The following is a 71,338-nucleotide window of genomic DNA, read 5'->3' on the forward strand; positions in this document are numbered from 1 at the left end:
GTCCAGAAAAATGAAATACCTAGGAATCAATCTAATGAAGGAAGTAAAGATCTATATATTGAAAATTACAGTACTCTAAAAAAGGAGGTCAAAAACAATATCAGAAAATGGAATGATATTTTTTGCTCATGGATAGGAAGAAAAACATAAAAGTGGCCATACTCTTGAAATAATTATATAGATTTAATGCAATCATAATAAAAAATACCTATAGCATACTTTACAGAACCAGAACACTCTTAAAATTCATTTGGAAACACACAGGAGACCTCGACTAGCAAAAGCCATTCTGGACAACAAAGGCAAGGCAGGCACATCATGATCCCTGACTTGAAATTATACCACAAAGCTACTGTGATAAAGTCAGGATGGTATTGAAAAAAACCAAAACCAAAACAATACAAAATAAAAACAGACCCGAGGATCAGTGGAGCAGATTAGAAAATGCAGAAAGAACTACAAACACACTCAGCCACTTTTTCTTTGACAAAGGGGCCAAACATGTTCACTGGATGAAAGATGTTCTTTAATAAATTGTGCTGGAAAACTGGCTCTCCACATGCCAAAGACTAAAACTACCTATCACCATGCACAAAACTAAAGTCTAAGTGGATCAAAGAACTAAATATTAAAACAGAATCACTAAATCCACTGGAAGACAAAGTAGGTAGAAATCTTGAAGACACAGGGCTCAGTGAAAACCCAGATTGCATAGGAAATGCTACAAAGACTCAGCAAATGGGATCCTATCTTATGATGAAGCTTTTGCACATCAAAAGACATCACCAACAGAGTGAAAAGGCAACCCACAGAGTGGGAAAATATTTTAGCTAATTGTCTCTCAGACAAAGATTTATATCTGAGCATACGAAGCATTGACAAAAATCAGATCCCCCAAATTCAAAGACCCAATTCAAAAATGGGCATCTGAGATGCATATACACAGTTCTCAGATGAAGAAATACAATGGCAAATAAGTACATGAAAAAATGTTCAGCATCACTGATAACTTGAGAAATGTGAATTAAAACAACACTGAGATTCCACCTCACCCCAGAAAGAATGGCTATCATCAAGAAATCAACCAATAACAAGTGCTCATGGCATTGTAAAGAAAAAAAGAACACTTCTCCATTGATGGTGGGAGTGTAGTCCGGTACAGCCACTGTGGAAATCAGTATGGAGATTTCTTAAAAAACTAGGATTAGAGGTCTCATTTGACCCAGCTAGTCTCTTTCTGGGTATCTTCCCAGAAGAATTAAAAACATAAGCAAATATGTTTATGGTAGCAAAATTTGTAATAGCTAAATCTTGGAAACAACCCAAGTGCTCATCAACCACAGAATAAAAAATGTAATTTCTTTATGCATTGGAGTATTACTCAGCCACAAAAAAGGATAAACTTGAGACATTCATAGATAAATGGATGCAACTTGAGACCATACTCATAAGCAAAATAAATCACGCTCACATGTGCGAACATTGTATTGTTTTCCTGATGTGAGACACCGAAAGAGTAAATAAGGTCCAAAATAGGTATTGTGAAATGGGAAGAAATTGTTCAAAAGGAAAAAAGAACAAAGATGGGGGAAAGGGGAAATGAATGAAGGAAAAACGTGAAAAAATGCAATTTAATTCTGTTTTTAGTGTCTCTTAATTCACTGAAAAGAAAATTTTGTGGTAATATCAATTGGAGAATGTTTTTGCTCATACTTTATACTCTGAGTAACGTCTTTAAAGATAACAATATGCAATGTATTAACTATTATTATTGTCCTATTATTTTGCTAAGAAATTTTGTTTTTACCCCCCCCCCCATAAAATAAAAGAATAAAGAAAGAAACAAACCAAAAAACCAAGTTGACTTTGGTTACTTACAGCTGGACAGGTCCCGAGTGCTGGTAGTAGTGCTGATGTTGTTGGTGTTGGTGTTGGTGGCAGCAGTGGTGGTGGAGGAGTGTGACCAGAAGCCTCTTGTTTCTCAGGCAGATGACACCTTCAAGGACCCTTGAGTTAACATTGTTGGGAGACTCTAAGCACCCAGTGCTGTACCCACAGAAGGGGCTTTCTAAGCACCCAGCGTTACACCCCACCGGCAAGGCTTTCTGAGTTCCTGAGCTCCACCTGACTTACTCAAGGAGTATACAATCCTGACCTCAGGTAAAAGCTGATCATGCACACTGCTTTTGCCAAGAGGTTTAATGGTTTACTAATTCCTACGTGGAACCTTCTGATTTCTATCTTGGAGAAAGAAGAAAATGCAGGAGTCCGAGGAAGACTCCTGACAAGCACTCCTGTAGTCGTGGACTATGCTCACGTGCCACTGTTCTCCCCAGTCATTAGTAATAAGAAGTCATACTAAGTAAAAATGCCCTGACTTCTCAGAGAAAACCACCTTTCATCTTTTAGAAAGGCATTTTTGGGTTGTTTGAATGAGTTTGTGTTCCGATGCAGAAAGAGCGCACCTGTAATTGTGGGCTGTCAGGTGGCCAGTACAGCTCTCTGATGTCACCTGTACCAAGGGTGTGAACACAGGCTATGGAAGGGGTTTCTGAGGGCGTCTGCATTGGTGATGCCATCAGGGCCACACTGCGGGAGTTGCATGTGCTGGATCATCTCTGTGTGTAAATGATGACTTTACTTTCCTGTACTCTGATGTGTGGAACCACCCAGACAATTCCCCTTAATTCTCCTTGAAAAGAAGAGCAGTTATCTCCATTTTGAATAAACTTGGCCCTGTCTCCAAGTATTGATATGTACAGAGCTGGCCAGGTTGTTTCTTTGTCTCTTTCAGTCAGCTTTAAGCAATGTAAATTGAGCTGGCTGAGGAGCTGACGCATAATCTCTGGAGCAAGGTCAGCATTATCCTTTGCAGTGATTCCCCAAATACATGGTTGAACCAGGGGAGATGGATAGTCGTGATCCACGCTGTGGGCTGGGACCAATCCTAGAGAAAGAGGCTGTGACTTCCCAGGGCAAACAAGGTTGTACATCAGAGTTTAAACACCAACCCCAGATTATTAGCTACTCTTTGGCTGTGTTATGCAGATTGTACTCTCTCTTTCTCTCTGTGTTTCTTGCCCTCTGCAGCTCACAGAGGTGATCTCAGACCTACCTAGCCCAGCTCACGAGTCATAGTAGTCACATATTTCCCACCACTTACTGTCACTGGTTTCCGAGCCACCCTCCTCATGGAGAATTAATAAAACCCAGTTTGGGCTCTGGGTGTGGCCTCTGTCCTGGTGAGCACCATCTTGGCTGGACGTAGGAGCCCTCTGTTCCCTGTAACTATAAATATGTCGCAGTGTCTAGATTGGAATAAACTCACTAGAGTTCCAATAGCTTCTCCAAGGGATTACAAACATGACTCTTCCTGGGCTGCTTGGAGGACAGGAAAGGGAGCTCAGTGCCGTAAGAATCAGGAATGGCAGAGGATGCCAATCATTGTTCAGTGCCAATCCGTGGCACTGAGGAGGTACTGTAATCCTTTCTAAAAAATAAGAGGAAAATGACACGTAAGTGGTTGTGTCTGCCAGGTGAGACTGGTGCCATCTCTGTCATGTGGGTGTTAGGCGAGTGGCCTTGGGGACCTTCCATCTCCTTGCCCCCAAGGCTGTGTCCCTGTTTCAGCAGATGGGGTGGGGGGGAGTCATACGCTCACTGTGGTCACAGCACCCTTCTCAGGACCAAATGGACGTGACAGTGACCGGAAAGTCTAGAGGGCTTCTGTCATTTAAGGGTGTCACTCTTTCCTTCCTCATCTTTGTCTCTTTGAGGGAGGCTGAGGGGAAAAAACGTGTGAGCCTCCGAGGTCAGAGTTCATGCAGCCTCGAAGATAAACACTAAACGTGATCAGTCAATTACCTGTTATCCCAGCTGATAATTCCCAAGCTGAAAAATTAGGCAGACTAAATGAACAGGAAGCTTGTAATTGTACGGTCAAAGCTCGGGCCAAATCCACAATCCACTTTTGAGAAATCATCTCCCCCAGATTTCTGTCAGGACATGGAAATCACTGGATGTATATGTGGCCCACTTCTCACGCACCCTGTGACATTCTTGAAGGCAAGAGTTATGGATTGATGTGTGTGTGTGTGTGTGTGTGTTGTGTATAAATTTTTATCCCTGGCTTGCAGGGCACCTTCCACAGTGAAAAATGACAAGCTGGCAGAATGTGCAGGTGGCTGCCACCTGTCCCTGTCCTGTCCCTCCATTCTCAAAGGCATTTCTTCCTGATCTTGTTCTCTTCTTTTTCTTGCCTGGACATTGTGAGGTTCACAAAAAATGCTTGTGCGTCTGAGTGCTGAAAGTAATTGCCACAATTTTTCCACTGCGGAGAGCCGCAGAGGTCATGCTAACCTGAGGATGGTGCCAATTACTCCTTTGGGCAGTGTGCTTGTCCTACTTACATCTCTCCCAGGGTTTCTCTCATGTTAAAGATGAAAGAGGGAAACCTGGAGAAGCACCTGACTCCAGGGAGGGCAAACTGAGGGCTGCCCTGGGCTGCATCTTCCCAGGTTCTTACCACATCGTCTCTGGTACAGGCACAGTGGGGTGGACCATTGTTTGCAAAGCACGGTCTCCTGGATCACAGACCATGAGAATGGATGGTAGGTCCCATCATTCATGACACTATCAAGACTGAGCAAACCAGAGCCTGGAAGACAGCTATTCCACATGGGACAAGTCAGAGCTGGAATTCAGGCTCCTTCTGTCTTTCTTAGTGGTTCAGTGTCAGCCTGTGACTTTCAGAAATGGAACTGGGTGAGAGAGCATTTCTATTGCCATGTGATACTATTAATATAAAGGGATCTAAGTACCAGCAATCATCTCTCCCTGGAGTCCCAGCTCAGCCACTGTGGACACCACAGACTGGAGGAGAACATTCTACTGGGGCCCTGTGCTGGAATCAGGCACCCCCAGACAGAGGGGGTACCCACACTCTGCCTCTGCTCCCATGGTGGAGGTGTGTATAGGACATTTTGGACAGGGAGAGAGGAGGAAACGAGAATCATGAAATTGTCTGACCAGCTTCCTGTCTCTGGGTAGCTCAGCTGTAATTCTCCATGTGTTTTCCAAGATGTGCTTTAATAAAGAAAACTCAACTGTGATCATGGGAACCAGTCTGTCGTGAGGGAGGGGATGGGCAGGGCTGGAAGTGGAGACCCGTGTCCAGGCTCCATGAAGCGTTCGCCCTGAGACGAAAGTCAGTGCAAAACTTGGAAGCTGAGAAAGAATAAGGGACATGGAAGGAAAGAGACTGAGGTTGCAGGTGAGGAAACTGCTCAGGTTCACCTCGATAACATCCAGCCCAGGGCTGCCAAGTTGAATTTTTTTTTTTTTTACCTATTATGTGAGTAATGGCTCTGTGGAGCATTGGCCTTGCTTCCAGGTTCTTTTAAAAATTCATACACTGATGATTGTATCTGTTCATGGGACACAGGGTGACACCTTGATGTATGCATGCAACAGGTAAAGGTAAAAACTCAGGGTCGTTAACATTTCCATCTGCTTAAAACACTTAGTCCTTTCAACAAATATCAATCCTTCTCTCTAGCCTAGTGTGAGAACCCTGCCACAGCTGCTCTTAATTAATTTGGAGAAATTTATAGCATCATCATTTATCAGGGTGAATTCCTGAGTCATCCCTGTGTGTGTGACTGTTTGTTTTTCTGCTGAATTCTGAACTTCTTGCTGTCCTTGGAACACACCAGCCACCACCTGACCTCAGGACTTTTGCACATGCTATTTCTTCCACCAGAATGCTTCCCTTGAGATATCTACTATATAACTTGATCTCTTGAGTCCTCCAAATCTTGCTCACATGTCACCTTTTATTGAGATCTTCTTGGATCCTCCAATTTAAAATAGCAAACAATCTTCCTGACAATGTTTTCTGCTATAGTTTTCTGATCACCACAATATAATGTGTCTTCCTTTATGTCTTAGTTTCTGTCACTCCGCAAGAATCTAAATTCAGACAGGTATGGTTTTCTGTTAAAACAGTGCTTCAAGCAGTTGATAATAAGTATCCAGGAAATACTCAGGGAACAAGGGGTGGGTTTGTGAACACACTCCTGCTCGTCAGACACTCACCACAGGTCCAGGCACCTAACATAGACTTAATGTTTGTGGGAGGCAACTGTACTTCTGCCCAGCACATCAGGCTGTTTCTCCTGGCCATCGACAATGACTTCCTGTGGCTTCATAATGCCTGGATCCCTGCTGTGCTCCGAGCTGTTCAGGGCCCACCAACTGATCCTGCTGCTGCTACTAGCTCCTCAAAGAGCAGACTGGCTGGAGCAAACAGTGATCAGTCTCTCTCTGCTCTTTTATGGAACATGCAAGTCGCTATTGATGCTTGTTTGATGCCTGATTCTCCAGTGGCCCTGAGAGATACTGTGGCAGGAAAGAGACCCTGTGACAGTGGCTTCCTGCTGTTTCCTGATTTTCCAGCTCAGAGCTGACACCGGTGGGCCGTGAATGAGTATTTGCTGACTGAAGGGACTGGGTATCATTAACACTGCTGAAGAGAGATTAAAATGTGTCCCTTGACCTTACACGTGAGGGTGAGTCATGCTTTTGGGGGAATTCCCTGCCTTTCAGGGTCTCTGGGACTACAGAGGACTCCTTCGTCTGAAGATCTGACATTTACAAAATTACGCACCTTCTGGAGCTGCAAGATTTAACACAGATACTAGGCTGTGTTTTCAGCGCGGGAGACCTATAAAGTGCTACCCAGATTGTTCTGTGTTTAAAAATGGCTTCTCCAAAATAGTTCAGCTTGCAACAAGAGGCAGAAATGGTGGGTAACCAAAAGCCTTCTTTGACTAAGCAAACAGTTACAGCACCACTCACTTCCTTCATCTGAATTCAAGAGATGTGCTCAAATGCACCGAGAGCGTGGCCTGAGTCTCAGGTTATTGTTAGCATTTTATAGATGCCATAATCCAGGCTTTCAGCACATCACACTGATGTCTTTGATAAAACCGTGAACATTGTTTGGTGGCTTCTCTGGTTTTCTGCCTTGACAATATGTAATCTATCAATGATAACAGGTTTCTGTATTCATTAAGGATGTATCATTTTATCTGGTTTTTCTCATGTTTGGCAGGGGCCACTTGCATCATTATCGAGAGAAGCCATGTACATGGCACTAGTTGGGGGTGCCTTCCGTATCCCTCACCCACTGAGGTGCTCACAGCAGTGCGGGGAAACATCATCTCTCATTGACATCAAGATATCTGCTTCTGCTCCTTGCATTTGTTACTGTAAGACCAAGCCTTCACTTTTACCAAGAGCCTTTTGGGCATATGTAAAAAAGAACCTACGATTTTCTCTTTGGATATGTAAGAAATGCACATTAATAGATACTTTAATGTTAATCCATCTTTGCATACTGGACTAAACCTCAGGTTTATGTATTTATAGCAACAGACTCATTTTGCTGTTTTTTATTCCAAAATCTTCGCAAATGGAGACACAAGTGATTTTTGTATGTGTATTTACATGTTACCTGTGCCTAGTTTTGATACTAATGCTGTCCTATCTGTTGTATGCTCAGTGTCTGACTATCATGGGATGATCTATTTCTCCTCCAGAGATACTCAAGTACTCTGAAATTTGCATTGTCATTCACACACATGCTTTCATTTTTAGTATCTATTTGTTTATTTGAAATTATTCAAAACTTCATATGTAATGGTGCCATCAATTTGTTCTCCATGTGTTTTAGATTTTTCCATATTGATTCATATATATATATATATATATATATATATATATATATATATATATATAGTTTCATGTCATATTTAACTTCTTGTCCACCTAATATATTGGAAGTGTTCTTTTTCATAATACAAAATTAAATTGTGTCTTTGTTATTTGCAATCCTAATGGTATTTATTTGTTTTGCTTTTTGTCTCTTTTCTCCCTTGGAATGGCAATATATTTGTCTGTTTTACAGATCAAAGAAGCAATGCTGGTTTATCAGATTCATTTAAACATTTGTCTCATATATAACTATACCTAAACATTTTAAATTTCGTGTAGCTTCTTTATGTGTATATATTAGTATTGGATGTATTAATATGTGGATATATTAGTATTTGCTTATAATATACACTTCATTTGTTTTTGTTGTCCATATTATTGAGTGCAATACATTTACAGGTTTGTTTTTCCTCTTTGCTGTTGTTGCTACAATAGACCTGTTTGAATATACACTTATCAAGGTCAATTATTTCTAAGTAGTGTGCATTTTCAAAATGAGCTCTTCTTTATTTCAAGATTAACAGAACAAAATACCCCAGTAAGTCAAAATGATTGATAACATATTTAGTCATGTCTCTGTTAATTTCTATATGCCTTCTACTGAGGCCCAAGAATGTGTCTGGTATGATTAATTCATATAGGCATGGTAAGTTGGTTGTGTATGAAATTCTGTGTACCACATCATTCTGTCTGATGTATTCAGACATTTTTCTTTCTTTTTTTCTTGGCATCCAATACTCAGAACAATAGATGCAAAAATTGATGGCAGCCTTTTTCTCGTTTCCTTGTTTTTGTTTTCTTTTTCCTCCAAAAATGTGCAATATATTCATTCTCCCAACAGAAACTGTGCCTGTTTTCATTATTGGCATCTGGGCCTCTGTGAGCAGTTGGGTCTGAAGGCTTCAGATTTATTTTTTAAGCTCAAGGGAATTTCCGTTATCGTTAAAATTTTATTACCCTAGATCTTTTGTGCCTCTTATCGTTTTTCATGATTCCTATTCCTCCTAGTGGCAGTTTTACTTTATGTTCTAGAAAGAATAACAGGTTTATAATTTATAGTCTCGACACAGGTGTGCAACAAAAATAACTTCTTAAAATTTTATTTTAACTGAGCTTTTTTTTTTTCCTACCAAAGGCAACAAAAAAGCGCAAATCCTTTTCAGTCCAAGGCAATGCAGTGATTTCCAATTTTAATCATGGCCCGTTCAGGATTTAAACTCAGTTTAAAATTTTCTCTCCTTTTATTTTCCTCTCCTCCCTGGTTATGGTCTAGAGTCCCAGGGGCTGCATGTGTCCCTGGCACTGAGGTGGGGCAGTTGGTGCAATGATCCCCTTTTTTACCATGGGCCTTTTGTTCTGACTGCCAAGGATATGGGTGCTGCTGTCCTTGGCTGAGTCTGAGGCTTCTCTTGAGAGCTCTGTTCTCTGGTCCTGAGGCTGATTCTACATTTTAATGGGGAGAAAGTGTTGGCTTTCCAACCCTTTTGCTTTTTATTTTTTTTGGTACCTGGGATCAAACTCCAACTACATGCTTGCAAGACAGGCGCTTATGCGGCTGAGCTAAATCCCCAGTCCCCTTTTGGCATTTTAACAAATAAAGCACATGGGAGCATCAGTATTCCGTGAGGTTGTATACCTCCACCAACCACTGCTGGTACATTTCTGCCCCGCCATGTTGGCTGTAGAGCATCCTGGGTAGTTTGCTATTTCACTAGGAAGGGAGGCCCCAGTGTGCCCTCCTGGAGATTCTTTCAAAGGTGGAACAGAGAGGTGCATCACTTTGTGGCCCCTCTAGGAATCATCCAAGCTTAAGGAGTATGGGAAGACACAAATGCCCTCTTAAGGTTCCAGATGGCATCTGGACTGCTGGTTTTCTCATGTTACCTACTGATAACACCTCTTCTCATTTTGAGTAAGAAAACGACTCGATCAAAGTAAATTTACGCTCATGATGTAACTTCTCTTCTTGCTTCCCAAGATTTCTCTATAGATGAAAACATCCTCCTTGGAGAATTCCAGGGAGAGCTTTTACCTTTCCAGATAGTTTGCCTTTCAATTATATGCTTTAGTGTCAGGAAGATTATTTCTTTAATGCATTAAAAACCTATTTAGAAATTCAAATGATTCCTTTAGTCCACGATACAGCAGGACCACTCCCAGAGGGAAAGAGCAGGACAAGTAGCCACTGTTTCTTGAACCATGGAAGTAAAAGAAGAGTTATCCAGGAGGAATATGGGTTACCGTACCGGGGAGTGGTGGTCCTGGGTGCTATGGAGGTGAATGTGGGGGAATCATTGCCTAAATTTTTATGAATTTCTGACTGAAATTAGGGTCTATATTGGACAGATGAGATTGATAAAGCTTCAGACATGGTTGCTATTATTTTGTGCACTATTAGTCCCTGCTCTGTGTTATTGCTTTGACTCCCTAGATGTCTGGCAGAGGTCGGTAACTGCGTATTTTGGAGTTTTGCAAATCTAACCCTGTCAATACATTACACCTTTGGCTCTCCTGTGCACTCACAAGATGATTTAATGTTCTGACCATGGGACAGTGTCCTGCAGCTGCTGGTTTTCCTCTTTGCTTCCTGAATGACTGACCTAACTGCTAGCCTGTTCCTCCACAAAGCACCTGCAAATCAGGGCTCCAGGCAAAGGCTTTCCTCTTTGCCTCACATATAACTGCAGTTGGGCTAAGCTTCAAGACTCCAGCTTTAATCTGTGTGTGCAATGATTTAGGTGAGGCTCTGATGGGGGAAAAGGCTGTGACCATGTTCTACGCCATAGTGAGCCCCATGCTGAACTTTTTAGTTTTATAACCTGAGGAACAAGGAAGTCAAGGAGGCCCTGAGGAAAACTTTTAATAAAGTCAAGTTGTTATAATTATCTTCTCAGCTCTGCAAAATGCTCATCAGCTGTCTCCTATGTTGTACTAGCCACCTGGGTGCTCATCTTTTGCAAATGTTCACAGCATACTAGGCATGGAACCCAGGCCCTAGAGGTTAGACATCTTTTAGTAGGGAGTTTCCCATGAAGCCTTGCACCAGGGAAAAGCAGGGGAAGATGTACTATCCCAGATAGTACTATCAATCAGGAGACTCTACATTTTAATGGGGAGAAAGATAAATATTTGAACTTACATCATGTAACAGGGAAGTCTGACACCAAGTAGCAACAGTAACACTGAGGTAGAGAAGAACAAAGCTGAAGAAGACAACCAGGGGACAGTTGCTTAATGGAATTAGGAGGTGCTCAGCCAAAGCAAGAATGTTTGTTCACCTATGAGGATGCCTTTGTATGATAAGAAATGCTATATTTAGTTTGAATAGTTTATACATTTATTTTTTAGTGAGATGTTATATGTGAAATGCTTGTCAGAGTGTCTGGCCCATAATATCCTCTTTACTGTTTAGATCTAAGATGGCGTCCAAAGTCTCCTGTGTTGGGAAGATGGTGGGATCATCCAGGCACCCTTAGGAATGTAGCTGAATGTGTTGTTGGGAGGCGGAACTTTGTCAGAAGCAGTAAGCCGTGGAAAGATGACCCGGAAGTGTTTGTTTCCCTTCCTGGCTCATTTCCTTCTCTTTCTGTTCCCTGGGTACCATGACACGAGTAGGCCTTTGCCTCCACCAGGGCTCTTTGGCATCCTGTTTCTGCTTTAAAGCAGCCGGCCATAGACTAAAACCATTGATTGGAATAAACCTCTCCTCCTTCAAGTTGGTGGCATTGGTTATTTTGTCCTGGTGATGAGGAAAGTGACTAAGACCGACATTCAGGGATGCTGGCTGTTTCAGTGTCTGGCATAGTTGTTAGTAGTAGGTTCTGCATTTGTGAAAATCCAAATAAGCCCTGGAGCTATCTTTAAATGACTGATTTGTGTGATTCTGCAGTGACATTCATTGTGTACAGCTTCAGACTGGGAAGTGGGAGGAAAGGCTGAATTGGGGACATTGGGAAACACCTGCCTTCTTGGTAAAGATCAAGTTACCTTGTGGAAGAGTTTACTTTACTTTGTCTTTACTGACTTTTCTTCATAACTTTTTAAGATTAGTACTATTATTCCTGAGTTATACAGGAGGAAGTTGAAGTGCAGACACATTACATGTGTTCAGGCAGGGGTTGCTGAGCTAAAAAACGATGGGCCCAGTAGTGTGAAAATGGTGTTCATTTTCATTTTCTTTTCCTTTTTGGTACTGGGGATCGAACTCCTGACCTGGCATTTGCCAGCCAGGCGTTTATGCTCTGAGCTAAATCCCTGGCCCTGTGCTCATTTTTTAAATCCAAAACTTATAATCCTTCAGTGAACTAAGTGGCAAAAGATGTTAATTTAGAGAAAAATCAAACACTGAAGGAGCTCATCTATTTTTGTGTATGAAAAAATTGGTAATGGTAATAGTATTTTCTAAAAGCCATAAGAACTTAGGTCTGAGACATTCTTCTTGCCTCTCTCCTCTCCTTTCTTCTCGAGGGAGTGGGTTCATGATGTAAAAAGTTGCACTTTATGCATCATGGGAGGGACACGGCCATTCTTTACCAGGACTTCAGAATTGCTATGACCATCATGTGCCTGTTCCTCTTCCTCCCACTTTTTTGGTAATTTTTATTTTAAAGAGAGTAAAACAAAGCAAAACAGAATATAGCCAATCAAAACAAAACAGTGTAAATGACACAGGATTTCCAAAAAGATAATAGGAAATCAACAATGGTTAACATAATGCCTCTTGTTGTCCTCAAAATAGCTGCCCATAACTTCAGGCATAGTAAAAATTAAATAAAAAAGAACAGAATAGACCAATAAAAGCAAAATAATAAATGCAGTAAAGGACTTCAAAACAAGATAGTAAATCCAAAGTGGTTACCATAATGTATCTGTTATCTTTGAAATAACTGCTTATGCCATTGGATATAATAAAATCAAATGAGACAAAACCAAATAAAACCCAACTCAATAAAACAATGAAAATAATACAGGACTTCAAAGCAAGACCACAGGGAATTAACAATGGCTACGACCTTCAGAAGGAAATCCCCCATAGATACTACATTGTGTATTGTTATCCTTTAAATAGATTATCAGACTGCTGGCTTTATGCCTACAAAGTCAGTGAAACACTAAACATTACAAGCATTAGGTTGTATTTCACCTCAAAATTTATCATTGCAGCCTGTGTTTCTTTGGATCAGAGGGTCACTTACAGTGGTGGGGGGAGGTGGGGTTTGGCTCTTCTTGTCTCCCAGCCCATGCGCCAAAGGGACTGGCATCTGGTTCTCCCCTCTGTATCCCACACATGGCACTGACTTGCAGGGAGGGCTTGCTGTTTGGTGACTTTTATTTTCCTCTTCTTCAGTCCACGAATGGTGCTGACTCACAAGAAAATGGTATCTGGATCTCCCCACAGTGGTCCTTGCATGGTGCTGACTTTCAGGGAGGGCTTGCTTCTTGTTGACTTTCCTTCCCCTTTTCTAGGGAAGTATTTACTTCAGTTCTCCTCATTACTTATGCACGTGGGGTGCTAATGGGTCAACATCTGTCTTTTTATTTTATGCCTATTTAGATGACAGGGTGTTCTATCTGGGTCTGATGGGGATCACAAGATCCTAGACTTTGGTCTTGATGATGCAACTTGTTGAAGCTTGTGGCAGAGGATTTGGGTGGTGATGTGTTTACTTTGATGTGGTTCACTGGGATATGAGCATTTGTAAATGGAAAGATAGGATTATTGTTCAGGAAATATTCATCCTACACCCTCCCCACTGGGAGTGGAGTAAACTACTGTACTCTGGCTTTTGGTCAGATCAGATGACTTGCTTTGGCTGATGGGACAACAGTAGATAGTATGCAGAGACTTGCACTGTGCTTTGGTGCCGAGGCTTTGCCCAAGTGCATTTTTTTCCATTAGTAGAGAACAAGCCCTGGATAACCTTGTGGATCCAAAGATGATGAAAGAGATGAGACAGATCAGGAACCACAATGCAATTTGGACAACATCATCAAATCCAGCATGAATATGATATGTCTTGGATGATTCACAGAGCCATGACAGAATGAATGTTCACTGTTATGCACCACTGAACTTGAGGGTGTTCTTTACTAACAGCACTCTGGTCAGACACATTTTACAGCTGCTGCACAGAACATGTGTTATTTTGGAGATTTATAAAAAAGATACCACCATAACAAAGTCTCTATAAAGATGGTTGTTTAACCCAGGTTCCTGGGTTTCTTTGAAATTTGAATCAGTTTTTGGGATGTTATAGAATGTGAGCTGAGATTTGGCTTGATATTTCCTATTAAAGAAAGAACCCCCTCTCTTTTTGAGGAAATTATATGAAAAAGCATATGATGCTTTAGGGCATCTTGGTAATGACATACAAGAATCTTCAATGTACTCTAAATGGGAGATGTTTGGATGGTAAATATTTAGACTATCATACATAACTATATAAAATTTTTTGATCTTCTAATGGATCAAACAGGAAATGGATTGGGAAGATTTACAATAGCAAGAAGGGATATATATATAATCTTAGTAGACAAAGAGATGAGGTTGGATGACAGCTTAAGGGGAAATTTAGGGGCAGCTAGTGACAAATCCCCTGTGGTGGGACTGTCAGGGGAAATTACATTGTGACATAAGTTATTTAATTCTAACCCCTAATCCATGAACTACTGTAAAATTCCTACATTTTCCACATTGTTTTTGTTAAAAGCACCTCTTGTATGCGAACACTGTCAAGTTTGCTTCAGAGACTGGGAGAGAAAGCACCTAGGTCATCCCTCATATTTGGTGTGAAGGAAGGACTAGAGGTTGCTGGAAATGAGGAGAAGCAGGAAGAAAAGAGCCTTTCAAACGTAAGAGGGAGCCTTCGAGCATCCTCCAGAATCCTGAAGGGGTTTCAGACTCCATATTGCATCAGGGTGAGGAAGGGCACGGACCTGCTTACCCAGACATCAGTTTGGGCCAGCATGCCTGTGCATCAGAGGCCTCCTGGCACCTCTGGAGGTCGTGTTGAGCCAGGGCTTTGGCTTCCGGGAACTGGGATGCAGATAGAGGGGAGAAGGACCATCTCATGTCTGTCCCTAGCCCTGTCTCCCTTCCCTCCTCTGCCCTGGCAGCCTCGAAGGCCACCTTCTCCAATTGCCATCACTCTGACATACAAACTATACATTTTGTGAGTAAGAATACACTTATTTCACAAAGCTGCATGATGCTGTTTATTTGTTAATACAGAAGACTCATCTCTTCATCTGATAAACTCTGACATGTGCATGCATGTGTGTGTTCATTGTTAAAACCAAAAACCTTCAGAAGAGACTGCAACCAGGCAGAGAGTCCTTTGGCAGTCAGTGTGACTGGAGCAGACAAAATTTATGATCTCTGCACCAGGTAACCACGTGGCCACAGCCCCCTCTCTGTGCCTCTTCTCACTCATCTCTATAAGGAGGAAAATCACTCTCCCTGACCCTCACAGAATTCTTAGGAAGATAGACGGAGAGAGGGCTTTTAGACGGGTACAGATACTGCAACTATTCACTCATACTGAGCTGACTTTCTTGCGTTTTTAAAATGAAGAATAGTGAGGAGAGAACCAAAGACCCCTCGATATTTAAAAGGCACTTGTTACATCTCTCCCTGCCAAAGCCCCTCAGTTTTTTTCTGACTTCAAGCATCTCTCCCAGTCCTTGGGTCCTGTGGGGCATACTTGGGACTGAGGCAAGAGGAAAATCCGTAAAATCTCCATGCTGCCTTTAACTAAAATGTTGATGTTTTCTTCACCAAAAATATTGCTAGTGTCTGCATTGATTTTGATATTTAAAATTAGTAGCTTAAAATCCCATTTTATCAAGGTTCCTGGTGCCTCTCTGTCTTTGATGCTTGAGCCAGTGTCATATATATCTCACTCAGCACTGGACTTGCCCAGTATGTGATGAGCATCCTGAATCTGAAAACTGGAAATCCCAAATGCTTCAAAATCTCAAAAAATTCTGAGTTCTTGCATGAAGTGACAAGTGAAAAATTCCAAACTGACGTCATGTGACAGGTTACAGTCAAAATACAGGTACTTTAAAAATGCTGATAAAATTGCCTCCAGGCTCTGTGTAAGGTGTGTATGAAACACAAATGGATTTCACACTTAAACTTGGGTCCTGCCCCAAGGATAGTTCATTTTGTAGATGCAGATATTGTAACATTTGAAATTTGAAATATTTCTGGTCCCAACCAGTTTGGAAAAGTGATGCTGACTCTATACCATCTTGTACTACCAAAAAAGTATCACTCACTGACCTAAGAGCAGTCCTCTGGCTCTTCTGTTATGCATTTGGTCATGTTGATCCCCCTGCCTAAGCTGTTTGCCCATTGTACCTCCATTGCCTCCTCCTTCCCATGACCATCTCCTCTGAGAGGATCCCTGATCCACTCCAACTGTATTCTTGCTGTACACTGAATGTGCATGGTACGTGACTTGAATTTGGCTGAAGAATTTCATACCTGTCATCCTGTAGGATGGATAATTATTTCATCTTCTAAAGTACACATTTCTTATGAAAAGGCATTGTGTGCATGCATGTGTGTGTGTGTGTGTGTGTGTGTGTGTGTGTTCTATTTTGTATCTCTTGTTCCTTGTTTAGAACTCTCAGTACAGTCATGAACTGAAGAATTACCATGGTCCCATTATCTCTTCATTCTCAAAATAGTCAAAGAAAACAACTATCCTGTTCTTTCTTACCTTCCTTCTATTTCCTTGATTTCAGACACGTTGCAATTCAACGTAAGAAAATGCCTACAGAGTAGGGTCTAAAGATTTTATACTGTCAAAGATACAGAGAGTTGGCAAAGATCATGCCAAGAGAGCTTGCCAAATTCTCTCCTTTGGCTTTTGGTTTAACTGTGGGGAGGGGAGGAAATGAGACCATCAGTGAGAGACTGACTTAATGAGTCATATCACTTCCAGAGAGGACAAACAGAAGACAGTGTCCAGCTGATGCCTGGCTGGGGTGATCCTTGACCCCTCTGTATAATGCAGACAAGGTCTTCCCTGATATCAGGATAGAGCCACGTGGGTGAGGGTGGCAGCTGGTGTAGTTCAGGACATTCTTCCAACTGGAGACATTGCCAGAGACTTCTAATTCCTCAGGGGAGTATGCAAAATTGGGACTCAGGTCTTCTATAACTCACCTGTGGACTGGGAATTGGGCCTCAGAGGAAGCTGCTTCTCTTCTTGTTGAGACAAACCCACAGGAACTATAATTGCTGTACCTTGGAGACCACTTTGGGTGATGAATGGGGATCTCAGAGCACCTACAGCACCTGTTTGTGTCTCTCCTACAGGAGTGTTTGTTGGAGCTGGGAGCTGGTAGGAAGAAGACTTTCTCCAAACTCTGCTTGAAATTGAACAAAACCTAGAGTGAAGTATGTGACCTAACCAGACTGAGCAAATTATGGAAATGAAGAGCAGAGTCCTTGGTAGGACAGGGCTAGCTGCAAGGGTCTGGAGGATCATACTGCTCAGGAACTGTGAGGTAGCTGAGTCATGGCTGTTCCATCAGGGGTTCACCCTGCATGAGTGCGTGTGTGTGTGCATGCGTGTGTGTGCGTGTGTGTGTGTGTGTGTGTGTCTGTAATGTGGGATGAGGGAGGAGGACACAGAGGCTCTAACACATGGACTCATCATGATATGTGAACAGGTGTGGGGAGGCAACAGTCACTTCCAGACTCCCCAGTCCTCTCCCCTTGAACCTTTAGGGTGCTTCTCTAAGCAGTAAAAGAGGCTCAGGAAAATCAGAGATGAAGCAGAGGACCAACCAGGTAAATCTGAAGTGGGATTCAGGTGAGGAGACTGACCTGACCCTCTTGGCTCAAGCTCAGTGCAGATCACCACTTCCAGTTTCTGATATTTGTCATTTTCTGTGATAGGTCAGTCCAACATGGGGGCAGCTGCCAAAGTCTTATGCTTTCAAGACGATCAGTGTTTTCTCTGTGCTGCTCCATTGTGGCTTTGCCAAAGAAGATTCATTTTGCTAAGCTGCCCTCAGGAGCTTATAGGCTGCCGTCCAGGTGTGGCATCTGGGGACTTCATGGAGGACACGTCCTGAAGCATGTGAAAGGCCATCACCAGGTAAACTGACCCATGTGCGCTTTTGTTTCTCAGGACAGCTCTGCTGTTCACTGGCTGCGCAATCTCATGCGTGTCAAACTCATTCTGACTTGAGTTTCCTAGGCTGTAGAAAGAAGTTCCTTCATCATGAAGTGGTTGTGGGGATTAAATAAAGTAATATGCATTGTGCAGAAGAGTGTTTATGTGTTCTCTGTTAAGGATGGTGTAAAACCCCACTCCTGTCAAAACCAGGAGGGTGTAGTTATGGTAGACACTGTTCAGTAGGCATATACGTTGAAGAACGACACATAAACCCAGCTGTTGGTGTTCATCATTTCTAGCATTTCATGTTGTTAAATGTTTTCAAAAAACGAAAGTAAACACTTGAATATGTGCACAGAACCTTTCTCTTTGCAAAGTGCTTCTTGTCTCATCTGAAAACTTCTTTCACAAAAATGTCATAAGCCCTCATATGCTCTGAAGCCCCAGGACACATACACTGACTGGGGAAGATGGAGAGGTAAGCAAGAAGCACCCTGTGGGTGGAGGCTGGATAGTGCTCAGTGGTCTGGCAGGATCTGGGGGTTGGAAGCACAGGCATCCTAGGACAAGGGGTGCTTTGCCCACTGTGCAGAGGGAAAGAATGTGGAGGGCTGGAGGAGCTGCAGGTGTAACTTCACATGTCTGGACAAGTTGTGGAAGGCAAGTGTGACAATTGTGTGAGACTGAGAAGTAAAAGGGCCGTGAAGAAGCAGGCTCAGGGGTCAGGATGAGGACGTTGCTGCTGACAGAGGAGTCCGAGTGACATCCCGCCCATGATGCAGTGCCTGGGCAGAGTTCTAAAAGACAGTCAAGATTTTAACCAAGATTTCAGTTAAAGGAGCAAACACTGGTGAGAAACCAGCAGAAGAAGGCTGGGAGAGCCACTGCTTTAGGCTATTGTATTAAGCCTAATATGGAAAGAACCAGGTTGGAAATAGCAGAGGAGCCAGGTCACAGAGAAAGAGTGGTGGGGTCTTGAGATGGTCAGTGTGGTGGTACAGAAGGCCGGGGTGGCCCTGTGTCAGCGCCTACTGGAACCAGAGGGAAGAGTGGTTCCAAGTGGTCTCCAGCTCCCCAGACTCACACAGCTGCTTAGTAGAAGTTGGGGAACGCACAGTCATATGCTGCAAATGTTCTTGTTCATTTATTTACAATACAAAGATGACTGTTACAGAACTGCTGTGAAGGTAGGGCTTATACCAATCATCTCGGACATATGTTGTGCACACCTTCAATAAATGCAAACTAGGGGCTGGGGATTTAGCTCAGCGGCATAAGTGCCTGCCTTGTGAGCATGGGGTCGTGAGTTTGATCCCTGGTACCGATAAAAAATAAATAAATAAATGCAAACTAGCAATAAAGGCAAATCTCACTCAGAGTTTCCTAATTTGCTTCTCATCCCTGCCTTCTCAGGTGCCAGGGTCTGCATGGCAGGCGCGAACTTCACCCTAGTGACAGAGTTCCTGCTGATTGCCTTCACTGAGTTTCCCAATTGGGGGCTCCCTCTCTTCCTCTTGTTTTTGTCTCTCTACCTCCTCACTGTAACAGGGAACTTGGGGATGATCATTCTGATCCGCGTGGATCGCCGGCTCCACACCCCGATGTACTTCCTTCTGAGTCACCTGTCTCTGGCAGACATCTGCTACTCCTCTGTCACTGTCCCTCAGATGATGGCTGTGTTGTTGCAGCATGGGGCGGCTTTGTCCTACTCTCGCTGTGTAGCTCAGTTCTTCTCCTTCACCTTCTTTGGTTCCATCGACTGCTACCTCTTAGCCCTCATGGCCTATGACCGCTATGTGGCCGTGTGCCGGCCCTTGCTGTATGTCACCATCATGACACAGAAGGTCCGTCTAGGTTTTGTGGCTGGAGCTTACGTGGCTGGTCTCTTCAGTGCGCTGGTGCGGACGGTCTCTGCCTTCACTCTCTCCTTTTGTGGAAACAACGAGATTGACTTCATTTTCTGTGACCTTCCTCCACTCTTAAAGCTGAGCTGTGGGGACAGCTACACCCAGGAGCTGGTCATTGTTGTGTTTGCCATTTTCGTCATCCCCGTGAGCATGGTGGTGATCCTGGTGTCCTACCTGTTCATCATCGTGGCCATCATGAGGATCCACTCTGCGGGAGGCCGGGCCAAGACCTTCTCCACCTGTGTCTCCCACCTCACTGCAGTGTCACTCTTTTTTGGCACCAGCATCTTCATGTACCTGGGAGGCAACTCTAACCGGTCCTCAGAAAGGGATCGGGTTGTGTCTGTGTTCTACACCACAGTGATCCCCATGTTAAACCCCTTCATCTACAGCCTGAGGAACAAGGAGGTGAAAGAGGCTGCAAGGAAAATTGTCAGCAGTGCCAAGCTGCCCTAGTCAGCTCCACCCTTGGAGAAGCCTGGGAGCCACCTACTCAGGCACCAGACTGTGGACCTTCCTGATTCATCACAAGAATGAGGGCTCAATCAGTGTATACCATGGTACGAAGCATGAAAAGGTGCAGAACAGTTGCACCAGGAAGAAGAGGGAAGCAAAGATAAAGTGTGTGAAGAACCATAAGGAGACCTGTGACTCCCAGGGCAAATAATAGAAGGCTGTGGAACTAAACCCTGTGAAGTCCTGGTGTGGCAGGTCTCACTTGTCTGTGATTACAAAAACAGCTAAGTATCTCAGCAGTTCTCCATCCTGGGATGTAAAGGACGTGTCATTTCTTCTCAAGGATATTGCCATTGTGTGAGTTTGAGGTCAGAAGTTTAACCAAGAGTCAGGGACCTTACTTTGTAAATATCCTTAGCTCCTGCAAGAAAAGGGCATGGAGATGGTGTGAGTGCTACACACCCCTGAAGGGTGTAGTCTGTTTACAATATAAGCGAGGAAAAGAAGCATGCTCACCTCATTTTGACCTTTTGCTCTTGTGCTTTTGGTATTTGCTTTAGTTACTGTGAACAATTTCCCCTCAGTCATGTTACCCTGCCTTGGAACCAGATAAGCACATTCAGAAATCACCACAAAATGCATGCTAAATAAATGTGTGCTTCCTTCATTTTGGGTGTCAGGTATTTTGTCTCAGCAATGAGAGAAAAGTAAGTAACACAGAATTTGATTCCAGGAGTAGGGTCATTGCTGTGACTATGCCTGACTATGTGGTTTAAGAACACTTGAAAATGGCTTGGGGAAGTGTTTGGAAACACTTGATGTTACTTGACACAAGTAACACAAGATGTTACTTGAAAGAGTATTGCCAGAATGCTTTAGGCCATTCTTTAGAGGAGATTCTGGTCACAGCTCTGAAGACCAGGAGCCTTGTAAAAATTCTTCCAGTAAAGACCAGGTTTGAGAGATTTCTCCTGGGAAGAAGGACTACATTGGTTTTTGGACTCCAGAGGATGTGTGCTATGGCTTGGCGGAAAGTTTGTCTGCATTTTCCTTGTGTCCAGAGATTTTGCCTGAGATTGAGATTATGGGTGGCAGATTAATTAATCTGGCAAAAGAAATTTCAAGGCAGTTGAATGTTGAGGTGGTGGCATGGATATTGTTGGGGGCTTTAACCAGATTTATGATGCAGATCAAAAGCAAATAGCCCAGCAGTATGGTTTCAATCATTGTGAGTTTGGCCAGAAACAAGTTCTTGTAAAGCTATGAACTATAAAGGTAGAGCTGAGGTCTCAATTGCTGAGAAGGAACAGGAGAATATAAAAGAGGGTCTGAGAGCATTACAAGAAGCAGTAAATCTCCTTTTGCAGACTGGAAACTTGCAAGAATGAAAGACTTTCCTTTGAGAAGAAAGCTGCAAAGGGCCATGTTCCAGGATGGTGGTGGCAGAGAGAATTTGTTCCTCACAATCAGCTTTAGAGAGTTCAGTGCCTGAGGCACTCTACTCATGCAGGTAAGAGGAAAGCCTGCCTATTTCTCCAATTGAGATCAAACCTTGGCATCACCTGCATGTGCCTGGTTTTAGATGCATATGGAATTCAAGAGTTTTGAGGTTAAAAAATCTTCCACCCTGACTTCAGAAGGCCTTGGAGACCAGGCAGTGTGCCTTTGAGAGAGCAGTGTATGATTCTGTGAATGTGAAGGCAAAGGTACAGTGGAGACTCTAAAGGTTTGGACAAGCCAGGAGCATGGATCATCCATGTAATCCTGCAAGAGGGAACAAAACCACCACAAGAAAGGAGCCATGGGAGCTATATCCACAACCAGATTGCTTCAGATGTGGGACATGGAATTACAAGACTTAATGTTTGCCCTTCCAGATTTTGGTCTTGCTTCTTTCTGAATATTCCCTCCTGTTTGTAACTATGGAATGAAAATGTTTATGTTGAGCTATTGAATGTTGGCAGGGCTTAACTTAGTTTTTTATTTGTGCAGGAGGTTGCAACTAAGAGTTTGCCTTGTATCTCAGAGGAGACTTGGGACTTGGACTTTTAGTTGTCCTGAAACTCCTAAGACATTGGCACCTTTTAGAGATGATTAAATGCTTTTTACATCAAGGGATGTCCATGCATCTTTGAGGGGTCAAGGAGAGAATGTTATGATTATAATGTAAAATACTGTTTCTAGATTTAATGCTGATTCTTAAGGATTATTAAACCTGTTATAATGTTCAAGTTGTACAATAACAAGAATATGCATATCTTTATATCTGGAAACTGGTTTAAATAAATGTATCGGGTTCCCAAGTTGAAAAAGGCTGAATTGTTATGTTTGATAAACTGTGTCAACTGGAGAAGTCAAGAAGCTTAATTAAGTAACTCAGAAGCTCTCATCCTGGGATGTAGAGGCTGTAACCTCTCTAAGATAGTGTTCATTGTGTCAATTTTAGAAGGTCAAGCATTTAACTAAGTAATCGAGCAGGGACCCAGGGTCTTTACTTTGTAAACATCCTCACTGTACAAGAGGAGGGCATGGAGATGGTGTGAGTGCTACATCCACCTGAGGGTCATAGCTTATTTACAATATAAAGGAAGAAAAGAGGCTTGCTCCCTCCTTTTTGCCCTTTTGCTCTTGTGCTTTTGGTACCTGCCACAGCTGCCATGAATTGTTGCCCCTCAGCCATACCACTCTGCCTTGGAACCAGTTAAGTATGGATAAAAACCTCCAAAAACTTTAAGCTAAACAGACCTTCCTTCCTTCATTTTGAGCATTGGGTATTTTGTCTCAGTAATGACATGATTTTGTCTCAGTAACCAACATTAGCAGGGTCTAAAAATTCTGTACTCAAAGATACAAAGAACTGGCAAAGATCGTGCAAGAAGAGCTGGCAGATTCTCCTCTTTGCTTTTGCTTTACCTACGGGGGAGAGAGAGAGTGAGAGAGCAAGACAGAGGGAGGGGAGAGAGGGAAGAGAGAGAGAAAGAGAGAAAGACAGAGAGAGAGAGAGAGAGAGAGAGAGAGAGAGAGAGAGAGAGAGAGAGGAGGAGGGAGAAGGATACTATCAATTTGAGAGACTGACTTAATGAGTTCTGTGGCTTCCAGAGAGAACAAACAGAAGACAATGTGCCCAACTGAGTTCTGGAAGGGTGCTCCTTGACCCTTCTGCATAATGCAGATAAACTTTTTTCTTTGAATCAGGATAGAGCCACATGGGTGAGGGCAACAATTGGCATAGTTCATGACTTTCTTCATACTGAAGACATTGACTGAGAGTTCTAATTCCACAAGGGAACATGCAGATTTGGGACTCAGGTCTTTTAGACCTCATCTGTGGGTGCATTAGGGGACTGGGAACTGGGCCTCAGAGGAAACTGCTTGTCTTCTTGTTGAGACATATCCACAGGGACTATAATTGCTATACCTTGGAGACCACTTTGGGTGATGAATGTGGATCTCAGAGCACCTACAGCACCTGTTCATGTCACTCCTACAGGAGTGTGGGTTGGAGTTGGGAGCTGATAGGAAGAAGTCTTTCTCTAAACTCTGATTGAAATTGAACAAAGCCTAGAGTAAGTATGTGACCTAACCAGATTGAGCAAATCATGGAAATGAAGAGCAGAGACCTTGGTAGGACAGTACTAGCTGCAAGGATCTGGAGGATCATACTGCTCAGGAACTGTGAGGCAGCTGAGTCATGGCTGTCCCATCAGGGGTTTACCCTGCCTGGGTGTGTGCATGTGCATGTGCGTGTACGTGTGGGTGTGTGTGTCATGTGGGATGAGGGAAGAGGACACAGAGGCTCTAACACATCGGCTCATCATCATATATAAACAGGTGTGGGAAAGCAACAGACACCTCCAGACTCCCCAATCCTCTCCCCTTGCATCTTTAGGATGCTTCTTTAAGCAGTAAAAGAGGCTCAGGAGAATCAGAGATGAAGCAGAGGACTAGCCAGGTAAATCTGAAGTGGAATTCAGGTGAGGAGACCGACCTGGCCTTCTTGGCTCAAGCCCAATGTAGATCACCATGTTCGGTTTCCATTATTTATCATTTTCTGTGACAGGTCAGTACAATATATGAGCAGTTGTTGAACTCTTATACTTTTAAGATTAGCAATATTTTCTCTGTGCTGCTCCTCTGTGGCTTTGCCAAAGGATGTTCAATCTGTTAGCTCTCCTTCAGGGCTTATAGGCCGCTATCCATGTGTGCATTCGGCGACTTCATGGTGGACACATCCTGAAGCATGTGAAAGCCCATCACCAGGTGTTCATCAATTCTAGGTAGGTTTCTTTTTAATGAGAAGAATATATTTACAAAGAGAAAAAAAGCTTCTGTCAAGAGAGACAGAATTGGTCCTCAATGGATTGCTAAGAACTTTGCTTTTTCTAGCGATATTTATAGAGCAATATCACAAGGTAAAGTGGGTCTCAGTTGGGAGATAACGGGAACTCACAAGTTGGGCATGAGGTAGGACAGATCTATGGTCAACCAATAAGATTAGGAACATAATTGCTCTGGTCAACTTGATTAAATTGGAGTCTAATGGGGGACATGAGTCATGTAGTAAGCAGGGATAAATACAGAAGAAGGTCTCTGCCTGTAGGAGGCTGGGTTAGTAGCACCCCCCCTGGCTTCCTCAAGATGACAGAGACCTATTGAGAATATCAGTCCTTGATGTTTTATCCTTAGAATGTGAGTTCATTCATTTTATTTTTTATCTTGAGGTCTGGCCCCTGAGTGGAGGTGTCTGTCTCCCTCGGTTGCAAAGTATCTGGTCTTCTGCATTGGCTCTTTTGAATGTCTAGCCTTCTCTGACTGCCTATAATATTCTGTCTAATTTAGCTGACTATAACTTTTCCCCCTTTGAAGACATACCCTGAACTGCCATCAGGGAGTAGTGGGCTATGGCAGACCTTTGCTTCTTTAGGTGGAAGGGGGTCATGCTTGCTGATTGGCAGTCAGAGATACTTTACAGAGGGTCTATCTAAAAGCCTTCAGTAGACACTAGGCATTTTCATCTTGGGCAAGCGTACAGGTTTAAGTCTGGAGGAGACACAGGCAAAGAAACAATTTAAGTATGCATGGACCAAACAACAGAATCAACAGGATAATTATGAGTACAGTTAACAAAGATTTCCATAAGTAGAGCTAGTAATGGCTTCCCACGAGGAGGATAAGAATAAGGTCTAGGAGTTTAGAATCTGACGTGTCATTGATTTGTCATCTAATATCTTGAATGGCTGTTGAGATATTAGCAGGTGGATCGGGAATGTGCATATATTATTCAGTCTTTACAATTGCACAAATATCTCCTCCCCTGTGTACACCATCTTATTTTGGAGGATGGCCTGTCTCATTAATTTTACTTCTTCATTTAGGAGAGAGAGACTAGTTACTGGGTCATTTAAGGTCTGCTGAATATAGTTAGTTAAGGCCTTGATATGCTACATGCCTTCTTCTAACCCTAGGGAAGGGATAAAGATAAAGGCCAAGTGATCATACCAGTGAAACCCACTTCAGAACTGTTGATGTTGTAGGTGGGGCAAATTTTCAGGTTTGCTGATATTTTTGACACTCCTGCCTTGTAACCATGCAAATCCCATGGTGCATCTCCCTCTCCATCCTGGGAGTAGCCGCAGGTTGGTTCCATAAGACCAGTGAGTGCCGTTGGGGGTTCCCCATCTAATTCCAGGGTGATTAAACCAGTCTGTTGCAAACCTGCCTTTAGCCTGTAAAGTTATTGTGTATATACATTGTTCAGGGGTTGGGTGTCTAACCCAAGAGCTTAGTGGAGTTAGGCCAATGAGATAGGAGTGACTCTTTTGTTCCCCACATAAGGACACCTTTCTACTGAGATATCCTATGGTGGGGGTTAACCATATGTGCTCATCTCATATTTGAAAGTAGCCATCTTGATATCTGTGACTCTTGGCCTCAGAATAGGACTCTTATTTTTATTTAATAGGGGCCTCATTAGTGCCTAAAGTAAGGCATCAGTAGCACTGCTAGAAAAATTTGATTATGTCCAGAATCATTAAGAGTATAATTTACGGGCCATTCCATTACTTTTTAATGGTGGACTAAATTATGTTATTGAACTTTTTTGCATCTCATTAATGTAGCCTTATAGTTTATTCCAATCATCTCTTTGAAGTGGGAATACCCACCAAGGAAGTCCTGATGTACTCAACATGGGGAGCAGGCCACATATCCAGCAGGAAGTTTGTTGTAATGATTCTGCACATTCCTGTGCCCACATTAGAAAGGAACTGCACCCTTCTTTGAGTGGTGAAGTGTTTAGTAGAAATGCTAATAGTACATCACTTACCAGAAGGCTTTTTTTCCTGAAGAGAAATCTTAAGTCTTCTGGTAGGTTCACAGAAGTATGTAGATGGTTCTTCACCTCAAGTGATAGTCTCTGGCTTCCAGGGCTTGAGTCTGGTGTGGTGTATTCAAAAGTCCTGTCCTATTGTGTTGATGGTGGAAGGAGCTGACAGGATCACAGTGCATGGTCCTTCCCAGATTGGTCCTCTGTCTGATGATCTTGGTGGAAGACATTCAAAGTATATAGGGATAGGAAACTTCCAGCCTACTAGTTATCCAGTATGAGCCTGTATTATCTAAAATTGAAGAATGAATTTTAGGAATGATGGAGTTTATAAGAGCAGAATATATTTGTTGAGAGAACCAGAGCTTCTGTCTGAGAAAGACACAAAAGGGATCCTAAGTGGGTTGCTCCCTAGCAAGTATCTACACTCCAAACATTTCCAGTAGTTAAAGACTTTCAAAAGATAAAAGTAATCTCTTGAACATGTGTAAGAAACTATCCCTTTTTGCAGTGATTCTTGTCTCATCTGAAAACTTATTCCACATAAGTGTAATAAGCCCTGCAATGCTCTGAACATCCAGGTCAAGTAACACTGATGGGAAAGACTGATGGAGCAAAAAAAGAAGCACCCTGTGGGTAGAGGCTGGAAAGTAGCTGATGGTCAGGCAGAACCTGGTGGTTGGAAGCACATGGATCCTAGGGAGCAGGGGTGCTCTGCTCACTGTGCAGAGGGGAAGAATGTGGGGGCTGGTGGAGCTGCTGATGTAACTTCACATGGCTGGAAAGGTTGTGGAAGGCCAATGGGCCACTGGGTGTGAGATGAGAAGTAAAAGGGCCGTGAGGAAGCAGGCTCAGGGGTCAGGGTGAGGACGTTGCTGCTGACAGAGGAGTCCGAGTGACATCCCACCCATGATGCAGTGCCGGGGCAGAGTTCTAAAAGAGAGTCAAGATTTTAACCAAGATTTCAGTTAAAGGAGCAGACACTGGTGAGAAACCAGCAGAAGAAGGCTGGGAGAGCCACTGCTCTTGGCTGTTGTATTAAGCCTAACATGAAATGAACCAGGTTGGAAATAGCAGAGGAGCCAGGTCACAGAGAAAGAGTGGTGGGGTCCTGAGATGGTCAGTGTGGTGGTACAGAAGGCCGGGGTGGCCCTGTGGCAGCGCCTACTGGAACCAGAGGGAAGAGTGGCTCCAAGTGGTCTCCAGCTCCCCAGACTCACACAGCTGCTTAGTAGAAGTTGGGGAACGCACAGTCATAGGCTGCAAATGTTCTTGTTCATTTATTTACAATACAGAGATGACTGTTACAGAACTGCTGTGAAGGTAGGGCTTATGCCAATCATCTCGGACATATGTTGTGCACACCTTCAATAAATGCAAACTAGGGGCTGGGGATTTAGCTCAGCGGCATAAGTGCCTGCCTTGTGAGCATGGGGTCGTGAGTTTGATCCCTGGTACTGATAAAAAATAAATAAATAAATGCAAACTAGCAATAAAGGCAAATCTCACTCAGAGTTTCCTAATTTGCTTCTCATCCCTGCCTTCTCAGGTGCCAGGGTCTGCATGGCAGGCGCGAACCTCACCCTAGTGACAGAGTTCCTGCTGATTGCCTTCACTGACTTTCCTGAGTGGGGATTCCCTCTCTTCCTCTTGTTTTTGTCTCTCTACCTCCTCACTGTAACGGGGAACTTGGGGATGATCATTCTGATCCGCGTGGATGGCCGGCTCCACACCCCGATGTACTTCCTTCTGAGTCACCTGTCTCTGGCAGACATCTGCTACTCCTCTGTCACTGTCCCTCAGATGATGGCTGTGTTGTTGCAGCATGGGGCGGCTTTGTCCTACTCTCGCTGTGTAGCTCAGTTCTTCTCCTTCACCTTCTTTGGTTCCATCGACTGCTACCTCTTAGCCCTCATGGCCTATGACCGCTATGTGGCCGTGTGCCGGCCCTTGTTGTATGTCACCATCATGACACGGAAGGCCCGTCTAGGTTTTGTGGCTGGAGCTTACATGGCTGGTGTCTTCAGTGCGCTGGTGCGGACAGTCTCTGCCTTCACTCTCTCCTTCTGTGGAAACAATGAGATTGACTTCATTTTCTGTGACCTCCCTCCACTCTTAAAGCTGAGCTGTGGGGACAGCTACACCCAGGAGCTGGTCATTGTTGTGTTTGCCATTTTCGTCATCCCCATGAGCATGGTGGTGATCCTGGTGTCCTACCTGTTCATCATAGTGGCCATCATGAGGATCCACTCTGCGGGAGGCCGGGCTAAAACCTTCTCCACTTGCACCTCCCACCTCACTGCAGTGTCACTCTTTTTTGGCACCATCATCTTCATGTACCTGGGAGGCAACTCTAACCGGTCCTCAGAAAGGGATCGGGTTGTGTCTGTGTTCTACACCACAGTGATCCCCATGTTAAACCCCTTCATCTACAGCCTGAGGAACAAGGAGGTAAAAGAGGCTGCAAGGAAAATTGTCAGCAGTGTCAAGCTGCCCTAGTGACCTCCACCCTTGGAAAAGCCTGGGAGCCACCTACTCGGGCACCAGGCTGAGGACCTTCCTGATTCATCGCATGCCTGATAGCTCAATGAGCATATTGTGCTAGAGGCACACAAAGAACCAGGAATCTTACTTCAGGAAGAAGGAAGAAAAGATGGAGTTTGAAAAGAGATCAGAGTGAGAGCTGTGACTCTCAGAGCAAATAACAGATGGCTGCAGAGTTAAATCCTCTGCAGTCCTGATGTGGCAGGTGTCACTGCTCTGTGATTATAGGGACTATATTTACTCAACATTTTCTGTGAAATATTTCCGCTGTAAAGAAATTTTGAAATAAACTCCCTGTACTCAGTACTTTGATTCTGTGGTAGGTAATATTTGTTATAATTACCTCATTATATATATATGTATATGTATACATATATAATCTATTATTTATCTATCCACCAATTCATCCATGAATCCACCTTATGTTTTGATTCATTTCAAAGTGAGCTAAAGACATTAGCGTTAATATCTTTCATCCCTGCATATTTCAGAATTGTGGCATCATTTAGACTTTAATAGGTTCAATAAATACTTATTTTTAATGGTCAAATTATGTTATTTTTATGGCCCAATTAGTAAAGCTGATTCTGATCTAATTAGTCTTCAGATCCTGCTACAGGTTTCCAATGACGCATCACAAAGATCTCTGAACAAAACCCACAAGGACGAGTGTATAAATCGCTGTTTTTTCCTGGACGTACATCCTGCCCCGTCCCTCATCACCTGTCCCGGCTGCCCTTCATCATGCACTTGTCTGGTGAAGGTACAGCATTTCTGCTGTCCCATGGCATTTCTGGTGTGTGTATCATGGATGTCGAGTTTATGTTCTTGGAGCACTTGTCCTCAGAAAGGCAGAGTGGTACGAATCTCACATGAGCTTAGCCAGTGTGTTTCCCAGTTCATCATGCGCTCTGTGACACCTCTGCCCAAAGCCTTCCAAGGGACGCTGATTTTTGATCCTCACTCCTCCAACTTGGTCACAGTTGAAGCAAAGACACTGAGCAGAAACAGGTCCTGTCTGCTCGTACTTCTTGTCTAGATGACCCTTGTGTTCCACACTCAAACTCATTTTCTCTCTGTTCTTCAGAATTTCAAATAGCAAGCTTGGATGTGTGGAATATCAGATAGCCCAGTTATGAGTAGTGACCACTCTCCTGGGGAGCTGGAAGGGACTGTATCGGACAAGTAGGATGATTCCACACTCAGCGAACTGAATGCACCATGGCATACTCAGGATTCCAGTGACAGGATTTCCCTCTGGAAGAAACAGACTAGAACAGGTAGAAAATTAGGGTGCACACTGCCAAGGATATGCAATTTAAGATCACAAAGTGAGACAAAATTATCTAAAACTTCAAGGGCATTGTGTTTATTCTAGATGACAGGATGTTTGAAAACAAATTTGTAATTTTCATGTGAAGTATTTTATACTTTTAGTAGGATTCTTTCCGGATATTAAAGCCGAGGCTGAAAATCACCTCAGGTCCATTAAGGGGATGATTAATACATTTTTCATGTGTCAGTTGCATGATAGGTGATTGAAAACATTGAGTAGTTAGAATTCCTGATCAAGTTAGATGAAATTCTATCCTAATTGAGAAAGACAATATTGGGTTTGTATAAATAAAATGATATACCAAGGAATTATTTTCTCCCTCAGAATCTATATGAAGGCAGGGAACTAAGTGACGTTTCCTAGGCTGAGGAAGCAATTCAATGCTTCCTTCTGATTCAATTCTGAGCAGTCATTTGAAGACTTCAAGAAGACAGGGCTAACTGAAAAGGTAGAAACTTAGCCATGGAGCCCCGAGTTATATACAGGACTCCATACACTATTTACTCCATGAAAAGAGCTCAGGGGAAGTTAGAATGTGTGTAGGAAAGGTAAGATGAGGTGCAGTAAAGAAATACTAATAGTTCATGATGGCCGTAAATGAGTGTCAGTATTTTGCTATGTCTTGCTATGCTGTGTTGGACTCACTCAGATAAAGAACTATGATTGTTTTTGTTCTGTTATTTTAATGCTAGAAGTCCTGCTTTCCTTTAAAATACATGGCTGATGATACATTGTGCAAAGAGATCTGCTTCTGAATTAAAGAGTAAAACCATCCTATGATACAGCAACCCCACTTCTGGGTATATATTCAAAGAATTGAAATCAGCATGCTAGGAAAAGAGCATCGCCTCCAAGTTTATTGCAGGATAATTACACACAGTAGCCAAGAGGTAGATATGACCTGAAAACCCAAGGGCAGATGAAAATAGATAAAGAAAATGGTATATACATGTGTACAGACATGTTACCTAGCCTCGTGAAAGAGGGAGATCCCAGCCCTGGTCGTAAATAGGAAGTCACCCTCAAAACAACATAAAAGAAAACTTGCAGAAATCACAAACAAACAAACAAACATACAAGGGTGAGGAGGAGCCCCTGGCTGCTGCTGTGCCCTCAGAACCCGCCCCCACAAACTCCAAGCCCATCATGTGTTTCCCTGCGTGCTGGGCAGCAGAGGCTCAGAGCGACCCATGTGCCTGATCACAAATGAGGCTGGTGTTCCTGGAGAGAAGGTGGGCCTGGGAGACCCAACGCTCCAGGAGGTAGAACAAGCCTGGCCTGCAGCATGAGGCCCAAACAAAGCTTGCAGGGAGAAAGAACCATGATTTGCTGTATCCCGGGACTGCGGAGTCTGCAAAGAACGCAGTCATCCAATAACACGGAGGAATTTTTTAATGAACTCAAATTGTTTCTTTTCTTTTTCTGTCTTGCTTTTTCCCTTCATTGATTTTTTGGGGGAGTAAGGGAGGGTAGATAGATTAAGGCTTAGTTTCTCTGTTTTTTTTCTTTCTCCTTTCAACTTTTTTCTTCATTTTGCTGTTTCTTCTCTTTTTGTATTTTTCTTGTTAATTTCCGTCTGTTGTTACTATCTAATACTGTTAATTTCCTTTTACTCCTCATTACATTCCCTAATCTCTTTCTCTCCTCTTTCATCTTCCATTGATGGACTTTCAAATTTTACTTTTCTCATCCTCCAGTTTTCCACCCTGTCTATCTTCCTTACTGTAGTCACTGACATTTATGATTCTTTAGCTAACTCTGTGTTAGTAATATTGAATAGACTTCTATTTTTAGTGAATGCAAAGTGTTCAATTTAGTAGGTATTTATTGTAGGTAAATATTTGGATTTTTAGAAGTGTTTATACTGTGATTGTAGTTTCCTTCTGTATGTTCAAGGGTGGTACATATTTGCTTCTTAGGATATGTTGATACCTAGTTTGTCTTTGATGCCGTTATTATTGCTGGCTTTAATACCATAGCCAAGGTGTTGCTGCTATTGTTTTTCTCAGTGTGCCAGTACCTGGGCTGCTGTTGTATTAACAATACAGTGGCCCACTCCTGGAGCAATGAGTCCTGGGCTAAATAAAGTATCCCCATCCTAATAAAGTGTTGGATCTTGAGGCAGAGGTAGTGGCCTATAGGTATCCAGGTGCCCACTGCATCAATGAAAAGCAGAGATTAACTGAAGAGGTCTACACACTAGCAACAAAGCTTCCTCATACTCAGCCTGCTCCAGCATGACTGACAAAAAGACCAACCGCAAACAAACAGAAACATGGGAAATAAGGCCACAAAATACCTCCCCAAACTCCCAACTCCTCCAAACCCAATCCATCCCTGGAGCATGGAGAGGAAAAAAACTCACATCTGAATTACACGAAAGGGTAACAGAGGCACTAAAATCAGTAAGGTGCTTGATGAGTATAAATAATATCTAACTAACCAGATAGTGGACCTATTACACAGAACAATCATGAGTCTGCAGAAGGCACAAATAAAAAGCTAGTTGAGCTAAACAAAAAGATATAAAACATGAATGCCTAGCACAGAAGAGAATCCAGAGTCTATCAGGAGATTAAAAATCGTGTCAGAAGCATGGGTGGCAGACATGACCGGTGTGAACTAGGAGACAGGACAAGTGTCAGGGACCAATTAATGAGAAGTTCCTTAAAAGCAATAAGAAACGTGAAAAATGGATACAGTAGCTACTAGATTATGCAAGGGAGACTAAGATATTGGAGTTAGGGAAAAATCATAAGGCCTCACAAATGGCACAAAAACTCACTGAAATAATGGCAGAAAACTTCATAATTATTTAACATACAAGTAAGTGAGGCATTAAAAAAATCCCAAATAGCTAGGGTCAGAAAAGAGCCTCTTCCTGACACATCAGATCCAAAATTCCAGAAGTCTAGCACAAGAACAGAAGCTTAACAGTCAGAGAAAAGTAGCAAATCATTTATAAAGGCAAACCCATTGTAATTACTGCAGAGTTCTCAGAACAAACCAGGAAGGTCAGAAGAGCAGGGAGTGAAGTGTTTCAGGCCCTAAAAGAAAACAATTTCCTAGCCAGACTGATGTATCCTACAAAATTATCTTTCAAAATTATTGGAGAAATAAGATGTATGATAAAGAGCATATAAAGCTGTCCAGGACCACAAACCAGCCTCTAACACAGTCTCAAAGAAACCTTAGAAAGAGACAGTGAAGCTTATAATTCTGTAAGTTCAATGGGTGGGAAGTTCACCCACCAGGCAGGGTGAGTGGTTCAGCAGAAGGGAGAGACAGAAAATCAGCAGCAGGAAAATAATGCAATGCTATAAGTCAAAGCCTTTCAGTGTTAACTCTCAGTGTGAATGGTTTCAGCCTGCACCCCACTCCTGACACAGACTAGCAGAGTGGATCAAGAAAACAAAATTCAGCAATATGCCACATGCAAGAAACACTTTGAACCAAAAAGAAATTCATAAAATAAACATCAAAGGACAGAAAGCAATATTCCATTTGACAGGAACAAAGAAACAAATGGAAGTAGCTAGCCTTTTTTCAGACAAGGTGGGCTTCAAGACAAAACTAAGCGGAAGAGTCTGCAGAATCGTAGATGGAGTGTACGGGGTGCGTGGGAGCACCCTGTAAGGTTTTCTGAGCCCACCTCTCCATTCAATGGCACTTGGCGGTGGTAGTCACCATATTTTGATCATGCTGTGTAAAAAGACTAAAGAGGACCTTCAGAACTGTTTCAGAAAGTGGGAAGAGCAGTGAGATAAGCATGTTGGAAGGGAAAGGAGTACTTCAAGGAGGCCTAAGAGCAATGTGTCTGTGGTGGATTGATAATTGTTGGGCAACTTGTGACATCGGCTGAGCTGACTCAGCATGGTGCTGGGCGTGGAGGGCCCAGCAAGGACTACTGCCCTCATAAAGAGAAGAAGAGGGAGAGTAGTGCTGTCGGTTCTCCTGTTGCCGTGGCTTCTCCAGGAGAAACTTGTTGCGCTTCTTTCCTGATGGGGACTTGGCTGTTCTCACTGGCAGAGGAACTTGGGACCTTGTTGCTGCAGAGGGTGGCTGTGGTACATTTCTGGGGAGCCCTGGTCTTTATTTTGAGCACCACTTCCAGGCTCCAGCCTACCGATATAGATCCTTTATCCTGCTGATACAGACCTTTTGGCTTCCACCACTGACCTTTGGAGCTTCCTAGTGCAGATCTATGAAACAGACTTGCATGAGTCACTGTCCTGGCTCTAGGTTTTCAGCTGGACTCATGCAGGATGTTACTGTGGAATCCTGGCCCTTAGCTGGATTCTTTGGGGTCTTATTATGTGGACAGAGTTCCTATACTTTTTGTGTTTGACCCTTTGGGTGACTATCGTAAAATAATTCCATGAATTATGTATCCTGTATTACACTGTTTTCCTTGCAATCCCTGACTACAACAGTGTCTTTTACTGTAATAAAATTTTCAAAACTTAAACATTCACTGTATGTTTTGATCACATCATGTATCCACTAAAGAGAGATCTTGGAGATCCAGCTCAGTGTGGGAGTGACAAGAAAGCACATTTTGTTCTCTACTCCTTCTCCTCCTCCTTCTCCTTTACTTCTTCCTCCTTCTCCTCCTTCTCCTTCTCCTCTTCCTCCTTTTCCTCCTCCTTCTCCTTTACTTCTTCCTCCTTCTTCTCCTCCTCCTTCTCCTCCCCTCATCCCTGCCTCCTCTCCTGGGGTTCAGAGCTAGGGTCTTGGGTGTGCTAGACAAACCCTCTACCACTGAGAACCCCACATCTCCAGCCCTCTGTCTGTGCTTTAACTCTGCTGTTACTTATTAGCTCACAATAAACCCCGCATTAAGCCTTCTTTCCAGAGGCTATATGATCTTGGAGCTCTCTCCAAGTGTTGACTGGGATGAAAAGGGAGCCAACTTGAAAATGAGAACATAAGATCAGGGAGGATGGAGTGGCCAGAATCAAATTGTCCGCACTTCATACTGGAATACAAACTCCAGGAGCCCACACATGAAATTTAAAGAAACTGATGAACACCAAGGGTTTCAGGGCCCTGTTGGTGGCTGACAGGATGTGACGTGAACTGCTGGCCATGGATGGCAGCTTTTCCTCTCTGCCTTCCGCTGGTCTCCTGGCTGCTCTGACATACTTCCAAGGCATGCCCCCAAGACTGAGCTGTGGGAATTTCCCTCAGGTGCTGTGCCCCCTTGCCTGAGGAGCTACTCCTCTGTGTGCCCACTAGGGCACCTCTCTCTCTGGGAAAGTGTGCCTTCCTTGATGACAGTGTGGAGTTCACATGAGTCCATTTCCCTGTCCATTTCTATTTCCTGTCTTCATCAGTCATCACTGGACCAACATTGGGTCAATCCTGGCACCTCATCCCTTAGCCCTAGGATGTCTGAGACCTACCAAACCACTGATTGCCCTCTGTTTTGTGGTAGAAAATTAAAGACATGTAGGGTATAGAAAGAATCTGTGAGACTCCTACCCCCACCCTTTGCTGGAAGAAGTAGGCTGTCTAGGAGGCTAATAAACCTGACGTTTACAGGACAGTGAGTACAGATGAGTTCGTAGTGTCACCAGAATTGCAGGTCTCTGTTGCCCCTGAAGCTTAGCCTCCTCTTTGCCCTGATTCTCCGCGGTGTTGAGAATCCTGTGGTGAACACTCATATCTGTGTGTTCAAGCCGTGTTACCTGCTGGGATTGTGACACTAGCACTCTTAGAAATCAAAAGGCTGTGAGTGACCGCCTTCAGGATCCCTGCAAGGTTCGGGTACAGTTTCCCCTGAGAAGACTCTGACAGTTTTATTAGCAAATCGCTGGACTGAGCTTCCCTCCGGAGGATATGGGGAACAGGGAGAGCAGATATGCACAGAATTGAGTCAAGGTGGATTGCTCTGGTACCCAGCATCTTTGTTCTGTCTTCTGCATTTGTGAGCAATAAGGGCCCATGAGGTAAAGTGCCGGCTGACCGGTTTGGCCTTAAAGTCACAGGCTGAGAATCAAATTAATTGATTCAACTACTAATAATTTCCCTACTGGGAGGCCTCAGCTGCTTTGCCTGTGTTTTTCCTGTGCCCGGATCTTTTGACCTCTAATCACCCTCTGAGAAGAGCATTTGAAAATCACACAGGTCTGGAATATGAGAGGGGAGGGCAGGGATATCAGGGATGAGCTGAGAGGGGCTTCTGCAGCAGGATAAGTCCTTTCTCAGCAATAGGTGCCAAGTGCACCTCCAGGGTGAACTGGAGCAAGATCTGCTGAGTTTGGATGGGGGAAGATAGAGCACACGGATAGCAGAGTGAGACCTGAGGATTTGTCCTCACACCTTCCCTCGTCCCTCCTCTAGGCCATAAGCCATGATTGCTTGACTACGAGGAATAGATAGACACTTTTAGTAGCTTTTTGGAAGAAGAAAGGGCAATTCCTTATGCCCAATTCTGACTAGGCTTCATGCTTATCCAGTCAGTGGTGGCTGGGAAGGTAAGACCACACACGAAGTGAGGAGGTTGACCTGAGTCCAGCCCGTGAGCAGGGGCTGTGCAGGATACTTTGTAGAAAGAAGACTGGTCAACCACCCCAGGAATTTCCTTTTCAAATCTTCCCACTCTGAAACTTAGCTACTTTTTGGTCAAGTCCTGCTTTGGTTTCGATTGAGAATGTTTCCCAAAACTTCATGTGCTCATAGGTGGGGCTTCTGGGAGAGGATTGGACCACGGGGTGATACAGCTCACCTGGCCAGGCTGGAGGTGTTGGGTCACTGGGAGCAGGACTTGGAAGGGCATCTCTTCCCTCCCTGGCTGCTTTTTCTCCCCTGCTTCCTGGCCACCAGAGAAACAGCTACTTCTCTGCTACACCCCTATGCTCCGATGTGTTGGAGCCTGCAGACCTTGGATTGTAATCATGAGCTAAAATAAACCTCGCTTTAATTTGTGGAAGTTTGGTGTGATGTTCTAATGGCAAGAAAATACCTAAGGCAAGGCCCCTTTTTTCTAAAAGGCTACAAAGTAAGTATAGACACACAAAGAAGATTCTTTCAACTATTCCCAAGTGTGGAGGATGCACACTTGGATCTACAAATGCAGAGAATTTGTAGTGTGGTGTGAAAGTTAGGAGCATGCTCCCTAATGCACTCTGCTGGGTTTAGGCAGTGCTAGGCCCCAATCACAGGGTTGTTGCCTGAATTAAATGCATGAAGACGCCGTGTCAATGGATCCCTTCCTGTGTCTATCCTCTGTCTTAGGAGGATGGAGAGGCACCTGTCCATACACAGCGTGCACCTGAAGTAGCCTTTGCAGTTACAATCCTGTTGAATTCCTCTTTTAAATTTTGATCTCAGGAGAAAAAAGATCTTAGGGAAAAATAGACTCTATTCTAGTTTTATAGGCCCTAGCACAAGATGTGACGTAATGATCATTACTCCTTGAGATTCATTTTGGTTGTCTTACAGAGCTGGCCACATAGTGGCTGAATCATCCTCATAATTCTTATGTGGGTTCTTAAAAACATTTTTAAGGCATTAAAACTTAATCAAGACATTATAATTGTCTTTATTTACGAGATGTGGTGTTGTGTTTTGATCTATATGTACCTTCTAAAAATAGCCCCTGATTAGCTAAATTAAATCATTTGAGTTAACTGAGTGTTTCCGGAAAGCATGGTTCGACCAGGGTTTCACATGGGGCTGGGGTGCACAGGGTCAATATGTTTATGGGGAGAAACGCAGGGGCTCAGCCAGGGGACCTACTTCACAATCGACGGGAGCGTCTTTCCTAAGGGGAAAGGTAGTGTCTTCTGAAGATGTAGCTCCCCAGGGACCTGCACAGAAAACTTCCCCTCAGCGTCTCTCTCAGTGTCTTTCCAGACAGAGCTACTGCTCTTGGGGGAACCAGGCTCCCCGAGACTTGGAGGAGTCAGACCCTGGGAAGAGCCCTCAGGAGACGCTGCTGCTTGGAATAACTGCTGCTTTGCTGCTTGGCTTTAGATCATTTCTGAGCTCCTTAGAGCCATGTTACCTAGGCAGCATCCTTTCCTAGGAACTCTGGCTTCGTGGAGGCTAATGAAGAAGAGGCTTTGTGGTTAAACACTTTTGGGAAATGGTGGGTTAGGTAAAGCCGATGAGGTTTCTTAATTGTAGGATTTTATGCATCTTTTAATTTGCAATGACTTTCCAAGAGCATGCAATGGTCTCTAATCTCACGAGAACGTAAGTTTATTTCCTCCCTGGAACATCTTTGAGGACACCTGGGGGCAGGAGGGAGCCCTCTGTGTGATTCTCAAACCCTTCTGCACATTGTAACCAGCTAGGGATTAAAAGATACGAGTGTCTGGCCTGTGCACTCAGGCTTGCTCACCTAACTGGAAGTGGTACAGCCTGGGCCTAGAATGGTAGAAGTTCCCCGAGGGATTCTTGTGTGCACAAAGTTTGAGGTCCACTGTCCCAGGGTCTTGCCCTGCATGCCTTCTGGACAGGTCCAGTTGGCAGCTCACTGCCCCACTTTGAGTCATGGCCTTGCCACTAAGAAGCAGTGTATAGATTTTTCTAAAATTTCTAAGACTGCTGAACATCGAACTCATCCTCAGTTCTCTGATGAGGAAGGAAGGAATTGATTGGACTTGGAGCAGTCACGCTGTTCAAGAACACGTCTTATTTTTCTTTGGTTTTTGGCATAGCACAGAGAGGGTCAAATGGGGTTAGTACTCCTGCAATTGCTTCTTTGGGCCTCGCCTCTGGAGAATAGCTTTGGAGATTAACTGTGCCAAGATCACTTAGGAAACCTAGAAGCCAGGCAAGTTACTGCTCCCTGTACATGGATGTATCAGAATCCATGGAAGTGGTGCATGGCAACTCACATTCCAGGCAGACTGCTGTGCACACTGAACTCTGAGGCCCAGTGGGGTGGCCCTGTAATCCCAGCACTCCAGGAGGGTGGAGCAGGAAGATCCCAAGTTTGGTCCCTGCCTGGTAACCTAGAAACTTACTCAGATTCCATTTCAAAACTAAAACAAAACAAAGCAAGACAAAAACCCAAAAAACAAACAGCAGGTGGTAAACTTAGTTTGAAGGTCTTTAGTTCAATCTCAAGTACCAGGGAAAAAGACTTTTCTGTTTTCAGTGGATGCTTGTTTCTAACCTTTGCACACCCAGCTGTCGTGGGTTTCATCTTGTGGTCTCCCACCTGAACAATTCTCTGAATCAGCTCAACTTTCAAAATAACATGCTTTTAAAACATCCTCTGTTTTGGAATCTGGTCACGGTTGGCTAGTGTGGTGGTACTATATGAAATGCCCAACAAAATTCCCAAGTGAGACACAGGGAGGCTTCAGAATATGTGTTGGTGTTGGTCCCATGCTAGGAAGAGCTCCCTCAGACCCTGCTGTGGGTGGCAAATCATGGGAGGGGCCTCAGGAATTCAAAATTAAAGAGAAAACTGGAGATTTTAGAGGACATGTTAGGAAGCTGCATGCAGATAGATCACCTTTCCCTGGAGAATTACCTGGGGACCAATTAGAGCCCAGTGCTGGGGCAGGGACTCTAAGAAGTGCCACCAACAGAGTCTAGGGCTGGATCAGAAGCTCAGGGAGTCAAGGTAGTCCATCTCCCAGCCCCACTCACTTGAGATGAATCTGAAAAATCCCAGGAAATGCTAGTGCCAAAGATGTATTGCTTTATTGGGGTGAGGGGAAAGAGAAAGATGCTCAGAAGCCAGGAGAAGACACAGAGGCGGTGGAAATGAGCCCATCTCAATGGGGTTGCTGTGATTAAGGACACATGTGTTGCTGATTGAACAGGAACCAAGATGGTGATTAAGCCCAGAGAGGAAAGGTAACTTCCAGCCAGGGTCACACGTGTGGTACGGGTGAACTAGAAGTAAGCGTCCCCTGAATTGGCAGGTCCCCAGCAGAAGCAGCAGCAAGGGCAGGAGGGAGCCACTGGCAAAGTGGAATTCAGGTGAGAACAGTGCAGGCCAGCGCAGGGCTTCCAGATCTCATTTTGTTTCTTTGTTAATTTCCCTGCTGAGTCAGCCGGGTAGTGGCCTGGCTTTTGGTGCATTAGGAATATACACATGATCAAAGCCCCCCTTTATAGCCTTGTCTGAGAACTCTTTTAAGAACCTCCAAATCCCTTAACCCAGCCTCCTCCCATAACACTCAGACAACACTAGACTGCAGAAGTATTTATTTCTGCTTTCAAATTGGGACACTGTTTATTATTACTCTGCTGCTCTTATTAGGGATTCTGAGAGTAATCAAGCAATGCTGTGGAGTTTCCTTAGGTGCTGACAGGAGCTTATGCTCGCTGTTCTGGTTCCAAGGTTACTGCTGATGTGGATGCACGTGTACACATCTAAACAAAGCCTTAATAAGCCACCAGCTCTAATTAGGAAAACAGCTGCTGGTTAAACATTCATGTTGTCAGATTGAGAATAGAAATGTCTACAAGGAATCCCATTGCTGACTGATGATGGACTTTTGTTTTCTTTTGGTTCATTCTCTTTCATTCATAGAATATAAATTTTCCTTTCCTAAAACTTTTGTATAAATTTCTCAATAACTAGGGTATATGCAGAGTGCTTTTGGCTTTCACATCTGCTGTAATCTGAGTACTGTCCCATGCTTGGGGAAGATGTGATGATCTCTTTTGGCAGAGAAAAGCATTGAGGGTCAGAGCACGGTGTAACACAAAGCAGCTAATTGCGAACAGAGCTACAAACACAAGAAAGGACTTGTAAGCCGGAGGGTCACTTGGTCTTCATTTTTACTACAATGCAAGCTTTTGTTACTTTTTTAGTTTGCAGTGAGCTCTGTATTTGCCTAGATCCTCTTTCAACTGCAAAATTCATTGAACGGGAGTAGCTGACACTCGATTTAGACTTTATTTCTTGCAATGATTCGCACTTCTCTGGAGTCACTTCCTCCAACCTTTGTCTTAGCTCTCCCAGGTGAACCTCTGCGCGGATGGCAGGGAGAAACCGCACGTTGGTGACAGAGTTCTTCCTTACTGCATTCACGGAGTACCCGGAGTGGGGGCTGCCCCTCTTCCTGGTGTTTCTGGGTCTCTACCTGGCCACCCTGCTGGGGAACGCAGGGATGATCGTCCTGATCCACAAAGATCGCCGACTGCACACTCCCATGTACTTCTTCCTCGGCCACCTTTCCTCCGTGGACATGTGTTACTCCTCTGTCACTGTCCCTCAGCTGCTGCTGGTGCTGTGGGAACGCGGCTCGGCCATCTCCCGGGCTCGCTGCGCAGCTCAGTTCTTCCTCTTCACCTTCTTTGCCTCCATTGACTGCTACCTCCTGGCCATCATGGCCTATGACCGCTACGCCGCTGTGTGCCAGCCGCTGCTCTATGTCACCATCATGACCGAAAAGACCCTCTGGGGCTTGGTCACTGGGGCTTACGCTGCCGGATTTTCCAGCGCCTTTGTTCGCACGGTCACAGCCTTCACTCTCTCCTTCTGCGGAAACAACGAGATTGACTTCATTTTCTGTGACCTCCCTCCACTCTTAAAGCTGAGCTGTGGGGACAGCTACACCCAGGAGGTGGTCATTGTTGTGTTTGCCACGTTTGTCATGCCCGCGTGTGTGGTGGTGATCCTGGTGTCCTACCTGTTCATCATCGTGGCCATCATGAGGATCCCCTCTGCGGGAGGCCGGGCCAAGACCTTCTCCACCTGCGCCTCCCACCTCACCGCTGTGGCTCTGTTCTTCGGCACTCTCATCTTCATGTACCTGAGAGACAACTCGGGCCAGTCCTCAGGGAGGGACAGGGTGGTGTCCGTGCTCTATACTGTGGTGACCCCAATGCTGAACCCCTTCATCTACAGCCTGAGGAATAAGGAGGTAAAGGAAGCTGTTAGGAAATCCCTGAGCCTATGCCTGGCTCCTGGAAGGGCCTAGATGGACCCTTGGGAAATACTGCGCTTTCCAGCTGCTCTTGCTTTCTGTAATTTCTCCACGACCACCTGGAGAAGGCTCTCCTAGTCCGCCCTACTTAAAAGCACATTGGGACTTTTCACCTCCACTTCCTGACTTACTGTTCTATGCAATGTGTGTCATTGTCTGGCAGGCTGGATGTTTTATGTGTTGGATAATGCCTGATTCTCACAGCTGGACATTAGATGGCAATACCTGATGCCAGTAAAGTACCTAAAAAGCAATAAATGCTTGTTGAATGAATGTATTGTGCCCAGGTTCCAGCATTTATCTTTAAGACCCCAGTTCTGTAGGCATTGCTTCGTCATCTGTCCAGTGGGCTGACCTGCATCATGGAGTTACATTGCTGAGGATGTACTGCACGGTTGGGCAGGGGCCACGTCTGGCTTATTCACTAACACTTCCTAGACCCATTATGTTCTCTGACACAATGCATACTTGATAAGTGGAGAAAAAAGGGCTGGGAAATTATCAGGTTACCTACAAATGCAATTAGTGCTGGGACTGAGGTGAGTTTTCCAAGTCTCTTCATTTTTTTTTTTTTATTTTAAAAAGCAAAACAGACAACAAGAATAGATATGACACGGAATTTCAAAAAAAAAGTAGGGAATTAATGCTAGTTAATATATTGTACATTGTTATCTCAGAACTAGTTGTTCAGGTTACAAATCTAAACACAAAAGTGATCAGTCAAATAATGACAGCACAAATTGTCTTTTTCTATGAACTAAGAGAGATTAGTAGTATAGTTATCTATCTAGCATACATATACTTGCATACATTTATATATGTTTACCAACATACATATAATACCTTCCTTTTCCCATCCCAGTAGTTCTGTCCTTTTGAGCACTTTCTTTCCCTTTCATTATTGCAATATCTATTGTATATTTTGGATCTTATTACTCTTTCAGATGTTTATGTTTTATTATTTTTATATTAGGGAGACAATATGATATTTATAAATGCGAGTCTTATTTATTCCACTTTTCAGGATATTCTCAAGTTGCCTCCATTTACCCATAAAAGCCTCAAGATCATCCCTTTTCATAGCTGAGTAATATTCCACTGTATAAAAATACCACATCTTTTTCATTCACTCTGTTGACATTTTGGTTGTTTCCAAGATTTAGTATTAAAAATTGTGCTGCTATGAACATGGGTACACATATATCACTGTGATATGACCTTTTCAGGTTTTCTGGGAAAATACCCAGGAGGTGAATGGCTGGATTGAATGGGACTTCCAATCCTAGTTTTTTGAGAGCTCTCCATACTGATTTCCACAGTGTCTGCACCAGTCTACACTCCCAACAACAGTGGAGCAGTGTTCCTTTTTCCCCACAGCCTTGCCAACATTTGTTATCAGTTGATTTCTTGATTGCAACCATTCTTTCTGGAGTGAGACAGAATCTCAATGTTGTGTTAATTTGCATTTCTTGAATGACCAGAAATGTTGAGCATATCATGTAGTTATTTATTTGCCATTTGTACTTATTCATCTGAGAACTGTGTGTTCATTTCAGTTGTCCATTTTTGGAGAGGGTCTTTGAATTTGGGGGCCTAATATTTTTTAGTTCTTTATATGTTCTGGATATAAGTCCTTTGTCTGAGGGATTGCTGGCTAAAATTCTTTCCCATTCTGTGGCTTTTCTCTTCTTCACTCTGTTGGTGATTTCTTTTGAAGTACAAAACTTTAATAAGAAGAGCTCCCAGCTGTTGATTCTGGGAAGTGCTTCCTGTGCAGGTTGCATTTTGTTTATGAATTCTTTGTCTTCATTTGTTCTTTACAAAATTTGCCTTCTTATTGCTTTGGGGCTTTTGGAATCTTAATAAAAATGGTCAGGGTAAAATCTATAGGTAGGAACTAATATTTATTAGGCATTATTAACTCTCAGGACTTAACAGCCAGTTTGCTATAGGACTTACCTTACTCAGCCGGCAGGGTACACCTATGAAGCATGTCCTATTATTACTCCTCACTGCCAGTGGATGAAGCACTTAAGGCTTAGAGGGGCTGAGCAATTTCCCCAAGGTCAGTGAGGGGGTGGGTGGTGAGGGCTGCTTCCTCCTGCCAGAGCCAGATCTCCTAACTGCCATAGCTGCCATCCCTGGTTTGAAATGTATTGTTATCATCTTTCTACATTTTCCTTTTATTTGGTGGAGAAAAAATAAAGTCCACCTCGCGGAGGTGACAGGCAGTAAACGGCATTCACTTCCTAGCCTGGTAATTACTGGAATTGCATCATGTGACTTGTGTGTGTATGTGTGTGTGTGTGTGTGTGTGTGTGTGCATGCACGGTTGTGTATGATAAAGTGAATATAGATTAAATAATTCATCTGAGCTTTCAGTTGAAGGACATAGGACAAGTATTTTAGGACAGTTTTGGGCAGACAAATACATGAAAAGATACAGTCAGAGACATCTTACTGTGGCTGAGAGACTGGTGTTCACACCCGGACTTTTGTCTGTGTTTGCACAAATAATTAATCAGTAAAACTACTGAGTGGGATGTACTGTGCATCCTGCTGGCCAGTTTTCAGGTTTTGTTTGCCATGCAAACACCTCCTGAACACATGCGCTTCTGCGATCAGCGTTAGTTAGCTGTATTCATGTCCCAGAAGAGGCTCAGAATTATGCACCAAAGTATGGCTTCAGCTCAGTTGGTGACTTTCAACCTACTTCCTGTATGTGACATAATATTCACTGAATACTTGCTCCAGGCTTTACATTTATCTCATTTATTCTCAAAACAGCTTGGTGCACATGGAGAATGGAAAAGTGCTCAGTAAGTTTTATCACCATTAGCACATATGATTAAGACAATCGTCCAGACTCCAAGCACAATGCATACTAATGGGCAGAGAGACAAGTAGCTTCTTTATTTCAGAATTGCCTAGGATAGTCCCTTCTGGGCCCAGATTAATTTCAAGTGCAGACACTTCCAGGAGTGGAGCGTTCACTAATAATTTTTTCACTTAACTCTTAAGCTAATGCATCCCTATCATATGCAAGGCACTAAAAGCTTTACATGAATAATTTATTTTAGTTCTCCTAACAACTTTAATGGAAAATAATTATTGACTCCACTTAGCAAAAGAAAATAATCCATCAAGACACAAAAAGGTTATGTGACTTACCGATGCTATCTAGCAAGAAAATGACCCATAGGGAGGACTGTGATCTTAGTTCTCTCCTATTCCAGTGTGGTTTACCTTAACTGCTATCACTTCTGCATTCTCTTCCCCTTCCTTCTCCAAGGTCCCAAATCCTTGCAGCTTTCTCCAGAGCTGAATGGTTTTCAGTTGTGCTCTTAGCTCAACATTTATTTGATGTGGGTTAAGGTGAGTGCATTCTAGGTCTGAGGTAAGAGTGAAGTTCACGGACTTATGTTGGCTGTCTTAGGACTCAGTGCAGATCTGGGGGGATTTTCAGCTTCCAAAGAAAGAGCAGGATTTGTTCAGATGAACTATTGCCTTCCAAGACTTTTGGAAGCTAATCAGTATGGTGTCAACACTCAGCCATTAACCTTGCTTTTTTAAAAAAAATCTTATGAATTTCAAAGAAATTTCAAATTTCAAAGAAATTTCAAATCTAAAGAATTTCAATATTATGTTACAAATACTAATCATTGTTAATTCTTATTACTTAGTAGCATTAAAAATATATGCACTGCATGCAAATATAATTGTGTACAGACAGAGTTCATTATATTTGGTCACTCTATCCTCCTCCTTATCATCTGAAATCCTTTCTGAATTAAAAAATGAGTTTGTTGAGTTTAATTAACATTAACTGAACATGAAGTGTATACTTTGATAAGTTTTGACATATGGAGACACTCATGAAATTATCACCACAACTTGTGATTTTATATAAAAATAACACATGATTTCTTCAACTTAGCATAATCATTCCAAGAATCATTAATGTTATCGGTAGCTCAGTCCCACTGCTGGGCATTATTACATTGTGTGGCTGTCCTGTGTTTGCTCATTTTTGCATCTGCTTATGGCTACCTGGGTTATTTCTAGTTTCTGGCTATTAGAAATAAAGCTATCATGAGTGCTCATGGGAAGCTCTTGAATAGAAAGATACTTTTAGTTCTCTTAATAAATGCTTAAGGATGGAATGGTTGCATGATAAAGCAGGTACGTGTTTAACATTTTAGAAAACTCCTGGAGGAAAACTCCTCATCAACAGTGTCAGCAGTGCCTGAAAATTGCCCTTACTTAAATTCTCACCTACACTGTACATGGCTAGATATTCTTAACAAATATTGCAGTATGAATGGATCATGTGAGACCTATCTTTGCAAAAATTTCATTGTGTTTTGTTGCACAGTAGCCTGCAGTAGAGCCCCAGAAGGTAGTCATCTCGTGTAACTGAAAATTTATGTGCACAAGGAACAGTCCCATTTTCCTGTCCCCCAGAAATCACCATGCCACTTTTTGCTGTCCCCACATCTTGGCTGTTATGTTACACCCGGAGCATGCAGTGCAGCCATCTCTGCGGGGTCTTGCTTTCAGTTCTTTTGCATGGGTGCATACAGGAGGGGTTTCCGAGTCAGGCAATAATTCGGTTTTTAATTTTTGAGGAACCACTTTGTTTTCCAAAGCAGCTTCGCTGTCTTGCATTTCCACTAAGGGTGTGTGAGATTCCTAATTTCGCCACACCTCACAAACATTTGTTGTTTTTTTCTACTTTTTAATCATGATCATCTGAGCATTGTGAGACGCTGCCTCAGTCCGCTTTGTTTTGAACTCCTCTGCTGATCAACCGCGTTACACATCTTTTTGGATACCTGTGGGTGACCTGTGAGCCTTCTTTGGAGAAATGCCTATTCATGTCCTTTGTCCTCTCAAAATATTTTAACATAAAAATATTTAAGTGACAGATAAAAATTGTATACAGTTAAGGTTACAATTAAACTTTGTGATCTTTGCGTGTTTGTCACAAATCAATGATCATGTCCTTGGGGCTGTTCTCTGGACTCTGCATTTCAATGACTCGTTTGTCTCTTTAAGCTGAAATCATGCCATCTTGAGTACTAACATGTCCAGACCTCAGTGAGGCTGGTCCTCAAACCACAGTCACTACATTGTTTTCATTCTTCTAGGTCCTTTTAACTACCACGTTGTTTTTTTAAAAGCAGGTTTTCCGTTTTTACAACAAATGTCTATTGGAACCTTGATTGGGAATTGCAGCATTGAATAGAAGTGAGAAAAGCATAAACTCCTTTCTTGCTCTTGATTGTAAGGCCACTTTCAGTTTTTTACCATTTGTTACGTAAATTTTTCATCGGAGCCCTTTAAAATCAGATTAAGAGCTCCCTTTGATTTTCAACTTGTTGAAAATTTTTCTTTCATTCTGTTTTTTTTTTTTTAAGTGAAGAATGGGTTTTGGATCTTTCATAAGTGTTCCTGCATCTAGTTATAATGATTTCGTTTTATTTTTGTTTATTAATATGTTGAGTAGCATTATTTGCTTTTCCATGTTAAATCATTCATATATTTTTGGGTTATTCTTTATTTGAGCATAGTATATGAATTCTTTTCTTTAATTATTATTACTATTATTTAAAATTAAAAATTTTTAAAAAAAACTTATGTATTTTTAAATTCTTTTCATTTTCCAAATAACTTAAAGATGTTTCTGACCATTCTTGGGTGATTAAAAAGGTCACAGATAGCACTGCCTAAGCTGCATGCCATCTACTTTATTTATTTATGTATCTATTTAAAAACAATTCCTGAACCCATGGCAGTTGTGCATGTTAAAGCACATGGTGTGATATTTCAATGCATGGGACACACGTGAATCCATCCAGGGTAACCAACACCTGCATCTCCTGTCACTACTCTGTGTTTGGAGACTTCAAGCTCCTTTCTTCTGCTTATTCATAAAATATGTGATTGGCTCCTGTTACTCTTGAAGGAGGGCTGAGAGCTGAGTCATTTAAAACAGACAGGCAGACACATACAAGTGGAGGGAAGGGCATGAGATGTCTGCCTCCTCTCACAAACCCACTGTCCCGGCCTCAGGGCCTTTTCACCTCCGTGCTGAGGCAGCAGCTGTGCTGATGACAGCAGAGCAGAGAAGGTGACACCCCTGGGGATCCTGTTGGTTCTCCAGCATTTGAAGTAGCTATTCCCTCCTTTCCCTTAGAAAATCACCTGAAGGCCTCTTAGGGCATCGTCATGGTCTCTCAGGAGAGAGAATTTCATTTGGTCTTGTGACTTTAAAGACGTAGCTCATTTTAAATAATATGAATTTTCCCTAATGGGCCACACACCTCACCTTGCCTGGGTCAGAAATCACCTCCACCCCTGTCTGCTTTCTGCCCCTCAAGAAAGCCAAGCCTGTTCCCATAGGAACTGCCTCCAAACCACTCCTCCCCTCGCTTGGCACGAGTCTCCAGATCCCCCTGTTCACTGCTTTGTTTCCCCAATTCTCTGCTCAGACACCTGAGAGCTGAGCCCGAGTCCTGAACCTGCCGACCCGAAATAGCCGGTCCGCCCTCGTCCACGCCTGCAGTCCTGCTGCCCCTGCCGGCACACGGCTTCTTTCTGCCTCACACCGGGCCCATTGTTCATTTATTTGTTCATTTTTTATGTCCACTGTCTGTCTTGCCTACTATAAAGTCATAGCCAAGAACTGAACACCACCACCTTATTTCCCGTTAACCCACACTAGGCACTCAAACAGTTTGGTTCAGTAGGTAAATAAATCAGTATTTATTGGCATCGTATACATTGGGATTCACAGGGTATTCCTCTCCTATGTGCATCTGTATTTGGTCTTTTAAAATCTTCTCATACTTATATTAGTTTCAATTAGAGGTCAGAAGTCTCTTTGTTTAATAATAACAGCAAGAATTGGTTTTTCTCAGGCATAACTACCACAAGCAAGAATAGTGTAAAATTAACTGCACTTTGCAGAAGCTCTTTATGCTTTTTAAATTAATGACAGTGATTACTGACCAAATATTGCCTTTATTAAAGTCAGGCAAATTTATTTTTATGCTTCTCCCTTTGGTTTGATAGTGCCCGGAGGTCACGGGCTGTGAGTTCTCTGTTCTTTCAATCCCTCTACCAGACTCAGAGGCTTCAATAAGAAGTTCCAATGACGATTGTGGAAAAGAGAAAACTGGAGAAAGACTCAGGGAAATGTAAGACTCAAAGTACAGATTTCTGTCCTTCCGCTGTGAAGGCTTGTCATGGTCTTCACGCCCGTGATTCTCTTTTCTTAATCAGTTGTCTTCCCTGTTGTAATCCTAATTCTCATTCATGTCCTCTGGCAAATTTCCAACTTGTGTACAGGTCCATTTGCAGGCAAAGCAGCCTTTCTGTTCCTGCAGATGGAACTTCCCTCCCATCTGTTGGAGCTTACAGGTCAGGGGAAGTTAGGGGCCCAGGACAGGGCTACAAGGCTAAGGAACAATTTTAAATGATTGTCCTGAGTGCGACCCTGGGCGTTTCCAAAACACGAGTGCCTGATTCTTTCACAGGAGGGGCTGGGTCATTGCATCCAAGGTGGAGTCCGGATAAAACCAGGTTTGTAGCTTAGTTAGCCTCAGCATCCTCAGAGTTTGAGCCGTGGCTCCAGCCCCCTTGCCACTAACTTCCCTTCCTAGCCTATACTAGATGCAGCTACTCCAGCAGTGGGTGCTGATCACACACAGGAGTAGGGTAGGCAACTAGCAGGGTGCACAACCGCAGATGCCCAGAGCTCATGTGACTCCGGGCCTGGGTGGGCAGCGTCCATGTAGTGCTCTGTCTTAATCACTCGCGTCTGGAGTGTGGACATCCTGGGCCATGGCAGGGCATACTGGGAAGTCCTGAGTTCTGAGCTGCCTTGTCCCTGTGGCTGTGGGTGTCCTGCATCCTCCCTTAGTGCTCCGTAAGATCGACTTGGGGTGGGTTTGATGACTTTGCTGATCTAAGCCCAAACCATGCAGCCGGCCAAATAGAAAAGGCACTGCAGGGACTGAGGGTGTGAATTTTGAAAGTACCCACTGACAGTTCTGATGTCCAGCCTCCGCTAGCAAGAAGGGGTGTAGACCAGTGACCTCATTTCATAGCTGAGGGAATAGGCTCAGAAAAGTGAGCATGTTTAAAGTTTCCATCGCTGCTGAGGACAGAGTCAGGACTGTAATGTGTTTTCTATTCACACACAGTTCCATGGCTTTTCACTGAAATAATTAAAGTCACCTGGAATCATATCTCCCAAAACATACTCTGAGCAATGTTACATCCACGAACCACTTTGTGGTATATTAGATTCTAGATTACTGAAGTTTAGCTGTGAGAAGTGCTGCACTCCACATTGCCCTTTAAAATTTGTACCTCTTGGCAGTACATGAAATTTGCATCTTAGGGAGTAGGTGCAGGAGCCAACACACTTCTCCCACCCACCCACCTCCCGCTGTTTCCAAAGCCTCTTTCCTCACTTTTGTTGTTGTTGCTACTATTTTTAGTTCATGTTTATGACCTACAGCATCTGCGTTCATTGGGAGTGTTAAGTACATTTTATTTTACGTCTCTTTCCCTTCTCTCCCTCTCCTCCCCATTGATCTCCTGTGTCCTTTCTCATTTGCAGAAGACCCATCTCATCTCCTCATACTAATCCCTTATTTTGCTCCTTATTTGTACTTTGCCTTACTTGAATGTGAGATGGTGTATGGCGAGACTCTGAGGTGTTGTATAGTTAATGACATTTTGCTTCACTTAATTCAGCATTGCCCCAAATTATTTGGAAGCAGAAGTACTGAATTCATTTTTTACAATTAAATATCTCTCTAAATAGAAGCAAACTTTGGGAAAGACCCAGATGAACAAAGGATTAATAGTAACTGTATTCAAAGCATCAAATGCTAGACTATAGGCACTACAAGCACAACTTGTACTTTAAGTGAGGTAACAGATTGTAATCAAGACATGTGTTATTTTGATGTTAGAGGATCTTGTTTCTAGGACCAGAGTTCTGTAGAAAAGCACAGAGGCCTCAAGGATTGGAACAGAAGGCAAATAAGTGAAAATTTACAAAGTTAAACTACCACAACTATGCCATAAATCTGGGATGAGTAAGCCATTTGGTTATGTGGATCAAAGAATTCAGATGTCCGTGGCATCAGAGGGAGGAACCCCGTTTCTTACTGATGAGCTTCCACAGGGCACTGTTCATGTCCTTGTTCCTCAGACTATAGATAAAGGGGTTCACCATGGGTGTCACCACGGTGAAGACCACGGCACCAATTTTATCCGTGTCCTCTGGATGAGTGGATGAGGGGAAAAAGTAAACCCCTAGGATGGTCCCGTAGAAGAGCAACACCACAGTCAGGTGAGAGCCGCAGGTGGAGAAGGCTTTCCACTTTCTTCCTAGGGAAGAGAGTCTCAGCACAGCCCTGATGATGCAGACATAGGAGAAAAGGATGACGGCAAAGGGAAAGATGATGACCGACAAGCCCACGATAAGGACCACAAGCTCGTTGACCATTACATCAGAGCAGGACAGTCTGAGGAGGGGGGCTAAGTCACAGAAGAAGTGCGACAGAGTGTTGCTGTCACAGAAGACCAGTCGGATGAGCAGAAGGGTGTGTGTTAGGGCAACGATGTTACCGAGGACCCACGGGATGACTGTGAGCAAAATGCAAAGCATGGCATGCATGACAGTTGTGTATTTCAGTGGGTGGCAGATGGCCACGAAGCGGTCAAAGGCCATGACTCCTAAGAGGAAATTGTCGATGACAGTAAAGACGATGGAAAAGTACATCTGGGTGACGCAGCTGTCATAGGAGATGGACTGACTGCTGGTCTGAATATTCACCAGCATTTTTGGAATGAAGGTAGAAGAGGAGGAGATGTCAGCAAAGGACAAGTTGGCAAGAAAAAGATACATGGGTGTGTGAAGGCAGGTGTCCAGGACAATGGCCAGAATGATGAGCCCGTTTCCAGCCACAGTGACCAGGTACATGCCCAGGAAGAGTGCGAACAGGAGGCTCTGCTTCTCCTTCTCGTTGGTAAGTCCCAGAAGGATGAACTCAGAGACGGTGGTCTGGTTCCTTTGGTTCATATTTCTGCTAATTGGAAGAAAGGAAGACAAAGTCTTTACATTTGCACAAGGAAAACCAGAATGGTATTTTCCAGCTGCAGCTGTTTAAGGCAGGGGGGCACTTCCTGTACAGTAAAGGGAATGAAATGCCTTCAGTCTAACAAGTAGAAGGGCGACTATAAGAGGGGCTGTCTTGTCTGTGCAGTCAGAGAATCCCTTAGAAGGAAAATTCAGGGCATGCTATTGGCTTCTCAGGGAATGCGACTTAAGCCCTCAACAGGCTTTGAATTGGATTGTTTTCAGTTAGTGCCAACTGTTGTTTAAATCCACCCTATGAATCACACATTCATTCTAAAGATGCTAGATACTCCTGCTAGGATTCTTAAAAATGAGAAAATGGGCCCCAAGACTGCCTGTATTGTTTTTAAATCTAAGAAGGCAGAAATTCAAAGAGAGATGGAAGTTAAGAGTTTGGGGTCCTAACGGGAGTAGGATGTAAGTGTTCTGCTCCCTACCAAAGTCAAGGAGGATTCCAAAGCACAGCTCTTGGTGCGTGAATCCACGAAGGAATGATCAGGACTTCTTTTAATTTGGGGCTCCATTTGATGACCCAGAGATCTGAGAAGACGTAAGTTAGCTTCTCACTTCTAGAGGTGGGGGTGTCAGTGGATCAGCCCACTGGACAGGGGCAGGGGAGAGAACCATGGTTGGTAGGGAAATTCTGCCTTCTCAATCACAGGGAGGCTGGCAGGGGTGTGATTCCTACAAGCACAGACCTACTTCAGGGCTCACTGATCTTGAGCTGCCTCATGATGGGACTCCAACCAAGAAAGAGCCTGTGGGGTGGTGAAGGAAGTCACTGTGGGGGCCTGTGGAGTGGCTCTGATGGGAGGGAAATGTGTTGTGGAGATGACAGAGGAAGAACAGGGCTCTCGTCAAGGAACTGCACAATGATGCACACTTTGAAATGAGGCCTGGAAGCACCCAAGACAGCCGTGTAGGAAGCCAGCCTGTCACACCAAAGGCACTGGCTGCTGGTGTTTCATAGGGACAGACCTTTGTCCATTTCATCTTTTCTCCCTGACCCTATAAAACTAAAAAAGAAAAAAAGGAAAAACAAATCAGCAGCGGTGATAGGATAGTGGAGCTGCAAGGCTAAAAGAGAAGGGAAGGGCAGACTGCCCTGTCCCCTCCTGTCATCTCCCACCCTGAGCTCAGGGAGCGGATGCACACTTAGAACTGGATGTGAAACTGAAGCCTTCCATCGGGCCCATCTTAGCTCTCTAATGCCCGGAGATGGTCTTTAGTGTCAAAACAAAACTTGGTTTTAAAACTGTAAGTGATGAGAAAACTACTGATACCTCACAAAGTTTCCCTGAAGAGCAGGAAACGGAAGTTAACTCATGGGATTTGGCCTGTGTCCGTCACGCAGAAAAGCAGAATAGCAGAATCAGAGACAGAAGGTGCTGCTGTGTCTCTCTCCTCTCCTGATACTCTCTCCCTCTCATTTCCCTGCCTCTCTCTTCTTTTATTTCCCATTAAAAGAGGTTGTCTCTCAAAGGTTTCATTCTTTCCAGAGAAGCCAGAAGACAGCAATCTCTATTTCTCAGATTTTGGAAAATGGAAGCTCAGGGATCTCTCTGCTGCTGAGGAGTTTGGCTTACAAACCGGAACAGGGAAACAGCTGCAGAAGGGAGACCCTCTATGAGAACAAAAAATGAGGTAAAGAACTGGCGGGAATCTGTACCTAGGCTGCAGACTGCCCTCAGCGAGTCCTGTGATTTCTATGTTCTGGGCTGGTTTTGGCTGGACGAGAGGGACCTGTGTTTCTCTGAGTGACAAGCTCCCACCTCCTCTCCTGGACTACTCTCCCAGCCACAGCAGCCTTGCACCAACTGTTCTGAGACCAGTGCTAATGTCTAGAAAGACTTACCTCTGAATGCAGATAGACTGAGAAGTCACTGCAATCCACTCTGAGGCCTTCTTGTACTAAGCAGGGTGCAAGTGGAGACAGAGAGCTGGGGACAGAGTGATGGGAGTCACGGTGCCTGCCGGCTCGCCTGGGATCTGTAGCTCCTCTGGCATCCCTGGGGAGATGCCCCCAAAGTGCTTCCCTCTAGACACATGGAGACATTCACATCCTCATCTTGATGAGGCCAATGGGGAACCTCACAGGTAGATCTGATCTCTTCTTTGGTAGCCTTACCATTAAGTGCTCTTTCTCCAAACGATTTCCTACTTGCCTTTTGGCTCTTGCTGTTCAAAGCAAGTGAGTTGCTTGTTGTGTGTGTCTTCTGTCCCCAGCTGAAGTATTCTGAGAGCTCCTTATGTTTCTCTGCAATGTCTGGAAGAGGGGAGGTTTCACTAAATACCTAGACAATCCAGCTCAATGCCTCTGCTGGTGTCTGGGACTCTGAGGAGATGTGTCTCCAGTGGAAGGCAACAGACAAGGGCGCCTACTCCACCAGAGTGGGCCTTGGCACTGGGAGGGAGTTTGGAGAGAAATCGAGTCTGGGTTTATAATGCTTACAGGAAATGTGAAAGTGGTACTGAGAGGTTCATCTGGAGGCCTGGAGAAACAGACCCTGAAATGGAAGCTAGCACAGTTTTGCTAGCCAATTTTGCTTCATTGCTTTCTTGTGCCTTCTAATATGGTGCTGTATTCCCCATGCAAGCAGAAGTGTGTATTTCCTGGGTTAAGTTTATTAGTGACACGACATGCTCTATTAATGCTTGCAGCAGCGGGGGAACAGCAGAAAGAAGAGGCAAGCTATTCTGTCTGTCTGCCTATCTGCCTGCCTGTCTGTCTGTCTGTCTGGTCACAGCCAGGAAAAAGGGTGAGTGATTTGACTGGGACCAGAATGCTTTTTGTTCTTTCTTTTCTTTACTTTTGTTATAACTTGACTATGAGGGACATTTATGGTTCACTTCTGCTACTGATGTAACGTGGACCTTTTAGAAAGCAGACCCTGATTCAAAAATCTAGTTGTGTTGGGAGCTGTTGAAGCTGGAAACTGACCATATGTGCAGGGCTATGGCATGGCCATCCCAAGAACAAAGAGGCCCGGTGCAAGCCATGTGAAGAAGCTGCTTCAGCCCAGGAAAGCACCAAATCTCTAAACAACCCAAGCAGTGGGGTGCTAGGCAGTAGGGTTGAAATTGAGAGCATCCTTCTGAGTGTATAAAAAAGTGTGCTTCATGGGTTGAGCAGTGCGTTTCCTCCCATCAGGAGGATAAGAGCTCCTGACCCCAGCTTTGTCTCTTCTTTATTTTCTCATCCTCTCATGGTCCTTCACACCAGGAACCTCCAAGGCCGCATGGCTTGTAGAAAAGTTGAACTTCAGATAATCACATACTATTATATCTGAGGGTCTCCTCTACCAGATCTAAAATTTTGTCCATATGGGGATGATATCTGCCCTGTTGGGAATTCACTGTAGAGCTTCTGTCTTGTTCCTGAATGATATGGCAAGAGTGTTAGCCACACAAGTTAAAAGTCTCCACTTCTGCAATTGCCCCCAAGGCTCCAATTGATATCCTTTAGCTCCCTCCTCCACCACTTGTTTTAGGCACCCCCATACCTACCTCAAATATTGTCTGACCTGGCTTGTTTGTTTAAGACTCAGGCTGTTTCCAAAGGGAAAATGCATTCTTACTGCTCTGACCCTACTAGATTGTGCTTGTGGTAATTACTTATTACAGTCTTTGGATCAAAGTTAGGAATCGCTGTGATACAGTATTTCAGAAATAGAGAGCCCACCTTGTACCGCTGGTCACTGGTCATGAGTTAGTGAGAGAGAAAGGTCACTCTCCTGTCACCTAGTGTGTCATGAATCTTGCATTTTAGCTACAAGAGATGTGCACTGCTTAGCTGAGATGGGTTCTACATAATCCAGAGGGACAGTACCCCAGCCCACAAGATGCTGCTCCCGCTTGACAGCTCAGTTTTGTTAGCTTATCCCATCATTCTAGCTTTGCAGTGGGCTGTATGGTGGAAGGAAACATCCCATGGTCATTTGTCCACTCCCTGTTGCAGCTCCCTTCTTCGGCTTCTTAAGATGGGGCCCTTGACCGTACACAAGCTATGTAGAGTGCCTTGTGTCTTCATGACTTTCTTTGTGGCTGGGGAAAATCCCCAAGGCCCATAACTGAAAGAAGAGGTTTGTTTGGGCTTAGGTTTCAGACATTTTTGTCTGTGTCTTGTGGGCTACAGCACAAGAGCTGCATGGTGGCCAGGAACTGGGAAGGAAGGGAGGAGCCAGGGAGGGGGATAGGACTTTCCAGGCTTCTCCCTCAGTGATCCACCTACCTCACCTCACCAACCCCTAACAGCAAGTCAGCTCTAGTGCCCTATGGCTCAGTCCTCTTGCAAAAGCCCCGCCTGCAAGCCCACAAGGCCCTCGGGGGACACCTGGACGTAAACTGCAGGCTGACAGTGAGTGTTAAGGCCATTTCTGTGAACCTGACTGCGTCTGTAGTGCACTGCAGACAAAGATGGCCAACCCTCAGGGCTGTGCCGAGTAGGTGCATCCACATCATCAAATTTAGCTAGCCAAATATAGCTAGCTAAATCTCAGCACTGTAATCTCAGCACTGGGGAGGCTGAAGCAGGAGAATTGATGTGAATTTCAGGTCAACTAGGGCTACATAGTGAGATCTCACCTGGAAAAAAAAACCCAGCCCCTCTCAAATTTAGCTAAATAATGTTTATTTGTAATTTTTGCATGTATATTAGTAAGGCAGACTAGCCAGTAGCTTTTTTTTTTTTTTTTTTTTTTTTACTAATAATCAGCTGTCTAGTAGGTCAATCAGACTGAACATATGCTGTTAGATTATTGTATCTTTTCTCATTATTAGTCTTTTAAATCTTTTCTCATTATTAGTCTTTTAAATCTTATTCAATATTGATACTTTGAATTCAATATTGATACTTATTCAATATTGATACTTATTCAATATTATATTGATATTATTATTGTCTTAGTTACTTTTTCTCATTGCTGAGACAAAATATTTAACACTCAAGTTTAAAGAAGGGAAAGTTTATTTAGCTCACAGTTCATAGATGTTTCAGTCAATAGTGAGCTGGCTCCAGGGCAGGGAGGCCTGGCAGAGGAGTGACAGTCCATGGCAGAGCAGACAGAAGCCCGGCTGCCTTCTTTTCATCTGTCCCTAGTCCATGTAGTCTAATAGCCTATTGCCTGGTGCCACTCACACCCGGGGAAGTCTTCTCTCTTCAATGCCTCCATCTAGCCACACCCAGAGCGAGCTAATGCAGTAAGAGAACTAGCTCATATGTCACACACCCTTAATCCATGTTCATACACCTAATCCAGGCACCTCCAAAATCCTACCAATGAGCACATGAGGATTTGGGAGGCTTCTAGACAACTAGCCATAACACTGGCATTTCTACTTTTAAAAATGAATCCTTCCTGGATCTATCTTTGTCTGTCCATTTACTTTAAGTACTCTAAATCTGTCTCATGTTACTTTAAGTACTCTAAATCTGTCTCATGTCTCATAAATCTGAGTTTTCAATGCATAATCTAAGCATTTCTGTTTTTAACAAGTAAATTTAAGCATTTGGCGTATGTAGGCTCACTAATATATTGGTTTTAAGTTTTCCATATACTACGTTATAATTTCTCAGATTTCTTCTCTTGATGATTGCAGGAATGAAGTTTAATTTTCTTTTACTCCTTCTGCTAATTTGAAAGGAATCTATGTTGTGTTTCTTCTCCTAGCATTAAAGAAACACCTATAAATCCACCATTTTTATAAAGCTCATTAATTAGTACATAAATTTCCACATGAGGAGAAATGCCAAATTACTTTATTGTTTTCCTTCTCTGCTCCTGTGTCTTCCTTGTATGCTTGAAATTAACTGGAATTTTAATCCAAAATTGCAATAAATTTTGAGTGACAGCTTGCACTTTAGAATTGTTCTTTTATCAACAGAATTAAACTATTACTTATACTTAACTAGAAATTCTGAAGATTTCCTTTCAAACAGTCATTGATATTTTACTTCTGCTCTGAGAGGCCTAGCAGCCCCCTCCACTGATCTGTTCAATGATTGGTAATGAAACATGACTCAGGCTTCACCACGACCTTGTTCTGGTCTAAATGTTATGGGAAACCATAAGGGCTAACACTTGTTCTGTCCTCCGGAAGTTCACAGATGCTTTGCAGATGTAAGATAAGAAAAAGAAGCAAGAGCTGATGGTAGTATTGGCAGGTGGGGACCAGTGCAATCAGTGAGAAGCATCAGTATCAAGCACAGTAGAAAAAATGCTTCAGGAGTTCAAGGGAGGCACATCTGTGGCCTGTGAAGTAAGTAAACATTTCATAGATGAAGTGCGCCATGTGATGTTCTTAAAACAGGTGAGGAGAAACGAAAGACGGGAAAAGATTTATATACACATAATTATATTACTGATCTCTTTATGAAAAAGAATGGCTTGTACTTTCACTGTTTGATCATTTTCATCCCTATATCTTGTAATCTGAGCAATTATTTTGAAGATAACAGTACGCAGTACATTAATCACTGTCAACGTCCTATTATTTTGTTTTGAAGTTCTGTGTCATTGTTTTTATTCTGAGAGGGATTTTGGAGTAGGAGGATGGTACGGACCAGGGCCAGGTGGAGAGATCGAGGGAGGCTCTGGAGTAAACAGGTCAGCAATGCCAGGACTAAGGTTCACACAAAGAGGTAAAAGATCAAGTTGTAAAAACAGCAAGGACCTGGTCCTGGCAGGCTTCTAATGTCAGGGTAGGGTGTTTGGATTTGTTTTTACCAGTTCCTCCCCAGATGCTTTTCACTCACTTCTAAATTACACAGTGCAGAGTGACTCCATGACTCGGGTCGGAAGTGGAGCTGGGGGTTACCCAGGGTGCTTTGCATTGCACCAATGGCTACATCAATACCTAGAGTGGTGGTGACTCATTGAGAAGAGAAAGACAGGATGTGGTCATCACAAAAGACACCGGTTCAAGCTTTGATGGTGTGAATTTTCTTGGGCTCATCCAATAACTTTAAACAGTCTGCTCAGGATGTGTTTTTAATAACTTCTCTCATTCAGTGATTTCCATCCTTCACCATCTCTCCAGCTGCATGCATCCCGAGCAGACAGTACCTGTGTGCATAAACACGGTTTCTCCCTACAGTTTCCTAGGTCTGCACCATGTGGGGCTGAGTAAAAAATTCCTGGGAACTTTTGGTAACTGAGAAAATCATAAGCTATTCTTAAACTATCTCTAGTACTCTTTTCCTCATTAGTGATTGTCGTAGGTATCTCAGATGTGCTTAGAGATGATGAATGTTAGGATTGTTCATGTACAGCAAACACAGAAGCCTATCCCGAACAGCCAGGCACTGGGTGAGTCACCTGAGCATTCAGAGTTCCCTGGAAGCTTGATGGCATCGCACAAAAGCACACATCAAAATGCCAGTTTAAGAATTACAGGTTTTGCTTTTAAAACTCTTTATTTCTTGGAGTGCCACTTGTAGGATTTGTAAAAAGTATCTTATTCATGAAAACTTACTAATGTTTACTTTGTTTGCAATAAGTGCTCACAGTTAGCAGCAGGCAGGTCCACACAGCCACCCACAGAAAGAGCTCCCAGTAATAACTACTGATTAGATAGGGCTGCTCCTCTGCACACCCCCAGGTCCTGGACCCCAAAGAACGGGCTCCCTCGTGGTCCCTGCCTTTATCACCTCCTCACCACCAGCAGATTCTTCTGGTCTGGTGACATCACAGAGGTGAATTTGATGCTTTAATTCTTGCATGAGAATTCTAATCTAAAAGTTGCTTTTCCTTGATTTCTCTACTTCTCTTTCTCAGATTTTGGATTTTAAAAATTAATTATTTGAGGGGTGCCACCGAAGAATCCCCCCATGGAGCACTTAATGGGCCCTTGGTCACATTGTCCATTGAACTGCAAGCAAAAGACTGAGAAATCCACCATGTCCCGTGACACTGGAGATGTTTTTTTTGTATATTCCAATCTCAAGGTGGCCTATGATTTAGTATGGGAACAGATACTGAATTACACAGCCTGACAAAATATATTTTAATAAAATTCCAACTACAAGAGCACAGAAAGTGGATGTCAGAAGAGACAAGGTTTACTTCCTACATAAAAACTCTGTAAAGTGATTTATATCAGAAGCAGGCTCCCACACCCGAAAGGGCATGTGAGGGAGGGACACGGTTGGGCTGTGGAAAGGAGTAGGATGTTGGAAGCAGAGGGGAGGAAGTGAACGTCAAATAGTTTTGCATGCCCTGACTTCCACGCATGCTCGCATGAGTATCCCACGTGGTGAGGGGACCATTGTTTTCTCAGGGGAAACAGTGCTGCTTGACATGTCTGTCCTATCATCTGACTCATGATGAAGCAATAATACAACCCTGTCCTAACTCCAGAATGCAACAATTTCAGGGCAACTCTTATATAAGTCAATACATTTTCTTTCTTGTTTTCTGTATTTTTAGTTAGTGGATATTCGTTACACAGATCAGTGGATCATGTTGGCAGCTTGCACATGCACAGAACACACTTTAACCACACTACCTTCTCCTTGAAGGGAAGGATTTTCCATGAGGATGGAGGAGCTCTCATATTCTCTGCAGAGGCCTTGTCACAAGAGGCAGGGTATGGCATCAACTTAGGTGTTCACCAGTATGTGAGCAGGTAAAATATATGATGAGTGTTTACATTTTAAAAATTTGTTACAGTAAAGACACATAGCATTAATCCCCTTCAAATTACTCCTCGCATCAAACATAATGGTCCTATCATTTTCACTGCTTTCTGCAGCAGCTCTGGAGTCCTCTTTCTTGAATGTCTTTAGTTGTGCCATCCCAGCTGCCTCTGTGCCCTGAATGGATTAAAAAGCCTTTACCTTTCAGTACCATTTGACTTTGGGGAAGAGCCCAAAGATGCACAATGCCAGAAACAGTGAATAAAGTGGGTGAGGACATGGTGTGGTGTTTTTATGAGCTGCCTTTCTGATGGATGGTGCTCGGCAGCAACACTGACTGTATTTGTTTTTTAAACATACTTGGTAAACATGTTCACCAAAAAGGACTCCAGAACTGCACAGAAAGTAGCACAGAAAGAGTGATGGGGGCTATGTTCAAAATGAGGATGAGAAGCTTGAGGGGGACTTAGGGCAATGCATCTTTCACCTAGATGAATTGCTAAATTGGAACATTGTATGTTTGTATCACATCTCCTACACATGGGGCCCTACTCTAACTTACACACTGTCATTTATAACCAGGCAGATAAATCTGGGGAACTTTATGTTAAGAGAAGGAGCTGGGGTCAGCGAGCCAGGTGTTGCAGGTCCCCACGCTATGCAGTGTAACCATGTCACAGAGTAAAATGCTGCTTTCAGAGGCAGAGAGGTGGCAGGATCAGGGCAATGTTGGTCAAAAGATGCAGTATTTCAGTTAGGAAGGAGAAGTGAGTTCAAAAAGCATATAGCAGTATTCCTGTGGTCAGTCGAAATATATTATGCTGCTAAGAAAACAGACTTTAAGTGTTGCCTTTCCACCTTCAAAAGACAGGTATCTCAGATAACAAACTTGGTAAGTGGCTGGTCTAGGCAGTCCATCATGCGATGATACAGACACAGCTAAAACTTATGCTGTGCATCATAATGGTGGACAGAGTTTACTTGAAAATTAGAATAAATTTTTAAAAGGGAAGAACGAAAACAAGGAATTCATTCTGTTTCCCTGGAGTTATGGGAAGGAGGCTGGGAAAGCCCAGTAATTCATCCTGCAAGGCTCCAACAATGCGTAGGGCCTTTTCAGTATGGTAACATTTCACCATTTTCTGTTTGGGTTCTAAGTTTATTTTTTGGTATGATTTGTGATATTTAATAAAGAGTGAGAGGTGACATGAAACTACAGTTGTGAATTAGCCTTTTGTAGGCATCTCAGAGGATGCCCCTGGGATGTGTGCAGATGTGCTGCTGTGACCTGGCTCGGATAGGCTGAGGGGGGACATTGGGGAACTCCATTTCTCCTCAGCCTTTATTGACAGCAAGGCCTTAATCTATTGTCAAATCCGAGGCTGTCTCCAGAATAAGTAACATTCTGAGTTCTTCTTTTTATCCCCATGTGAAATCAGCTTAAAACCTACGAAATGCACCAAAAGCAGTTTGGAAGAAAAAAAGAAAACCAACAGAAAATGTGCTAGCCTTGGCAAAACATAAAAAAGTAAATTCCAGTTGTAATGATGAGTTTATGTGCAAAATAAATCTACACCAACCTCATGTTCCTTTTAGAAATCTTCACCTGATGTTAAGAATACAGTTTTGTTTTATTAGAAAACATTGCAAATGTACTCATCACTAAGGCAGAAAATTATCCATAACCCTACACTCACAGGTGACAATAGTTAAGTGTGTGTCTACTTATCATTACATGTGTATATTTTTACAAAATTGGACTCCTGTTGTAAATATAAATTTGAATCTTGATTTTTTTCACTAAAGGTACTACTATAAGTATTGCAGTTAATGAATAAATATTCTGAATATGTTTTAATTGTGTACCTACTATGATTGTCAGATTTCACTTTTCATTTCATAAATATAAGCAATAGCCTTCTTTTTTTATTTTGTTTGACTATGTTAGTTTTCCGAAGTGATTTTTAAAAAAATAAAGAAGAGAAGGAAAGGACAGAAACCTTTCAAGATCTCCAGCATACTCAGCCCTATGATATGCAGAAAGGGTTACACTCTCTCTGAATGCGGTTGACTACACCCAGCTTTGCAGACCGAGTGCCTGCTGGAGCTGCCCCTGCAGAGCCTCCTTGTTGCTCTGCGGGTCCCTGATGGTGAGTGTCTGTGGTCACTGCTGCAGCAGTAGGGATCTACTGTCAGTTTAGCAGGCATCTGGGTGCCGGTGCAGTCCCTGGAAGGGTAACAGGAAGGAGCAACGGCAGCGCCACCTGCTGGGAGGCTGTGGGGGCAGCAAGGTCTGCTGTGGGCGCTTCCCGCACAGGTGGTATTGGCAGGAACACACGCACACGCTTGGTGTCCTCGGCACAGGTGGCACACAGCCGGGGCTCAGTCAGTGAAAGGTAACGCCTGTCCTCTTCCTCACATGGCAGAATGAAGACAGTGAGGGCGATCCTTGGGATTTATAGAAAGAAAAAAAGCCGAGCATGAAATAACATCCTGTCCACCGGCAGCTCCTGGAACCAGACAGACACCTGTGTCTCGCTTCTGCATAAGCCCTGCCTGAAGGCTGGACAGTCCCCGCGGCCTCAGGAGGCCGTGTGTCAGGGGTCAGCCTTTGCGCCCAGCAGGCCTGGGTCCCTGCGGAGCCAGGCCCTGGCTGAGCTGGGGACTGAGCCAGGCAGACTGCAGCCAGGAGCTGGAGCTTGCTTGTGGTCTTAAATTGAACTCAAAGGACTTTCAGAAAACCAGTGCGAGTGTGGGCTGGAGGCTCCCCGGGTACGGAAGAAACACGAGGCCCAAGGCCGAGACAGGACGCTAGGCAGCACCAGCCCATTTGTCTTGTGAGGTGATGGAGGGGTGAAGGTGCCGTCCAGCTCCCTGGGCCTTCAGCCGGCCTCAGGGACCCCCTTTACTGATGAGGGCCCCTCGCAGGGCAGCTTTGACCTCCTTGTTTCGCAGAGTGTAAATCAAGGGGTTGAGTAAAGGGGTGGCGAAGGTGTAGACCAGCGCCAAGTGGCGGTCCTCGTCCTCCGAGGAGCTGGAGCGCGGCCGCAGGTAGACCAGGCTGCAGCAGCCATACTGCAGCAGGACCACGGTGAGGTGCGAGGAGCAGGTGGAGAAGGCGCGCTGGCGGCCCTGGGCGGAGCGGATGCGCACGATGGCGACTGCGATAAACCCGTAGGAGATGCAGATGAGCAGGAAGGGCACGGTCAGCACCAGGATGCCCACCACATAGAGCACGGCCTGGTGCACGCGGGTGTCCGCGCAGGCCAGCCGCAGGACCGCGGGCACATCGCAGAGGAAGTGGTGGATCTCAGGGCGGTGCCCGCAGAAGGGCAGGCTGAAGACCAGGGCAGTGAGCGGCAGGCAGAGGGACAGCGCGAGGCCCACGGAGCCCAGCACCATCTGCACGCACAGCCTCCGCGTCATGAGCAGGGCGTAGTGCAGCGGGTGGCAGATGGCCACGTAGCGGTCATAGGCCATGACGGCCAGGAGGAAGCAGTCGGTGCCACCCAGGGTGAGAAAGAAGAACATCTGTGCCCCGCAGCCGGCCACGGGGATGGGCTTCGGGGCGCCCAGAGTGTTGGAAAGCATGAGAGGCACCACCGCGGAGGTGTAGCAGATCTCCAGCACAGACAGGATGCCCAGGAAGAAGTACATCGGGCTGTGCAGGGCGCTGTGCGCACTCACCACCCACAGGATGGCCGCGTTGCCGCCCAGGGTCAGGAGGTAGAGCAGCAGGAACAGCAGGAACAGCGGGGCCTGCAGCGCGGGGTCTGCAGAGAGAGCGCGGAACACGAAGAAGCCGGTGGGGCCGGTCTGGTTGAGCGCGGGGCTCCAGGCCTGCATCTCTGCAGCGAAACAGGAGGGGAAGACACGCGGGGCTCATGGCCCAGCAGCAACCAGGGACTGGAAACCGGGTTTGGGTCTGGAATTACCTGCTTAGGGTCCAGTTTCAGAGGCAGAGCTCGGGAGCAAGTTCGGGGTGGAAGGTCTGGCGCGCTGAGGCCTGGACTCCTTCATGACCCAGCCGGAGACTCCTCTGCGATGACCCTGGGCAGGGGACCCGGGGACGCCCCGTGACATAGCCTGCCGTTCTAGCACTTTCCATCCAGCTGACAAGCACAATGCAGTGCTGGTGTTGGGAGGGTCCTGCTGCTATTTCTCTCCTTCTGTCTTGCTTTTTGCATAGTAAATACATCTGTCTAATCACTACTGAGGTGAAGGGAGCTATTCCAGGAACCTATAGGTGTCCTTCAGGTCCCTTTCAGACTTTGTCGCTGGGTGAGTAACAGCTCTGTGGCCTCATCCCTGCTGGTGGCTCCACCAGGAGAGTGCTGAGCCCAGACTGGCCCCAGAGGGGGCTCCTGCGGCTGTATTAGGGGCGCTCTGCCCTGCTCTTTGCTTTATAAAAAAGACAAGGAGGAAACCAGAACAAGTAAGAATACTGCACCTACTTGGGATGACAAAAACACCCCATAGCTTTATTTTATCTTACAAAGTCTAAGAGACCATAGAATAATATCTGCAGAATTTTGAGAAAAAGAGAATGTTGTTAAAAAATTCTGCCAGCAGGCCTTATTGGTTTAAGTTCAACAGTAGCAGAAAGACTTTCTCAGGTTTATAAGGACTTGGGAAATGTAGCATACAAAATACAATTAAAACACACTGCCTTCCATTGCGGCTCTGGGTGTTCAGTGATAATCAGAATATGTAATTGAAGACTGGGAATGGAAAATAATATGCTCTGAATAATCACATAGCATAGATGTATATGCCTGCTGTATGTATTGCATATACTGTATATACTATAGGTATATGCACTATATATCTATTTAGTGTTAAATTATTAATGCAAGTGCTCTTAAAAGCAGAAAAGAACTGCCAAGAACATTGCAAAAAGTAAAATAGCTGTGCATATTCAAAATCACACCTTATGTAACTGTTAAACTGATAGAGGTAGATAGGAGAAAGGCGAAAAGGAGAATTTCCTAAACCTATGTAATAAAGAAGAATGCAAAAGATATTTCACTTAGATATGACTAATTAGAGAAACATTTACTGAGAGATATTTCCAAATCATTATAAGTAGTATAAATCCCCATAGGTTCATTTCAAGTAGATTTTTAAAAAGTAAATGGAGGAGAGAGATTTCTGACAAGGAAGGAAAGAGTGATCCCCCAGCTCGAAGCAAGCTCAGAAGAGTAAGTATTTCACTAGTGAAAATAAGTTTAGAGAAGGCTGCTATGCCCCTAGAGACAGTCCCACATTCACACGCGAGAGAAAGGCTTCTGTGGCTTTTGTTTAGCACTATGTGTTATGACCTAATCAAGGCCCAGAGGCAAAAACGATATGAAGATTGGCTTGTTTAAGTGGAAAAACAACCAAACCAGCTGAACAGAGTAAGATACTCACTGCGGTGATTAGTCCCAAGGAACGCAGTGGAGGTCTCTTGATTCATCTCCCCTTCACTGCTGTGTTAAGGAGCCTGCATTGCCCATGCCCGGGACGCAGGGCCTGAGGCTCAGCCTGGCGCACCTGACGCGAGGCTCCTGCCTGATGCAGCAGTCTGCCTTAGCTCTCCACATACTGCCGCATGGCCAGAGGCCTGCTGCAGTCTCCCAAACTGCCTATACTATGTGTGTCCCTTTCCATAGTTATGCAATTTTATTAACCATGACAAATTAAGAATCGGATGCCACTGCACATGAGAGCATATTTCATGAAAGCTGAAAGCTGAATGGTTGAGACACTTGATGTTACAAGTTGTTAACACTGTGGTGGAATCAGGATACAAGGTTTAGGGAGGAAGGAGAAGAAAGGGAGAAATGAGAAAAGTTTGTATGATTTTGTGTTTATATTTGGCATTCACTTGCCATTTTCTGCTTTGTCAAAACTGAGATTAATACTTCATATGTGCAAGAAAGCTTTCACTTCATTTAACATAAAATCAAAGCAGACACCTCAGCAGTATACTGAAAGATTGGTGAATAAACGTTCCATTGTTTAATCTTAGGCAAAAGAAAAAGATGATATGTAGTTTATGCTTTGGATCCTAATTTTCTTTTTTTTTCTTCTTCTTTAAAAAAAAAGAAGTTAGAAAATATTCTTCTCTCTAAAAGAATAGGAGAATAAACAAGTAAAAACAGGAAAGAATGTTAAGAAGAAAGGAAGTCTGTTATGGTTGATACATTGTTATCAACTTGAGTTTAGAAGTGTAACTGAGAGACTCAGCAGGAAGCAAAGGTCCTTACTTTGTAAATATCCTCATCCTGAGCAAGAGAGATTTTGTGAGTGCTACATCTGCTCTGAGTGTCTGGGGGGGGGTGGCCTGCATGCAATCATAAGGGAAGAAAGGAGTCTGGTTCTCCCTTCTTTTTGCTCTTGTTTTTGCTGGCTGCTGCCTTGAAGTGTTGCTCTGGTGCCATGCCACTCTGCCTTGGAACCAACTGAGGATGGATTGAAACCTCTACAAACAGTGAGCTAAATAAACCTTTCCTTTCTTCATTCTGGGTATTGGGTATTTTTTCCCAGCAATGAGAGAAAGGTAACTCAAGATGGAGTCATAATGGAGCAAGACCTTTATGCAAGATAAAGATATATCATGAAGAATTATAGATTACAAAACATAGTGCATCATTAATCAAAATGGAATTTGTACAGCACTAGAAACCTGGCCTGATAGTATAGAAGGGATCATTAATGACAGCTAATAGATATGTTGTGCCTTTGTGTTAGACACTGTTCTGTACTCTTTACAACTCATTCACAATGACCCTCTCTGAAAGTGCTCTGAGGTTGGTTTTGTATAGTAGAAATTGAGGCACAAAGAGAGTAAGTAACTTACCCAGTATCACACTGGTGTACGTAGGAAGGTTGATTTCAGCACAGGCAGTCTGGTTCTAGAGGCTTTTTCTTAATCAGTTATTATATCATTCTATCTGTTATATTCATCTGATTTATCATCTGTGACAAGAACAGAAAACACAACTACTTCCCTTTTTATGTGCTTGTGAGACTTACCTGAGTTGTTTTGTGAAAGAATTTAAAGCAGTATTGGCACTGGTGTGCATTCAATAGATAACATCTATTACCATCTATTTAAAAATCAATTAGAAAAAATCAATTTGCTAATATGATTTTAGGACAGCAAAACAATCATGTTTAAATCAGCTCCTTTATGCATCTGCACCACAATTTATTTCTGATGAACTCAGAACTGTGACGTTTAAAAAAGTGAAACAAAACTGAAAAATACTGTAGAATAATTTTCGTGTCTCAAGACACAGAAACCTTTCTAAACAAGTGATCAAACGGCAAAGTCTATAAAAATTGGTAAGAGAAAAATATAAAGTTTCTGTAGATAGACACAACCACCAAAATAGTAAGTAAACATTTACAGTTTGGCAAAAAGTAAGCCTATCAACAGAAAAACAAATGATGGATTTTCTAAAGAGAAATGTGTAAAAGCAACTGAATACATAAAATCTGATTTCATTAGTATCCAAATAAATACTTATTCAATCAATATACAACATTACATTTCATTTACAGTTTCCAAAATTTTGGACTGTAGATAAATTTTGGTGTAAAATTACAAGGATACATACATCCCCAAATATCCCACCAGAAATATAAATCACTATAAAAATTTGTGGGGTGCAACTGATAATTGGTAATTTGAAGAGATGCATGTACTTTGATTCAGTAATATTGCTTTCAGGAATTTATTTGCACAAAATGATTATGTATATAAATTTTTTGGCAGGATATTCATTGCCGTTGTCAATGCAGAGATACAAAGTTGTGTCCACCTACACAGCACCAACAGGAGGGTTCATAGTGCTTGTGAGCCTGCAGGTAATGGCATACTGTGCAATCACTTAAAAAGGACATTGTAGAAAAATATTTAATAAGATTGGGAAAGCTCATAAAGAATTAAATTATAAAACATCATGTAGAGATTTCATTTAAAAATTATATCTATTCGTGAAATAAAAATATTAACAGTGGGTGTTACTGGGTTGGTAGGACTGTGGATTTTTCTGGTTTTGGCATATGTCTTCTCTACTTATAAATTTTACAATGAGCACACTCAACTTTTCAGCTGTACAATGACTTAAAATCTTCCTCTGTCATTTGGCATTTCAACTATGTTAGGAAGGAGGCACAGCAGATTGTCAGTGAAGTGGATTTTGTGGTCAGTAAGACCTGGGTTTGAAGCCCAGACTCCTTGGTCATTAATTTGATTTTCACATTGACCATGTTACCTAGTGTTATCTAATTCTCTAAGACAAATTGTGGACCAGGTGAGATTTCATAACAGGAGCCCCATGTCTGCCCAGACAAATCATGGGAGAGTGATGGTAAGGCAAATCAACATAAGGCATTATCTTAGAAAGAAGAGCCACACTAATCAGAATTTATGTATACAAATGAGTGTTTTCCTTTCCATGGAACATTTTAAAGGCTTTTTGACTTGCTTTATTCCCCACCTCCCCCATTCAGATCACTAGTGGACCTCCATGGGGAGTTATGTTTTTAAATCTATCAGTTGTGACACACATCCATCCTTGCATTCATTCTTAGCAGAAAAATGTTTGAAGCAGTGAGCTGAGATACAGTGAATAGTAAATACATTTTTCACTACAAGATTTGACCAAAACAGGGATTGATGAGGCTAACATTGTGGAGTGGAAAAATACATTCCCCTCAGCTCTACCTGAAGTACAAAAACAAACAGCATCGTTGCTCTAGGTTCCTCATTCAAGATGTACTGGGTATTTGGCACAGTGTATGTGTGAAAACTTCCCTTTTGTTGAAACTATCAAGTGGAATGAATTGATTCCATTTCTCAGATTCCACTCCTTCAGCCACTTTGGGTAAAATAATCTGTCCATGGTCACGAGTAGAATGCTGACCATTGCAACATGTTGACCTGGCTTGTGGGTGAGAGGTTCTGAGCCTCTAACACTCCGTGAGTATCATGATCTAGGTCACCTTTAGATTTCATGCCTACGACGTGGCATGAATAAAACGTCTGTTGTGAATCTGCAATTTCCTATTATGGTATCATGTGAAAGACTGAAACCTTCCTTCTCTTGTCACCTAGCAGTCCATGCAAATCTGTAACCTGCACTTACCGTTCTCCGTGCCCCACTCCTCTCCCTGATGATGGTCTCAAGGAACTTCCCAAGCCTGCTCTGCTCGCTCCTCACAGAATGCATCCGATTTCTGGGTGTCTGTGTTGCTTCCTTGGTGAACTGCAGCTCAGAAGACTCAACTCCTGTTCACAAATATTTAGTCAGCATCTCCAGCTCCACAAGGCCCAGAACGTCTGTCTCTCTCACTCCTGTGTCTTGCCATAACTGGTTTATTGGAACTAAATTGAATTAATTTGTAGTCAAACTCAACAGCCTCTCAAGGCCAGTCAATGTTCAGTGGCTTCTTCTGCTGCTCCATTATGCCATAATGCCCTTAGACTTACATAGCTTTGGGTTTTTCTGTGTCCAGTGGTTATTAACTTATACTCATTTGCTACGTGCAAATAAAAGCAAACTTGGGTGAGATGGAAGCTGATCAACAGACAATGGGCAGCATTGTACTTAAACTTGTTTTTTGTAGCAGAAATTGAACTCAGGACCTTGTGTTTGCCAGGCAGGTACTTGTGTCACTGAACTATATCCCTGGCCCTGCAATTAAACTATTGATGTACTTGCTGGAACAAAAAATTTGATACTGCTGGGAAATGCATGTGTAGCAGTTACCACATGGTGACTGAAAACAGCTATTGCAGTGGTAATAGATGCATATTGTCAACACTCTTGACAGTGTACTTTAAAAGCCAAACTCTTGTGAAAATGTGAGAGAGTCATGGCATTATAGCTCAATCATAGGTCAAATATGTGTTTATTGACAAAATATGTAAATAAGTATGCAATTGAATACATGCTGTTCACTACAAATGAATGTAAAGAACCCTAGTAGTTCCTTTTCACAGCCTATGTGCAAAATCTGATATCCTTAGAGATAAACTTCTCCAAAGGTGTATGGCAGTTCTTGGTGTACCCAAGCCCACACTCTAATGGGTGAGTTAGGGAAGCGTGGTGCCCCCTACTGGTGTTCAGTTGTCTCTCTTTTCCTTTGCATTGAAGT

The 71,338-nt window shown here is 43.5% G+C and overlaps 5 protein-coding genes across 5 annotated transcripts; 3 read left to right on the plus strand and 2 right to left on the minus strand.

The window, feature by feature from the left end:
• Positions 1-19,342: 19,342 nt before the first annotated feature.
• On the plus strand, positions 19,343-20,278 carry LOC100733761 (olfactory receptor 9Q1-like). Its single transcript, XM_003464310.1, has one exon. The coding sequence runs from the start codon at positions 19,343-19,345 to the stop codon at positions 20,276-20,278; it is 936 nt and encodes a 311-aa protein (XP_003464358.1).
• A 7,888-nt stretch (positions 20,279-28,166) lies between these two features.
• On the plus strand, positions 28,167-29,102 carry LOC100733480 (olfactory receptor 9Q1-like). Its single transcript, XM_003464309.1, has one exon. It carries the CDS (start codon positions 28,167-28,169, stop codon positions 29,100-29,102), a length of 936 nt encoding a protein of 311 aa, XP_003464357.1.
• A 12,336-nt stretch (positions 29,103-41,438) lies between these two features.
• LOC100733196 (olfactory receptor 9Q2-like) lies at positions 41,439-51,048 on the plus strand. The gene is made up of 3 exons (XM_063229079.1): positions 41,439-42,357; positions 49,313-49,338; positions 51,022-51,048. Exons 1-3 carry the CDS (start codon positions 41,439-41,441, stop codon positions 51,046-51,048), a joined length of 972 nt encoding a protein of 323 aa, XP_063085149.1.
• A 504-nt stretch (positions 51,049-51,552) lies between these two features.
• Positions 51,553-52,527, minus strand: LOC100732914 (olfactory receptor 1S1). The gene has a single exon (XM_003464307.4). The coding sequence runs from the start codon at positions 52,492-52,494 to the stop codon at positions 51,553-51,555; it is 942 nt and encodes a 313-aa protein (XP_003464355.2). The 5' UTR covers positions 52,495-52,527.
• An 11,551-nt stretch (positions 52,528-64,078) lies between these two features.
• Positions 64,079-65,032, minus strand: LOC134471109 (olfactory receptor 10Q1-like). Its single transcript, XM_063229080.1, has one exon. The coding sequence runs from the start codon at positions 65,030-65,032 to the stop codon at positions 64,079-64,081; it is 954 nt and encodes a 317-aa protein (XP_063085150.1).
• Positions 65,033-71,338: the final 6,306 nt, after the last annotated feature.

This window comes from Cavia porcellus, unplaced genomic scaffold (genome assembly GCF_034190915.1).
Source record: "Cavia porcellus strain 051 isolate PalLab524CR breed Dunkin Hartley unplaced genomic scaffold, mCavPor4.1 scaffold_17, whole genome shotgun sequence".
NCBI lineage: Eukaryota > Metazoa > Chordata > Mammalia > Rodentia > Caviidae > Cavia > Cavia porcellus.

Bases quoted from the DNA above. Each gene is read 5' to 3' on its own strand.
- LOC100733761 (XM_003464310.1), top strand. From the start codon at position 19,343: ATGGCAGGCGCGAACTTCACCCTAGTGACAGAGTTCCTGCTGATTGCC.
- LOC100733480 (XM_003464309.1), top strand. From the start codon at position 28,167: ATGGCAGGCGCGAACCTCACCCTAGTGACAGAGTTCCTGCTGATTGCC.
- LOC100733196 (XM_063229079.1), top strand. From the start codon at position 41,439: ATGGCAGGGAGAAACCGCACGTTGGTGACAGAGTTCTTCCTTACTGCA. The intron at 42,358-49,312 runs TATGCCTGGCTC...GGTTTTTCTCAG, and splicing joins TGTTAGGAAATCCCTGAGCC to GCATAACTACCACAAGCAAG. The intron at 49,339-51,021 runs GTAAAATTAACT...TCTCATTTGCAG, and splicing joins CTACCACAAGCAAGAATAGT to AAGACCCATCTCATCTCCTC.
- LOC100732914 (XM_003464307.4), bottom strand. From the start codon at position 52,494: ATGAACCAAAGGAACCAGACCACCGTCTCTGAGTTCATCCTTCTGGGA.
- LOC134471109 (XM_063229080.1), bottom strand. From the start codon at position 65,032: ATGCAGGCCTGGAGCCCCGCGCTCAACCAGACCGGCCCCACCGGCTTC.